Below are 72089 nucleotides of genomic sequence, written 5' to 3'. Positions count from 1 at the left end.
AAAAAGGTGCTAAAAACAGTACACCGAAAGACGTTTTTATTTGAAAAAAAAGTGTTTCTGACCCCAAAAATTCTTTGACATTTTTTTTTCATCTTCAGAATGGTATTTAACTTTAATATTAAATACGATCAGTAACCAATGCTACATGATTTATCAAAATATCATCCGTTGTAAATTCCGCACGCTCAGATTCTGCACAAAGTGAATACGTACGGCTTTCACAATTCAACATGCGTTCAATGTAAACAAGTATGCCGACGGAATTTAAAAACAGTGTAATTAATTGTTTGATACAAGTTTGTCTTATTCTGAATCTTCTTGGCTGTATTTGCACGGCTATTCATGTCCTAAATCATATTGTATCGGCTATACAAAAAAAAATCGCTTGGAGTGTTTCCGGTTATAAAACAGAAGGAGGCTGAATTTTAAATAGTCATCACGACTCTCGATTGTCAAGGTCAATAACGACTTTCCCCCTTAATTATAACCAATCTATTAAATCATACCGTATTCCATAAAGCGTTACCTGACCTGTTTGGATGCAAGGTGAAGATAACGAACAGTGATCAATCTCAAATCTCCTATACACAATTTAAAATAGATATTTGGGCAAACACGGACCCCTGGACAAACCAGAGGTGGGATCAGGTGCCGGGGGGGGGGGGGGGGTTAAGTACTCCCTGTTGACCGGTCACAACCGCCGTGAACACTATATCCTGTTCAGGTAAACGGAATTATCTGCAGTCAAAATCAGTGTGCCAACAACGGCTTAACACTCAGTATAAAACACGTCACACAGCATTAGACCCAGTGATCAGTTGTATTGGCGACCTAGATCGTTATAACGACCATATAATTTTCGAAATGCTGACTTCAATCGAGACTATTGAAACCCCTGTATCATCACCTTGTTTCTCAGTAGCTTATCTCGATTTAAAAACTAACTATATGCAGGAAAACTAACTCTTGTATATCGAATCAGTTGAGATATATTAACACCATATACAGATGATAATGGAATATTGCTAAATAAATATGGGAAGTTGACGATGGAGAAGCTGAAATCATCCCGTTTGTCATACAGTTGAGTTGTCATTTTGCCGTTAATGTCTACTTTCAATAAAATATCTAAGTATGAAGCTGAAGAGGACGACTCTGTGGTGTCCTTTATATTTAGCTCACAGGGATATAACAAATCGACATATGAATGAAAGTTATTATTGTTAATAGACAAAACATCATTGACATATTGATATATCGAATTTAAGAGCAAAGAGAGCTATTTTTTTCTTCTCACGTGATAGGAACTTTGGCAAAATACAAACACCAATATAAAGAATAGTAGAATATTTTAATTCGAACATGCACAAATCGTTCCTAGAGTGGTCAAAATATTTCTACTGCTTAGATGATTGAGCCGATATTGACTTTGACAATCAAGAGTCGTGAAAAAATATTCCAAATTCAACTTCTTCATCTCAGGAATATCAGTTTGTGTCGTCATGCCATTTCAAATGTAAAACGTATACGATTCCAATTTTGATGCCCCAGATGCCCATTTCGACAAGTAATGTCTCTTCAGTGATGCTCAAGCCAACATTTTGGAATTTCAAAATAACAATAAACTTGTGGTAGCTAAAAAGAAAACTAGAGTGCCAAAAAAAAAAACTGGAGCGAAATTCGTAAATATGAGTAATTGTGGCTATTCCGTGTACTTTAATCATTTCTACAGCTGACTACATAGGCAATTTTCGTCAACTGTGGTTACATTATTATAAACATGAAAACAGCAGATATACCTGCCTCTCGACGCGACGTGTTGTTCTCTTTTAACCCATAACCGGAAACACTACTAGCGGATGCTTTTGCATAACCGACACATTGTGATTTAGGACATGGATATCCGTGATTGGTAAATATTTTGGTTTTGGGGCATTTGGATTGCAAAAGGACTCATCTTACATTAGTGATACTGTTTGCATAGCAACCAGGATATGGGTCGCGTGGCATGCGCATTTCGTACAGTTCCGTGGACCGACAATGTAAATTTACCCATTCCTAGCCATATGTCACTGGGCAATATGGGATGCTTACTCTTCCAAACATGCAATCATGTCCTTATTGTTTTCGGAATCCGCGTTTACCCTATCTTATTCTTGAATTATTTATAGAAATAAATATATTGCTTACTGTTCATTTTCACTATTTATTTTCTTTGTGTGGACTGCAGAATAATATCCACCCGTATTTTGATGGCGTTTCAAAACTGCATGCAATAGTGACATCGATGTATGATCCATTACAAGAGTGTTACTCATTATCTATGCAGAATGAAGGTACTTACAGCGTTGTTGTATTCTTTGGGATGTCCGTCGGAATGTCTTTTAATCCCCTGTTGAAGCAGTATACCTGGGTACCTGTACAGCTACATACATCACATGCTCTGTCGGACGTCACAGAGATCATAGTGCCATAAAACACTAATACTTGTATCATTAACATCGTGTTGACTGTCAAAACGATGGTAAAGTAAAACCTTCGAAAAAATGTCACTTTGAATGGAAAATACAGCGGCTATAGGGAACAAAAACTAATGTGTCGTTATTCTCCTTCCGTCTTGTCTTCTTATCACATAAAATCCACAATGTCATTAAAGCATCGGAAAGCAAAATACTAATGTTTAATTCAGATGAGTTTTTAAATTGATTTTGAAATTGGATATCAATGATTAGTTCTAGTTCCTCCCATCACCGGGACAGGAAAAGGACAGATATGGTCCTTCGTAATTATAGAAATTTGGCAAAACTAAGAATATCATTACAAGAACACGTGAATGGGAAAGAAAAATTATGCGGATATATTAATTAGAAATAATTACGGTACAAAAGAGCTATCTGGTAATTCGTACCATTGTGGAATGGAAATGATGATCAATGTCGACAGCGACAATTAATAGTGATGTTACTGTAAAAGCAAGATTTAAATACAAGATTAATGCAACCAATTGACAAACAAATTAATATGTCACTAAAATCACCTACCAAAATATTAATATGTGAAAATAATAGAAAGTTGTACTAGTTTTCAAGGTGAATACATTTTTTTTTCTATTTTTGTCCATTTCGAAGAAAAGTAAATTAAAACCTAATCATAAGACCAAGCTATGAAAAAGGGAGGTACATAAATCCACACTTATAGCTATTTAAATCAAATTAGAAGTATAAAATAAATATGATACGCGAGTTTTCATGGTAAGTACATCATTTTCTTTATTTTCCTTTTCATGGTAAAACAAAATAAACTCGCAACATTGATATCAAAACATTAAAGAGCAAGATTTATGTTAACCGTACTTATAATTATTCTAGGAATGTTTGAACATTATTTAGAAGTTTGCAAAATTATGATTATTGTTTGACTTTCCAAACCTTTAAAGTATGCTAAATTTTGAAGTTTAGTTATTTTCTGGCATAATGGTATGTGTTATCAGTAAGTTACTTAATGTAGTTCTGCTTTAACGAGAAAGGAAATCTAAAGAGATATGTCTTTGTGTTGCTTTCATTAATGCTATTTCATTGACGAGTCACGCGTTTAGCTGAGGAACACACGTTCTGCAGTTCATTTTTAACAGTGTGCTGTAATTTATTTCAACTTCACTGCAATAATAAGCACCGCCGAACACAAAATTCGCTTCATTGTACTTCCACTTGATTTTCAAGTAGGTCAAGTGTGGTCTCGATGAATTTACAAACGTAATCCATATGGCAATCATGCTGAAATAATTCATCTATACGAACACCTAACAATTGTTTTTATTTTCAACTAAAACATATTGTATTTTTTTCGCCAAAGGAATGTGTGTTAAATATTGGTTTGTCTAACGTAGGCTTCTTTTACTATGTATCAATGGTTGTATAGTTTGATTTTTTGGTGCTCAGAATCGTTTTCTTCTGTAGATAATGTCGGAATTTAAAGTTATTTCGATGTTACGTACATTAATGTAAGATAAATGCAGAGTTTTCTTCGTTTGTAGACATATCGATATTAGAACAATTAACACATAACAAGGGTATATACAGGTTAAGAGCGATCCAAAAATAGGTCCTTGTGGTATCCCTGTTGTGATTGGTGTGATGTTAGAAGAACATGCGCAAGCTTTACACTTCGGGATCTGTCATTTAGATAAGACTGAAACAACTGTATTCTGTGTGAATCAAAACCCTAGTATTCTTAGTAGGATATTATGAGTAAATCAAGTGTAATACTGAAGTCAAAACGTTATGACAATGATACCCCATTGGTTATTTACATGTAACCTGCTGCCAGTAACTTTGGTTAATCATGTTTGACAAGAGTGGAATTATCTAAACCCAGATTCTGAGCTTATAATAAACCAAACGCACCAATTAATTCAATTACTTGATTACCTTAATAAAGTTGATACTAGTCGTAGTTACTTCGGTCATTTTATTTTTCTATCTGTGTATAGGGATGACTTCAGCTTGTATCAGATATGAAGGAAAATGCCATTAGTGATGTTTACATTACTAAGATAGGTTAAGGGTTTAGAAATTTATTTCGCACTATAATATAATAGTCATGATACAATATCATATACATTAGTTTATTTATTCATGTCAAGTGCGCACACTATTGTTGAGTTTTCGTTTTGGCAAATAGCACATATTCTAACACTTTTTTTCCTGACCTAAATTAGGCTTGCTTAATTGTTCTAACCAATGAGGATTAAAGCCAACGGAAGGTGAATATTATGAACTGTGATCAATCCGATAACTCTTATAAGCAATAGAAAATGGAGAATTAATCAAACACGGAACCCATGATATATAAGACACCAGGTTTGTAGGAGGAGTAAGTATCCCCTGTCAATCGGTAATTTGTGACATGAGACGGATTCATTGTTCTGCGTATGACCAGTTTTTAAAGATCCAGACAGACTACTGGAAAACAAATTAATGGCGCAGTGGTCTCAACAGTCTAATTTAAAATTAGTACTTCGCTAATTCTATGGTCGTCATAACGATCTAATTTGCCAGTACAACCCAGCAATGGGTCAAATGCTGCCTGGTGCGTTTCATACCATATCATTTTGGTGTTCTTTGAACACTGATTTTCACTACGTTTAACTATGCTTAGTTGACAAAAATATAGAGCTCATGACGGGTGTGAAGGGTGGACAGGGGATGCTTACTCCTAGGCATGTCATCCCATCTATGGTATATATCCAGGTTTTCTGTTTGCTCAACTTTCTCTTCTATTACTGTTAGGAGTTAGGAGACTAATCATTGTTCGTTATCTTTACCTTTCATGACTTAAATTAAAATGTTCGGTATACAAGGTCTTTTCACCTTTTCGCCTTTCGTACACAATGATCACATTAAATTATGTACACATCTCGTGGAGATAAATATTGTTTTGCATACTAAGGGGAATGCTTTTGGTATGTTTGGCATATCTTTCCTTCTCAACATTTTAATATGGATAAAACTTTTCCTTCTGATCAGGTACTGATAGCAGTAAGTACAAGAACCCCACATTATCAACATTCTACTTTGATAACATATCTACAATTCCGAGATAAATTACCTTGTTCTCCAGAATAGTAACGACATGTAGACATCTTGGACGCGGGGGAATCGTGAATATGGCGTTGTTGGAGAATGTAAAGCAATTGACTTGTTTACGTTCTTGTTTTGAACTATTTACCTTTGCCTTTTTTTTCTTTCGTCATTCTACAGTGACGTCACACAGTATACACGTCCTAAGAAATCACTATCCCACAATACCTAACTGGAATAATTTGGTTTGTGATCAAACGAATTGTGGTGGAAGTTTGTTGTAAGATAGGAAATGCTGCAGCTAAAGTGTCATTAATTTAAATCTATCATTGACGCTAATCACCATGCCATTGGGAACATTTCAACGTACAACACCTACATCCAGAGCGATACAGAAATTTCTTTTTAAGATATCAACTGCAAGACTCATGACTCTCAATTGTGAATGTCGAACGCGTGATGAAGGGTTAAAACTGTCTGTATACGTCTGAGGTTTGAAACAACGAGCTCCTTCTAGTCAAGAAGCCACCGGCCCGCGACCTGTGGAAATCATGAAGTGTAGTGTAGTGATGGACTTCTGCCTGAGAGAAATCAGCTACAGGCTGGGGAAGGATGTTTTATGTAAATGAGTTTGAAAATCAAGTATCATTCATATTTTCTTAATTCGAATTGGCAAGCAATGTTGACGCGACGACATAGGAGTAGTGAAGACTGAGGACATATTGGAAAATCAGCTATACCTTCACCATTTCATTTAAACGTTGAATTGTTCTTTACATAATGTAATGGAATATTGAGTACACAAGGTTGTTTCATTAAAGGATGTAAAACGTATACGATACCAATTTTGATGCACCAGATGCGCATTTCGACAATTAATGTATATTCAATGATGCTCAACCGAAATGTTTGAAATCCAAAATAACTGTGAGGTTTTGGAGCTAAATATAGCCAAAAACAGGGTGCCAAAAAAGTGGAGCCAAATTCGTCCAAGGATAAGAGCTATACATGAGGGAGATAATCCTTAATTTTGAAATGAAATTCTAAATTTTATAACAGCAATTAAATATACATCCGTATTTTCAAGCTAGTAACGAAGTACTTAGCTACTGGGCTGTAGAGACCCCCGAGGACTAACAGTCCACCAGCAGAGGCCTCAACCCAGGGGTCATAATGTTATATATTAGTCGCAAATAGAGTGAAAGATGGACAAAAACTCAAATGTGTATATCATTTGATTGTTGGCTGTGATGAACAGAATCTTTAATGTATATACCATTCCATTGTGATGTAACATATTTATCCATGTCATCCTATTATTTTCTGTATTTGATCAGACTTAACCTTATCCCCTTTATAGTACACCGGTTTTAGACTCTGACTTCTGAAGTAGTAATTCCACGTACACAAATGCTATATATTTTTTTTACTAACTACTGGCATTCGACAATCATGTGGAAGCGCAAACACGAGTGACGTTTTTCTTCTTCTTTTCTTGTTAAATATTCTGCTTACATGTTCCGAGTATTTTTACAAAGAAACTACTGTTTCGCCCAGATCCGTTCATCAGTCACCCCATGTTTGTTTACATTATAGGAAGTGTGTATGGCGCTGTGAAAAGAGATAGCAGAGACAGAATTGGTATACACAGAAGATATTGTTTTGATCGTCACGTCGGACTGTTTATAACAAAACAATTTTGTCAAGCTGTCAGAAAATCTAATTTCCAGATATTTTAATGATTGGTCGAATCATATAACATCAACCACAATTGATTGGCATTAACCCACACATCGATAAGCTTTTACTAAATGCATATGTATGTCTTCTTTCAACTGTATTATCTGAAGCCATTAAAGATTTGCATCTATAAATTGTAAATTCCGAGGTTCACATTTTAAATGCATAATTGTGTATGCTCAGAGTCAATGTTGTAATATAACAAAAGGCATGTTTGTAACCCGTGTATACACTTTCTTACCAGAAATCATGACAATGAATGATATATATTACCGTTACATTGCTTACAGTAACACAGTCATTTATTTCTTTAAATGTTTTAAGTTCCACGCGACTGTCAAGAATAACAGCTCATGTCCTCTATCATGAGAAATGATATATGAATAAATATAAATTCGATAGATTAAATGTCGATGCGGTGCAAAAGAAGTGTCGTTCGTTTAAGAATAAAAAAAAAACTTCAGTTGCATCAGTTTACATTGAAATTCCTCAGTGCACTGAGGGAAACAATAAAAATTGGTCTATATTACAATGTAAATATTGTAGGAATAGATTAACATAGCTCTTAATTAACTCTCTGTATATTAAATATCCTTAATCACCATTCTTATAGTTGTATAAGTATAACATTTAAGAAATATTCCCTGACTTATGATTACCAACTGATAATTGAAGAAAGTTTTGCAAATTAATAAATACACCCTGTCTTTTCTGTATGCATTCTGTGTGCATTTTCGTCACTTCATATATGTTTCAAATATCGCAGGGATGAGTGATTTTGATTTAGCAGAAGGAAACAGATAAAACTAACTCGGGCAGAAAAAAAATGCACGACATTATGAAATGGACAGTATTCTTTTAAACACCAATCAGCCTATCCAGCGACAAAGACTCACCATGCTATGAAGTTCACACAGCATGGAGTGGTCAGACAGAGGACACTGCTCGGTGGTACTTAATTGTACAGCATGAAGTGGTCAGACAGATCAAACTGATCAGTGGTGCACAATTCACGTAGACCACTAGGAACAAAATAACACATAACGCTTAAACTGGCTGTGTAAGCGCCGGCGTGCAGTCTGTTTTTATACCTTCACCCAAATAGCAAACCACAACCGGAGCCATATGTAGAATTCTGAAGCGTAAATTTTCACTCAATGGTAACGACACGGGTAGTGTGATGACTTCTGTATGAAGGATTTTAGTATCTACGTCAATGTGAATTATACGGTACTGTTTCTGAAGATATGAGTAAATGAACAGAAATAAAATCAATATATTCGATGCGTTAAATCCAATCACTATACGATGTCATTCATTAGTTATATAGATTATTTACATGCAGATTCACACTTTTATATAGTGTGTATGGTAAAGTTTAAGAACTGAATAGAAAATATATTACCTATTTGGATGTACACATGCGATTCATGCTTTTTATATGATAAAACTGCCTAACGAGAGAAGGGTTTAGATTTCCAAACACGTTATTGCAATTGATAAATGCTATTTGATTCTTAGAATTTTGTTATTACCATAATGAATGGGAAAGGGCGAGCGCCACAAACAAGATATAGTGTAAGGAAATGAGAGTACAGTCTCACTCTTACTACCCCCCCCCCAAAAAAAAACCCAATATACCCGGTACTGTATTTGGTATTGCACCCTTCATAAAAAATAGACATTCTACTCGGAACAAACCAATGCAAATATATATAATTTGTATGACTACACGAACCATCACTCTCCAAGTTTTGCTAAGACAGTAAACGCTTTGTAAAGCTACTGGTGTGTCCAGGGGTCCTTGTTTGCCCAACTATCTATTTTGTATTGCTTATAAGAGTTATGAGATTGATCACTGTTCGTTGTCTTCACCTTGCATGTTTCAATTTTTTTAAGGATCGGTGCATATTATTTAGTAGAAGGAAGCAGATAAAAGGAGTCAGGCGGAAAACTTTGCAGGATATCATGAACTGGACAGCATTCCTTTAAACACCTATCAAATGAGTCAAACACCTATCAAATATTGTCTGCACTCTGTAGTCCGCACAGCATGAAGTAGTCAGGCAGATGAAACTGATCAGTGCTACTTAATTAAAGTAGACACCTAGGAACGCTAAAATACAACATAAACCGCTTAAACTGGCTGTGTAAGCTCCAGAGTACAGTCTATTTATATCCCTTCACCGCAATAACAAAGAACAACAGACACCACATGTAGAACTCTGAACAGTAAATTATCACTCCGTGATAACGACAAGTGTAGTGTGACGACTTCTACATGAAGTTTTGAGCATCTACATCAATGTGAATTATACAGTACTGCTTCTGAAGAGATGAGAAATTGAACGGAAAGAAAACCAGTCTATTCGATTCGTTAAATTTAATCACTGTAAGATACCATGCATTAGGTATATAAATTATTTATGTTCCGATTCATATTCTTATATAATATGTATGGTAATATTTAAAAACTGAACAGAAAAAGATGATGTCTATCTGGATGTACACAGGCGATTGATGATTATTATACGATAAACAATAATACTATTTAACGAGCGAGGGGTTTATATTTTCAAACATGCTATTGCTATAGATAAATGCTGCTTGATTCTTTGTATTTTGTATTTTGTTATTACCTTATGATAGGAAGAGGACGAGCACAACAAACAAGATATAGTGTACGGAAATGGGAGTACAGTCTCGCGTTTCTGGGTTTACTACCCTAAAACAATATATCCAGTATTGTATCTGGTATCGTGCCCTTCAGAGAAACAAACATTTTACTCAGGACAAACCAATGCAAATATATATAATATGTATAACTACACGAACCATAACTCTCCAAGTTTTGCTGAGACAGTAAACGTTTTGTAAAGATATGTTACGTTCTCTGGTATAGCTACCATCTATATAGCATAGTTTCAAGTTACACATTTTCCAAAATATTTAATTTTTTTTCTATGCATTTCTTAGAGAGCGTATGTTATCTATATGAGATCAAACCAATGAACGGTGATCAATCCCATCAATTACATAAGGAATGCAAAATCGAGAGAAGGATAATCACGGGTTCTAGGAAAGATCAGGGTGGAGTCCGGGGGTATATGTTTCTCTGTGTAAACCTGTCATGCTTACCAATAGAGTGTCTTAATATCACCCAACAGGTGATAATATGCTGTACACCGGCATGCGTGTGGGGTTACCGAGGAACGTACAGGAAACGTTAAGACAATTTTACATTCATTTGATTGTATCGACGATTTCAATGAATGTTTATGTAACGTATGTAAAAGTCAGATGTGTGTTAGTTGATGATAAGTGTAGGTATGACGCATTTGGTTGATTATAGCATTTTCACTACTCACTGTGATGGACAGAGACTTGATTGTGTGTACTATTTTATCATCCTCTGTTTTAGACAGAGACTTCTTTTTCTATGTCATTTGATTATTCGCTGTGATTGACACAAACTTAATTATCTATATGATTTATTTTCATTCTCGTATGTGATGAATAATGACTTTATTTGTCATACTTTATTTATGTACACCGGACCGGGTGTAGGTTCTGAGGGATGAAGTAGTATTTCCACAAACAGAAGTTCTAAATAGTATCATCACACCTGACATCTGACAAATAAGTTGGAATACAAAAAAACATACTTGATGTGCTTTTTTTTTCTTAAAAATTGTGTCTTACTTGCCCAATATACCTTCACAAAGAAACACTTGTGTCGCCCATACTCACTGTTTACGTGATAGGAAGTGCGTGCAAAACTGCGAACAAAGAGATAACAGTTGGAATTTTTTTTTTTGTAACATTAAATTGGTTTAAAAGTTTTTCTCAGACTTTAGGAAAATAAAGTCCCATATTCAAAATAACTGACCAAATCACATAACTTCAACCGCAATAGCTTATCATTAACCCACATATTCATAACGTGTGATAGAATTGTAAATTATGTTAGTACACACACCCTGGATTATGTTTACAGTTACTGTTGTGATATAACAAATGATACGTATGTAATTATATCAGTCACTCCACCGTGAGCCCTACAGTTCAAATGTTGAGGCAAGTTACAACTAGGGGTAGCAATTATTTCCATTTGCACGCTTACACTAACACACGACGTTCAGGTTATTAAATTTTAAATTACACGCGGCAGTCACGGACATTATAACATGAAATATATTGGTTTATGTCTGCAATTGTGAGGGGGGGGGGTAAAGACATCAAAATATAAATTCCATCGTTTAGAAATAAATGATGTAGATCATGCACACAGTTGTCCTGAGTTTTCTTGGTACACTGAAAAAGACAATGAACAATTATTTACATGGTGCTGTAGTATTATATCACAAACAATTCCTGATACGCACAGAGTCCCTAATTTACTTCCTGTATATCAAGTGATACAAATATCACTTCTTAATTATTATTATTGCATAGTTACATAGGGGTGCACAATAAATCAAGAATTAAAATTAACACCTGGTGATTGAAAAAGAGGGTTTTGTAAATTAATCAAGGTATCAACCCATTTTATATGTGGTAGTCTGTGTACAGTTTCATCACTTCCTATGCGTTTAATATATTTTTGTGAATGAGTGAATATAAATTATCACAAGTATGCAGGAGAAGGAGACATATCAGAAGATTGTGTCAATATTCCTCTAAATACCAATAACTAGAGTATTTCATGTATATAGCATAGAAACGTTTAAGGAAAAAACGTCTTACAAATTCAACTTGTGTTTTTATTTTATGATAACATTAAACAATCTTATGAACATACTGGAATGAAAAAAACAAAAACAAAATAAAAATAACTGAAAATAAAATAAAAGTAAGTGAAAAAGGAATGCAAATCGTGACATATTTTATATGTTTTTAGCTTGTAAATCTATGCTATTATATAATATGATAGTGTATTTTGTTTTGAAACGGTGTGTTTAAAGACACCGACCCTTTGCGAGTATGGATCAAAATACAAAAACACACACAAATACGTAGACATAAGTAGCCATTCCCCACCGTTAAGTGCCCCAATGAAGCCACTGATATTTGCAATATGAAAACAATGAACAGTCATTTGTAAAACTCAGAATACTTTACACCTCTATATATGTCTTCAACTATAACTGCTGAAATGTCAATAGGAACGAAGGAGTCCCTAAAATGAAAAGAACGGATGCTATAGCATTTTCTATTAAGTATGACATCGTGAAACTTAAACTTTAGAATTCAATAAACAACTATGTCAGCTAACTACAATCATGTTTTTATGACAGATTTATAACATTCATTGAAGTGCAATGTTTCCTTTTACTAATCTGATTAAAATCCCAAGAAATGATTATCCAAATTATGAAGATTGTACAACATCAGGTGGTCAAGCAGCCAAAAACAGTATGGGTGTTGTTTTATTATAATGACCAGCGCAACAGAACTAGAAAACTAACATCCCTTAGTATACAACACTTACAGTGGCTGTGTAAGCATATTGCTCTAGAGTGCACCCTACTTATGCCCATTCATGAAAATAAGAAAGAACAACCGGAACTAGATGTAGTAATCTGAGGAGTATAGTATCACTCCATTGTAGCTGTACGTGTAGTGTGATCACTCCCGTGTAAAGTGTTTTGGAGTATCTAGGTCATTGTTAATTTTTCACCACTACTTCTGAAGAAATGAATTAATGGAGGGAGTCATCATTCGATGCCTGAAATTAAGTTCTGCATGATCCTAATGACAGATCATTAATGTGCAGATTCAATTTATTTTGAATTGATGTCTTTTTTTCTTTTTACATTTTTGCTAAAATTTAAAGAACACATTGCATTATTTCAAATATATTGATGTGCACATTTTCTTTTTATAAGTATATATGATAACCGAGAAGACTATCTAACGAGCTGACGGATTAAATTAGTAAACAATATATTGCTATTGAATAATGGTATATATATAAAGCATCGATATTTTACTTGAGTTAATCAATGTAAACATGTATAATCCCAATAGCTGAAAGAACAACAACTCTTAATTTTTTGCTGAAGGCAAGACCGTACTTTTTGTAAAGTTACCTTATCTTGTCCGGTATAGTGACGGTTTATACAAACTAGTTTCCTGGTAAAGATTGCTTTTACATATATAAATTTGAACTTTTTTCTGAATGTGTTTGATAGGGAGTGTATTAGATAATAGGTAAATAAAACGAAATAGGAAATATGTCGCATTCCATCAGGAAAATAAAAGTACGGATAGAGCAGTCGCTGGTTCCTGGAAACATCAGGGATGAAAATAGATACCTAAGAGGAGTAAGCATTCATGGCTAGCCGGTCACAACGTTGAAGTTCCAGGGTTAGAAATGTTTGTGTGGACCTGACATTTTTACCATTATCGTGTTTTAATGTCATATATCACATAAAATCCGCTATGCACAGTATGTTTTTATTGTGAGATCACAAAGGTACTTACAGGAAGCTTGATAGTTAAATGAAAAGATGAATACATGTTAAATGTATCAGATGAACTTTAGGGACATTGAGGTGTTCTTGTTTGTGATGTAATAGGTATGTGCACAATTGCATAGAACATTAATAAAAATAATAACAACATTCTGAAATTCAATCTACATTTAAGTCAGTCTTTAAAAAAAGCATATTAATTTACCTGATCACAACACATACAACTAAATGCGGATATGACCTGTCAACGCGGGATGCTTATTCCGACTAAGCACTTCATCCCACCTCTGGTGTATCCAGGTTTTGCCTATCTTTCTATTTTGAATTACTGCAGGAGGTATGAGATTGATCATTGTTCGCTATTTTCAACATTCTGATCAATGTGGTAATATAAGCAATTCTATGCGATATGGGCTTTCTAATCAATGGAATGTTAATCACAAGGAGGCAAATGAACATGGATGTTAAACACCAAACCATAAATAATGGCAGGTTCCAGTACAGAATACTGCAATAATTTATAATAAGTTAACACGGGTTTTAAGACGAGCTATTGAATGGTCTTGTGCATGGAATGAAGTCATTCAAATTGTTGAAAATTTATTGAAATAGTAGATGTAACACAATGATGATTAACATGTGACAGCATGGGTATAGAACAGAAACTGAATGGTCACTAAACGAAACTGGTTGATGCCTGAAAGGTAACTGGATATTCACTAAAATGCAACGAAATGGTTACTGAAAGGTGACTGAATGGTGTCCGAAATTCGACTGAATATTTATTTTAAGGTGATTGAAAGGTAGTTCAATGACAATTAAAATCTGACTGAATGGATATTTCAAATTAATAAAAGATTACTTTTTCTATTCATCTAAATACCTATCACTAAAGCCAGTTTATGTATATATCATATCAATGTTGAACACAAGCACTTCTTACCAATATACCGTGTGTTTTATGGGACACCAACAAAGCAATGTGATTTTTTCAATAATTCAGTGTATCAATAACAATAACAACGAAAATAGAAAATAAATACATGAAAGAAGAAAGCAAATTGTGTAACGCTTTACTGGTGTTTGACTTTTAAAAGATTTGTTTCTGCTTTTATATGATATTTTATTTTCCTAAAAAAGATTGTATGTATATTTTGCGATCATGAAGTAAAATTTAAAAAAAACACGTATTCATAGGTAGTCATTTTACCACGATATGATTCAGGTAAAGTTATTGTTATTTGCAATATGAAAACAAAGGGATATTAAACTCCCCAATTTGATAAGTAGATATATCAGCTAATTGAACTAAAACAAAATCAAGTTATTCGTTGTGTTAAAACTAATCCCTGGATATTACCATTCATTGTTTATATAAATGATTACTGTGCAGATTCACATTATATTGAATTGTATTTAACATTGATGCTAGTGTCTAAGGGATGCATTGCATTTTAGATACATCGATTGCTACATGTGTTTTTATACCTATATATATGATAACCAGGAATATTCACTAAGGGGAGAGGGTTTGAATTTGCAAACAGTGTATTGCTATTTGATGCTTAAAACAAATATGGGGATTAGACGAGGGATGAAGTGAGGAAATGGGAATACAGAATCCCGTGTCTTGGTTTCTTATTCTACAATAGTCTCTACAGTAATGTATTTGATGCTTACCCTTCACAAAAAACCTAAATAGTTTACTTGAGGTAAATCAATATAAACATGGGTAACATCAGTAGCTTAAATAAGAATAACCCTAGATTACCTTATACTCCCCTTATATCTGTTTTGTTTTATTTACATTGTCATATGTGACTTAGGATTTGTATCAATAACATTGTAAATTCTGTAAGTACACGCTTTATTCCACCCTAGAGTATACCAGCGGTTATTGTTGTACTGCGGTGCGTTTGTTTACCATATACCATTTCCATATGCGAGTTAGGGTTTATATCAATAACATTGTTAATTCTATAGGGACAGGTATAGCTTCTATTGTAACATGGCGTACATGTGTAGTTATATCGGTCACTCGTGAGCACTACATTTCACATATGAATACAAGTCATAGCTATGGGTGATACACAGTTCCATCCCAACACTTACAGTAAAACACGACTTGAAGGTAAAATCAACTGGGTTATGTCTACCATTGTTGGGGGTATAAATATATAAATATAGATTCCATCGCTTGGATATAAATGGTGTAAAAAAAAAACATTGTCGTCAATTTAAAAGCATAAATGTTAATTGCATAATGTGCACAGAGGTTATGAATTTTCTTGGCGCTCTGGAAACGACAATAAACAATTATTTTACACTTATTCTCAATTATTGTTCTTACATTGCTACAGAATGGTGCGAAATAAATCAGCAATTGAATTTACACCTGCTAATTGAAAAAAAAGTTTTGTAAATTAATCAAGGTACCCCCCCCCCCTTTATATGTGATTGTCTTTGTGCAGTTTCATCACTTCCTAGACGTGTCATATTCTATCGTGAATGAGTGAATGTGAATTATCACAAGTATGAACGAGAAGAAGAAATATCAGGATATTTACAATATTCCCATCAATACCTATCTCTACAGTGTTTATGTATATGTTGTCTGAATGTTCTAGGCAAAACACCTTACAAATTTAACTTGTGTTTATATGTAATAATAATGTGAAATATTCTCATCGACATACTACAATAATAACAACAAAATACAAATCGAAAATAAGTGAAAGATAAATGCAAACAGTGAAATGTTATATAGGTTTTTAGCTTTTAAATCAATTGTATAAGTTATTATATAATATAATATTGTATTTTGTTTTGAAACAGTGTGTTCGAAGACACCCACCCTTTTACGATTATGGATTAAAATGCGAAAACAGAACAAGAGAAAAACAACACACACGTATATATAGGTAACCATTCCCCCATCGTTAAGTACTCCAGTAAAGCCACTGATATTTGCAATATGAAAACAATGAACAGTCATTTGTAAAACGCAGAATGCTTTACACCGCTATATATGTCGTGAACTATAACTCCTGAAATATCAATAAGAATGAAACATTCCCTAAAATGAAACGAACATATGCGTTAGCATTTTCTATTAAATATGACATCGTGAAACTTAAACATTCGAATTCAATAAACATCTATGTCAGCTAACTACAATCATATTTTTATGACATACACGTGACCTTCATTGAAGTACAATGTTCATTTTTACTAATCTGATTTCAATCGAAAGAAATGATTATCCAAATTGTTAAGATTGTACAACATAAGGCGGTCAACAGCCAAAACACATAATGAGTGTTGTTTTATTATAATGACCAGCGTTACAGAACTAGAAAACTAACATCCCTTATTATACAACACGCAAAGTGACTGTATGAGCATATTACTCTAGAATACATCCTACTTATGCCCATTCATGAAAATAAGAAACAGCAACCGGAACTAGATGTAGTAATCTGACAAGTATAGTACCCCCATTGTAGCTGTGCGTGTAGTATGATCACTTCCGTGTAAAGTGATTTTGAGTATCTAGATCATTGTGAATTTCTCACAACTCCTTCTGAAGAAATGAATGAATGAAGGGAAACATTATGAAGTCAATCAATGCCTGAAATTAAGCTCTGCAGGATCCCAATAGCAGATTATTAATGTGCAAATTCAAATTATTTTGAATTGATGTTTTTTCTTTTTACATTTTTGCTAATATTTAAGGAACATATTGCATTATTTCAAATATATTGATGTGTACATTTTCTTTTTATAAGTACATATGATATCCAAGAAGACTATCTAACGAGGGAATGGATTAAATTAGTAAACGAAATTCTGCTATTGAATAAGGTATAAATATAAAATGATCGATATTTTACTTGTGTCAGTCAATGTAAACATGTACAATCTCAATAGCTGAAAGAACAACAACTCTTAAAGTTTTGCTGAAAGCAAGACCGTACTATTTGTAAAGTTACCTTATCTTGTTCGGTGTAGTGACGTTTTATACAAACTGGTTTCCTGGTAAAGACTGAATTTACAGGTATATATTTAAACTTTTCTGTGAATGTGTTTGATAGGGAGTGTATTCAATGATAGGTAAATATAACGAAATAGGAAATATCTCGCATTCCATTGGGAAAATAAAAGTGCAGCCGCTGGTTCCTGGAAACATCAGGGATGAAAATAGATACGTAAGAAGTTTAAGTATTCCCGGCTAGCCGGTCACAACGGTGGAGTTCCAGGGTTAGAAATGTTTGTGTGGACCTGACATTTTTAGCATTATATTATTTTAGTGGCATACACCATATCAAACCTTCTGTGCACAGTGTGCTTTTATAGTGGGATTATCAAGGTACTTACAGGAAGCTTGCTAATTAAATAAAAAGGTGAATACATGTTAAGTGTATCATATGGACTTTATGGATATTGAGGTGTTCTTGGTTGTGATGCAATAGATATGTGGACAATTACATAGGACATTAGTAAACATAATAACAAAATTCTGAAATACAATCTAACTGTCAGTCTTTGCAAAGGGCATATTAATTTACCTGATCACAACATATATAACTCACAGCGGGTATGACCTGTCAACATGGGATGCTTATTCCGGCTAAGCAATTCATCCCACCTCGGGTGTATCCAGGTTTGTCTATCATTCTATTTTGAATTCTGTATAGGATTTATGAGATTGATCATTGTTCGTTATTTTTACTATTCTTATCAAAATGGTAATATAAGCAATTCTATGCGGTATGGGCTTTCTTAATGATCGATGAAATGTTAATCACAAGGAGGCAAATGAACATGGATATTAAACACCAAACCATGAATAACAGCGAGGTGTAGTACAAATTAATGTAATAATTTATAAAATGTAAAAAGTGTCAAGATAAGCTACCGAATGATCTTGTACATGGAATGAAGTCATTCAAATTATTGAATATTTATTGAAATAGTAGAGATAACAAAATGATCATTAAGGCGTGACGGTATGAGTATAGAACAGAACCTGAATTTCCATTAAACGAAACTGGTGGAAGCCTAAACGGTAACTGAATATTCACTAAAATGCAGTGAAATTATTATTGAAAGGTGACTGAATGGTGTCTGAAATTAGACCGAATTGTTACTTTACAGTGATTGCAAGGCATTTCGATGGCAAATGAATCGGGGCTGAATGGATATTTAAAATTAATTAAAATATTACTCATTATTCATCTAAACACCTTTCACTAAAGCCTTTTTGTAGATATGTTATCTAAATGTTAAACATAAGAACTTTGAACAATTTACCGTGTGTTTTATTCCACATTAACACAGCAATATGGTTTTTTTTTCATAAACTCATTGTAACAACAACAATAGAAATAAATAAATGAAAGAAGAAAGCAAATTATGTAAAGCTTTATTGGTGTTTGACTTTTATATCATTTGTTTGTGCTTTTATATGATATTTCATTCTTTTATGAAATATTGTGTGCAGAGATACCCATATCTTGCGATTATTGAGTGAAATAAAAAAAAATGCGTAGAAATGGGTAGTCATTTTACCAATATATGACTCAAGTAAAGTCATTGTTATTTGCAATATGAAAATATGAAAACAAAGGGAAATCAAACTTCCCCCAATTTAATAAGTATATATATATCAACTATCTATAGTCATACTTTAATGAAAGTCACACGGTCTTTATTGGAATAGATTGTGTTTTTTATTGATCTGATTAAAAACCAAAGAATGTACTCTCCGCACTGTGAAAATTGCAGAACACGATGCGGTCAAGCAGTCAATAATGTGTTGAGTGTTGCTTTATTATGATGAGCTGGGCAAAACTTATATATTTGAATCTACGCCAATAGGATATCAATATCACTAAACATGCTATACTTAAACTGGCTGTAAACGTATAATGGTTTAGAATGCATTTTACGTATGTTCATTCGTCCAAATAGGAAAGAACAACCGGAACAAGGTGTAGTAGTCTGAAGAGATTGTTTAACTCAATTATAGTTACATACGCAGTGTGATGACTCCCGGATGAAGTGGTTTTAAGTATCTACATCATTGTGAATTCCCATTAATGCTTCAGAGTATATGGCTAATTGAACTAAAACAAAATCAAGTTACTCGATGTGTTAAAATTACTTACAATATAATCCCATTGATTGGTTATATAAATGATTAATGCGCATATTCACATATGTTTGAATTGATTTTATTTAACATGTATGCTAATATCTAGGATATTAATTGCTTCTTTTTTATTACATATACATCGATATACATATTTGTGTTTTATATACACGATAAACATGAATACTGTGAAGCAAGGAAAAGGTTTGAATTTACAAACACTCTAGTACTAAGGATAAATGGTATGTATTTTGGTATTACTTTAATAATTAAAACAAATGTAGATTAGATAAGGGGTGGAGTAAGGATATGATAATACAGTATCATTTGTTCTGGGTTTCTTATCCTACAATATATCCGGTAATGTATTCAATGCTTATCCTTCACAAAAAGCACAAATAGTTTACTCGAGATAAATCAATGTAAACATGGATGATCTCAGTAGCTCAAAGAACAACAACTCTTCACGTTTCGCTGAAAATAAGACCACCTTGATTATAAAGTTACGTTACCTTGTCTGGTATATCTATGATCTATATGAATTAGCTGTTTATATCTATTTCAACTTTTCTGTGTATGTGTTTAATGTAAAACTTATACGGTTTCAATTTTGATGCACCAGATGCGAACTTGGACAAATAATTTCTCTTCAGTGATGCATAAGCCGAAATGTTTGATATTCGAAATAACAATAAGCTTGTAAGAGCTAAAAAGAAAACGAGGCAAATTACTACAAAATTCAAAAACAAAACCATCAAAAATCCGTAGGTATATCTTACAAATATCTACAATATATATATTCTAAAATGCCAAACGTTTACGAAAAAGGAAATATTCATATCTAATGATCATTCCGCTCCACATGCGGACGGTCAGGGTTTAAATCCTGGTTACGACAAACCTAAGTCGTTAAAACAGGTAGTGACAGTTCCATCGTCAAACCGTCGGAATCAAGAGTGAATACCATGTCTCCTCGGAGATGACATTTAAAATGGATGTCCCTTGTTACGGTAGGTGTGGCATGCTAAAAACCGTCTCTGCTCAATGGTTGTAAGCACCGATCGTAGGCCTAAATTCGAAGTCCCTCGCCCGTGTTGGTGACGTCTCTGTATGGGTAAAAAAAAATCGAAATTGACGTCAAACAATATACAATCAATTAATCAATCCAATAATATTACTTTTTTATAAACACCACTCTGATTTCACGCACACGTACTATGCCGCTTTAATAAAAATATGCTGGAATAGTTCCTGAGTGACAATGTATTCGTAGTCTTTCGTGATCATATCTTCAAACAGCATGTTCGAATTACCGCAGGCACGAATTGTGTAGGAATTACCACAGGCACGAATTGTGTAGGAATTACCACAGGCACGAATTGTGATCCTTTGTTACATCTGGAGCTTATTCTTTTATATTCTTATCGTATACGGTATATTCAAATGTTTTTGCATTAGAAGAAAGCATTTTTCCTTGTATCGTTCAACTTGAATCAAAGAGTCACAAAATGGAGCTGACATTTTTATATTCTTATCATACAAACTGTATTCAAAAGTTTCTACATGAAAAGAAAGCACCTCCCACTGTATCGTTCAACTCGAATGAAAGACTCACAAGATGAAGTATATTATTGCAATATTATGGTATTGCTATCAAACATATCAAAGACAGAGATAATGTTGTAGCAGATGTTCTATCAAATGTGTTATGAGTATGTTTTGTTGCATATTTTTTGTTGTTGCTTTTATTGATGTACATTGCATATTTGAGTTTTCATTGTCTTTCAAACATTTTAAGGGGGAGGTGTTGTGTATAGTACTAATTGTACTGAGTTAACCTGGGGTGTTCTAGAGAAGTTATGTTTACATGTTGTTGACACCTGTGACTGATATTGTTAGACTCATGTTATTTTTAGTAGAAATAATACGTAATAATACGTAATGGTTGCATCGTCGTCTTTCAAGGTTGTACTAGAAAATTAATTCCCATTATGAAAGGTGAAGATAACGAAGAGTGATCAATCTGATAACTCTTATATGCAATACAAAATAGATAATTGGGCAAACACGGACTTATGTGCAAAGATGTGCTTAATGCTCATTGTGTGGTTACACAGGTAATCAATTTCTTGCTAGCTTATATACAAGTGATCCCGTTAGGATCTGGGTTAGAATAGGTCCTCAGTACATCTTTTTGTCGTAAAAGGCGACTAGATGGGGCGGTCATTCGGATGAGACCGCAAAAAAGCTGAGGCCCTGTGTCACAGCAGGTGTGACACGATAAAGAATCATCCCTGCTCAAAGGCCATATGCGCCGAACATAAGCTGGGATTTTGCAACCCTATACCGGCAGTGGTGACGTCTCCATATGAATTAAATATCCTCGAGAGAGACGTTAAACAATATCCAATCAATCAATATATACAAGCGTGTGGTCCTGTATCTGTTGACAATCTAGAGTACTATATTTGCATAGTTTGCATAGTTGGCCCTATTTGGGGTAAGTTTATATTATTTGCAATAATGTGACACACATGTGCTATGAATGTTACTTACATTGATACATAGAGTGGTGATACTCTTTAGTTTATAAGTACAGATTGATCAAGGTCAGTCAGTTGTATGTCTTGACTTTGTGTAATGATATGTGCAATTATTTCCATGAATAGCTATATGCTATTTGAATCTCATTTTTGTACATGTGACTTAAACGTATTTCTTTCCTCGAGGTTTAGTGTACAGCACACTGCTATTGTTGTCATAGTATAATCACATATTTGAAACTAGATTTTAAACTACATTTGAAATAAATAATAATAAAATATTTAAACTTGGTTATCACATATATATATATGTCATGTAGAAATGTCTTGTATATTTGTGGTGAACGGTGGGAGGGGGGTTATCAATCCGGCACTCACACATCAACAGGCTCTATACTACAATAGTAATGGCTCTCAATTGCAAAAAGCACGTGTTATATGTAGCTAAAGTTTGCGACATACATGTACTTATTGTGTTCAATCCCTCATCCACTTTGTTTTCATCATTATCCATTAATACCGTGCATATTTGAGATTACTAAACGTCATCCAATTCATTTTGACACTTTAAAGAGTCAACGTCGCCGATCTCCATGTCGAATCTTTTATCAACCCCAGATTTATGACGTCACATTACGTGCAATTTTTGTAATTATGTTATGAATATTCATCATGACAAAAGACATTTACAGTGGGTTTTTTTTTTTGATTTGTATGTAATTTACCTGATCAGGATATAGGGCTCACGGCGGGTGTGACCGGTCAACAGGGGATGCTTACTCCTCCTAGTCACATGATCCCACCTCTGGTGTGTCCAGGGGTCCGTGTTTGCCCAACTCTCTCTTTTGTATTGCTTATAGGAGTTATGAGATTGATCACTGTTCGTTATATTCACCTTGCACTGTACAGAGGGGGCATTTACTGTGGCGTTTTTTGGGGTCTGTATGAAATTTATTGTACAGAAGGACGGTACAGTCGTTGCACGATTCGATTGTCATGCCCCTCTGTATAATAAATTTCATACAAACGATAAAAAAGGTTCTGTAAATATGAAATACGTGTTAAGGTGTGACCGTGTTTGAAGACGAAGCAAAAGGTATTGCAATTTCATTATAAAATAAAAATATTCCAAACTTAGCGCCTAAAGTATGAGGACAGAGATCCACCAAAGCTTGTTACGCGACTTTAAATATTTGATCCGCCTATTCATTGAACGCGGGAAATATAACGCAATTGATCCAAACAGTGTATTGTGACGTCATATTCATCGTCAACGTTCAGCAAATTTACAATCATAGGATACATGGTACACTACTTCGTATTCATGCCGCGGCCATTTTGAAACGAATTCAAGGCTCTCAGTCGGTGTCTAGGGACGCAAAATTATCATAGAAACCAATCAGAAATTGGATATGAAAGCAGCTATAAATCAATGGAGTCAAAATCTTAGACGTTTGCCACTAATTTCACAAAACATGATCGATAGTTGAGCAAATAGCGTTGTTAGAATTCCTAGAGCAAAGCAAAGAAAGTGTTATGCAACTTTTGTTTAGGGATACATACTCGAGTAGAAGGTATGTAAAAACATAGCAGTTACAATATATTATCTGTATTACGCTAATTGAGAATAACGTTATCATCCATGTTAATAAAACTGTTTGTTAAAAATCATTTTGAATTATAAACAAAAGTATTTCAATGACAATATCGCGTCATATATACAGGTAAACATGATTCATGACAATTGTATGCTTTTGATATGAACATTTGGGTCAGATATATCGATAGTATTAATTCTCTAGCTGATTTTTTCACCGCTTTTATGTTATGATTATGGGAATCAGACCGCAAAAGAAAATATCGAATTTGAAATATAGTCCAGGATGTTGGAAAGTTGATGTTGATAAGATCCAAAGCATATCTCAAAAGGATAAAAATTGATCCATCCTATGTTGAAATGGTTTGATGATGTTAAAGTTGTGATTATGATTTTTATTTCATGGTTTGTTGAATTTTCTTATTGTTATAGTAAAGTTTATATACATACATGAAGTGTATAAATGGATACAGCAAACTGTAAAAAGAACTAATTAGTATTGAAACCTGATTAAATTCTAAACTAATTTAAGTTGAATTAAAGAGGTTCGCACCTGACATTTGGAGTTATGTCAATTTTTAGGGAAGTGTATTTTTGATTTTTACATTGAAGGAAAATTGGAAAATTAAAAAGAAAAACTGGGGTTGTAACGCTTGTTATTGAGCTATAATGTTCTAAATATAACCTTTCTGCACTTAAAATTTATTCAGTCAAAGTTGATTTTTCTGTTAGTGTCAACACCACATGTGCAACACAAATCAAGCATTACATAAAATAGATACATACCCATGTCCTCTAACACTACAGATGAAAAAAGAAATTAATACTAGAAAAGGAAATAAATAATGACCTGTTTGCACTTGATATATGAACAACTTCATGATATCAAAATTGAGAGTTTAAAAGGACATATTAGGAGTAATGTCAATTTCTAAAATTTACATAATTCCCAAGGTCTGGTCTTCCAATTAAAAATGCAACTAAAAGACGTGGGGGTTGGAGATCTTTTTTTTTTTTATTATTCGCGAAAATACTGAATTTTTATACAAAATTTTGAGTAAATTAATTAGAGCTTTTTTTAAGAATCGGTGTTCTGTTTGGATAACATATATCAACCAAGTTAATAAATTACAACATTTGAACTAGTTCTAAGTCTCAACTACCTGTATCATGAATTATAAAACTGAAATACACGTAAAGGGGTATACAAATTGACGATACATTGGATGAAATAGAAACTGTAATATCATGCAGAACTAGAACTTTTTGGTTAGTGAATCCTTCCGCCACAAAATATAGTTTTTGTTAAAGCCTTTCAAAATTTGAATTGACACAAACATTTTAACTGGATAGAGTTCAGCAATAGATGTGTAATTTATTTGCACCAATAGGATTGATATTGAACCAGTGAATACTTAGTTGTAGTATCCTGCGCAGTTGTACTCAGGAACTCAGGAGCTAACTTCCTTAAGTAGCATTTATTTGATCAAATCAGTGGTGTTAAATATCATTTTGTTATCAAAGATAAGCTTTGAAAGTTAAGTGCATGATGGTTATAAACATTGAAAAACATTTCAGCAGACAACATTATATTGCTGGAAATGTAACGCAATAATTTCAAAAATGTAATTCACAACTGATTTGTCGTTTTGAATGTCCCAGAGAGAATATTGAATCGAACTTATTTGAAATATTGCAAGGCACTATCCTTGTGGCATACATGTATGTACATATTTACAGTGAGTGTAGTACTAATCTGCATAAACTTCAATTAAATAATGTAATTTGTTAATCAAAGCCATTATTCAATAATTAGAATATTATATTCTGACATACAATTATATCAAGATGAAGATATCTCAAGATATTAAGTGGCTTGCAGTAGTGACCGTCCACACGTTTACAGATATTTCAGGTGAAGATATTATTAGACACTTCTACGTGTTCAATTGTTGGTTCAGAATTTGAATGCAAATCAGGGAGTAGTCATTGCAGTCACTCAATAGGTCTCCTTTACCAAATTTCTCACTACCAAAACTTGGTCTAACAGGCATGTATAACTCTTTAATGTCAATATTCAGCAGTTTTTAAGTAACTAAAATGTAAGTTATGCCAAGGCACTTGTGATTTGAGGAGATGCTTACTCCTCCTAGGCACCTGATCCCACCTCTTGGGTCCGTGTTTGTCCAACTATCTATTTTGTATTGCTTGCAGGAGTTATGAGATTAATCACTGTTCGTTATCTTGCCCTTTCATTTGAGTTATGAGATTGATCACTGTTCCTTATTTTCACCTTTCATCATACTATCCATGGGACTTTTATGTACCGGTGCAATGCTTTTACAACGGTTCCTCCTGTGCAGAGCAAAACACCACTGCCACAAAGTTCGTATATTCCAAGTAGGGTGGAGGGATTGAAACCTAAATGCGTAGACACTCTAAGAATCATCAAATTGAAGTCACAACAAGCCAAACCCAAAATAAAAAGCGCATCACAGAAGTAAAATTGCCTAATGTTCACTGCCCAGTTGAGGAGCCTATCCCGTTAGACTTTTCACAACAGTTAATACAGAGCTTAAATGTGATTAAAATCAATGCTCAAGTAATTTGTTTCAGAAATTAAATTGTGTTCTAATTACAAATTGCAGTGTTGAAGTACAATGTACACCTTCTCTATATCCATTCTAAAATAATCTTAATAATCATATCATAATTTTGGAATTTATAATTTCTATTAAATGTAAAATAATCATACCAAAATAAATGATAATCTTACCCTCCTTCTCAACATCATGTCTTCAACACCAAAGGTAAATATATCATTTGGCCCTGTTTCTTCTGGTTGTCCCTTGTCGTGGCAACAGAAGTTGAAAATCACGGACAGAGTAAATCATCCACACGTAGTGTTTCCCAAATTTACGTTACTAATATTGCAACCATCATATCAAACAGTTTTACCAAAAAAACATTTCAACAAAGTTACGGGTCTGCAAATTGATGAGTCCACCAGTTATGAAGTTGAGAAGTAAACACGACTTCAAAGCCACGATAAAGTATGGCATGATTTAAAAAAAAGACAGAGCAACATATTCTGTCTTCAAGAATGTATGTTCCCGTAAGTCAGCCTTTCATGCATTAGCCTTGAGACTTTTAAAGTCAAAAAACATAATGACTGTCCAGATGAAACTTGTGCTTGAGACTGAGTCGGCAGTAGCTGCAGAACTGTAGCTCTCTGGAAAAGCTCCGTTCCGTCACAATACATTTTTTTTCAGTGAGCCCCAGTTCCGCAGCTAAGTCAGCAGTAACAGGGGCATTAATCGAGGAGTGTTTGTATATATGTGAGCCGCCACGACAAAACCAGACTTTTTGAGTTTTACGTCATAATTGAGAAAACGGCGTTAAAAGAAATGTAAAACATCCCTTCCGTGGTGGGTGGCGTTACGTCGATTCTGTGTTATATCGAGCTGCCTTCTTTGTTTTGTTTGTTAATATAAAATGATTGTACATTGCCCTTTTAAAATTGTTAACGCAAATTTTAAAAATAGTAGAAAGTCATAAAACCTTCTTTTAAAAACTCTATGCAAATATTTAGCCATCGGTAGGGAATGGAGAGTAATACTCCTACAGTGTACTGCACAAAGTAGCGAGATAAAATGGCGGCTTACTTATGCACGCTAGCATCCATGTTCCTCCTAAACATAGTTATTCCACGTCTTAAATGCAAAATAAATATATCCAAAAAATAAATATAAAAAGTGTTTATATATTGTTTGGTCAGACTTGTCGAAAAGGAAAGTAGCCAGTTAGCGGGTGTTATTGAATCACGGTACGGAACATGGAACAACATGTTATGAGTTCATTTTTTTGTCTAGCCAGCATGCCATGATCTACAAATTTATGTGAATATTTTATCAGGAAGATCATTGTTTTTGTTGAATGTGGTTCTGTGTAAGTGGATAGGGCTGTGATAGTCTATTAATTAGTCATACAAGTATGTAGATAGAACTACATGCATTGTGATATGTTAAGTAAAAAATAAAATGAAATTATCCCTATATAGTTTAGCAATGGTAATTATTTCCATGCATGCTTTGGGCATTTACAGAAGCATTACAGCTCCACTTTAGAACCTGCGTTTTGATTTAAATCATACCTGATTAATAACTGAAATATAAAAACCAATTGACCATTTTGAGAAAATTTAAGTATAACCCCCACGACCTGCTGCGGACATCGATCGTCATTCTAATGGTGTCTTTTGCGACATGATATTTTAGGTTTATATGCTTTGAAACTGGCAAACTAGCTAAAGTGGCTTTTTATGGTCGTTTTTTTTTTTGGGGGGGGGGGGGATGGGGGTGGGGGTGGGGGTGCAGAGTATCAAAAATCAACTGAAAATTTAGAAATGTGCATTAAAATCGGTCATTGAAAAAAACAAACACTTGTACTGAGTAAAAAGCTTCAGAGTCAGGGGGAGCAATATTTAAAAAGTTTATTTTCAACCGTTTTTTTTTTAAAATAACTTTTATATTTTTGTCAGCTTTATAGATAGACAAATACCACCAGCATTAAGGAATGGCAGATGAAATACACCCTGTCACCTTCGTCAACGTCCGAAGAAAGAACATTGCACTCATCAAGGATTCCTGATTGTCCACACTAAATCTGATTTTCTAAGAAGAAGAAAAACAATGAAAATAATAAAATAACTAATAATCACCGCTCACTAAGGTGTATTTAGTCGGAGTGCGTGCCATGATCTAAATTACAATTTTGCTATCTTTTTAATTGCTAATTAATCAATGCTAGAATTTATGAAAACAAAATATGGGATAACAGGTACAAAGTCATTGAAATTAAAAACAAAAAAAGCATACTCATCTCTACCAAACTTCCACCAGAGTTCGTCTGCTTGCTTATTCGTAGGTGACGTAATGCAGCCTCGACGGAGAGTTTGTCATCACTACATATCCTTTTATTATTGGGCCTGATTATCAACCAAATCATGAGATGAAAACAAAACGGTTACGAGATGCTGGATCGTTTTCGCTGTAGTGAAGCATCGCTACATAAATCATGAAAGACAAAGTTGATATTAGAAAATGAATTATACATATGACAAACATATCAACTCTTTCAAAAACTTGACAATGAATCTGCTTTTCAAAATATGTATATGAAAGGTGAAAATTGCGATCAGTGATCAGTCTAATAACTCTTATAATCAATACAAAATAGATAGTTGGACAAAGACGGGCCCCTGTACACACCAGAGGTCGGATAGGTGCCTAGAGGGAGTAAGCATCCGCTATCGATCGATCACATCCGCCGTGAGCCCTGTATCAGGTAAACGACTGCGCGAGACACTCGATAAATTTCGATGGCTATTTTACTGCTACGGTGCTATTAGTCGGCTTCATTTAGAATTCATGTTACTTTAGAAACTACTTACTTATTTGAAATTAATAATTATTCTTATCAATAAACATCTGAAATTCTTCTAGAACAATAGGTCCCCAGTTACAGTGCTCCAGTGCTCAGTATATCGCCCCTTATAATGCCACATCGACCTATGAAAAGATGACCCTAAGGGACATATTTCTCAACTCTTTTAATACCCCCATTAAAATGCCTTATTCCAGTGATTTTCATTAAACATCATTCCATTTTAAAAATATAATTGATGTTTGGATTTTGTAAAGCACTATGTTGAAAAATCTACAAAAAGTGTATTATTGATAATTTGGACATTTTTATCTTCCCTGCATAAAACTATTCAATATTGTTTGTGAAAAGGGCGGTAGTACGAACAATGCAAGGATGCTATCTCAATATCTCATGTTATTTTTCAATGAACAGGAGTTGTGGAATGTCGCTGCACTACGAAAGTGAAAAAGGATTGTTAAGAATATATGAGTGTTCTAAAGAAACAGCAACTCATTTAAGACGTTTGATCAGGCCAATCTCTACCCAAGCCTCGGTCAACATCTTGAGGGTCTTGTAAAATGGCATGTATGCTTAAATAAAGTATTGCATCGACTTGAGTTAGAAAAAATATACGTACATATCTACATAATGAGCACATGTCAAGTCTTTTTGTGACACAAAAACATCAATTTGGGTTGAAACGGGCATATTGGATTGTTCTAGACTATACAAACATAACCGGTGTTTCTCAATTGGAGTTTGATCAATCAGAACAATAAGAATTAAGTTATTATGCAATAACATTGCCTATTTTGAGATGTTGACGGAGGTATATAGCAGTGTAAGGATTGCAAACAAGCATGGTTACTTCAGCGACACAGCATTTCTTGTTTTCAGTACCAAAGTGGATTATTTCCGATAGATAGTTAGACAATAGGTCGACTTCTTACTTTCTATGCTAGGTGACCAGGGGTAAAGAAGATTGTTGAAGAAATACATACATTTTAAAGTCTTGATCCCATAATTAACGTCCCTTAGCGTAGGGGTCTTGAAATTTACAATTCCAAGTCTCCTTCACTTAGAGATGTTACATACTAAATTTGGTCAAGATTGGCCCATTAGTTTTTGGAAAGAAATTCTTAACGGATGATACCTGAAGGATGCAAACCAATAGCAATATATCACCTGAGTGAGTTTAACAACACGTAATCTTTTTAGGAGAAATGTGTTGTCACTTTTCAAAATACACAGCATGCCTTCAATGTGTCCATAACAGATATCCAAAGTTTGCGGAATGTCAAGTTCAAATTAATCACACCTAGTAGGTACCGTGCACGACTTGCTTATTCAAGAGGACCGGTAACGGTGCAATGTACCCACGTCAGACAATGCAATTCAGTCTGGAAGCATAGTATACACTCTGAATTGATACAACACATATTCTGAATAAAAAAGCCTTAAAGTGGGTCACGGTACACAAATCCAGCTGACATGTGAAAGGATTATGTATTTCTCTTGATGGGGAGGGAACCATTTGATTTATCGTCAGCTATAAAGTAAGTCATGATGCATCACACGAGTTGAAATGTGAACTGATTATGCATTTTTCTGAGAGGGAGGTTGTGAAAATATTTCAGGGCTTATCTTTTATTAAAAGATTGAAAGTTATTTTTTCATACAATTGCTTGTACTAACTGGACCTAATATATTACTTATAAACATTTGTGATAGAAATTGATATCACTAAACAGTAAAATACACAAAATGTGTTTAAATCACCATTTCATATTTCAATAGATAATTAATATCAATGGAAAGAGACCCATGGATTGCCCTTGGATCACTAAGTCCATCTGAGTCATCTTGCCTTCTCAGATAGGTGTGCGTATTTCATAAAGCTAAGATTCCTATTTGTTGTTTCACAGTAAACCAAAAATTCACTATTGGTTAAACTGAGAATGCATGTATATTGTATTAACAAAGTGTAATGTCCCCCAGGTGAAGGTCTGTGTTCACTGTGTTTATAAGGGGGGGGGGGGGGTAGTTCCATTATGAAACTGTTTCTAAAATATGATGTGCATTCATGTATCATTTATGTATGTTTCAACTAAATTTTGAATTACAAGGAAAATTCAAACACATTGATTTATAATATTGGTATTATAACATGTGTACATTGTTTACTAATATATCTAAGAAAGAATAATCAACAGTGAAATTTCATTTACATCTGTGTAATATTATTGTATTTTAAAAGACATGTACATGTAATGCACGAGTACATGTACTTGTTTTCGCTTAAATTCACAATTCAATTTCAAGTATGTTGTACAACATCCACTGCTCTGAGCTCATAAGTGAATTAATGTTTTTCATCCAAGTCCCAAATTTTGCAGTAGTTCTTTAATCTTCGGAACTCGATGAACCAATTTTAAAGTTGTGGAGTTGTGGGGGTCCAGGGTATATGTCATCATCTCTGTAAATGGTGTACCTGTTCAAAATATAGATACATATATTTAAATATAGCAAAAAAATTGAATATCTGATATAATCAGAGTCGTCTTTACAAACGTTGTCTGATGATTATCTAAAGAAAATATAGCACGTCCTTTGCTGTTAAATTTGTTGACTCGAAACCCACTTCAACCTGCACTGGTCCTATCTAACCTCAATTGGTCCTCAGGCTGATGCCTAGAAAAAATATCATCATAATTGATATTTGCACAGTTAGGTATATATTATACCGTTGAGTAAGTAGACTTCGTCAGACAATGTGAATTTTAAAAATGTGTCTCACACATATTAAATGAAAATTTAAATACTGATGTTTCAAAATTATAAATTGCAATATATGAGATGACATATATATTTTGATAAACTGCCTTAGACTCAGCATATCTGTTTTATTTACAAATTGTGGGTCAAGAGAAGGACATACGTGTAGTATATATATCTTACTTATACATGCAATGCATACATTTGCTTATGAGAGGACATATACAGACTTGTAATTAATTTACATTATTTTTAAAAAGGTTTTGCCAACCTACATGCTTGTGTGAAACACGAAAACTCAGGTTTGATATATTTCTTAGGTGACTGAAATTTCAATGTAATAGTATACGTATACTACAGTCTAAGGAATTATAATTCAACAGATGCCTCGCCTTCCACTTTCTATCCGGTTCCTCCATACCCCTAGATAATCGTTATATACAGCTATTTGTTTTTCATCACTGTTATACATGTAGTTCAATGTATGTTATTTTCGTTACGGTTATTTCCATAACGATATTTTCTTAATAAAAGAGTTGTGAGAGCTCATGTTTACAAATGTGGTATACATACACATGACACCCGTTTACAATGACATGCACACGTGGGAGTTCTATTTTAAGCACACACCCTGATGTGTCCATATGTCCGTGTTTGCCCAAATATAAATTTTGTATTGGATATAGGAGTTATGATATTGATCACTCACCGTTATCTTCACCTTGCATGTAATAAATATATACATAAAAAACAATACATCTAGTTTGTGTCGTGTGTTTAAACTTACAGATGTTACTATAAATCATGTTGTGAAATAACAGAGGAACTGTGAGTTCAACTTTTGAATCCAAATTTATGACATTAATTTTTTTTCACTCACCAAACGAAACTGTGATTTTGATGTCCAAGTTGAATGTATCCACCAAATTCCTCTTCTTGTAAGAAACTTTGTTTAGCCTCTCAATGATTGTATAGACATAATTTAATCTCTTCCAATGCATCACTGTACATATATTACGATGCATCAATCAACAACTTTGTTTACGTAGTTCATCTATGTACATATATTGGTGGTTGGTTTAACATTTTGTTTGGCAAAAAGTTGCACACAGATGAAACATTTGACCTACCATTATTACAGACATTGACGTATACTTATGTGGCATATGCTGATTTTCTCTAGGCGAGTCAATTTCAGCAACAAAACACTATCGGAACCTCTTTTTTATTTTTCGACTAATCTATAATGGAGTAAGGAATTCCGGAAAATAAATTCACGTGAAAATACACAAGCTTTACTGATCACGCTATCCGTCGCTACCTTAAAAGAGTTATGAGAAACACCAACAGGACAGGTTGTCAATTCGACACAAAAGGCAAACAAGTTCCACTTGCAGATCAATGACAACTTTCCTTTAAATGGTGGTGAAGTAGTAGCTCAGATTGCATGGGGGATTGGGATTGACATCACCCAATTCAACAGAAACATACAGAATGGAACCATTCGTGTCAGACGAATGAGGAAAAAAAGGTCATTGGACACGTGTCTATGCCAACACCAAGATCCAGTCTAAAAATGAAGAAGGGGATCAAAATAAAACTAGGCACTAGAGAAATTTACATCGGAGAGAAGGTAACCCACAAAGAGACACAAACTAACATCATCAACAAAGCTGGACAGTTGGAGGAATCAAAGACGTTGGTGTATGATAGAAAAATCCGATTGAAGAAGGTATTTGAATTGGAGACAAAACGACAAGAGAAATTGGGAGTAATCAGAGTAACATCAGATGGAGAATATGAGAATGTCTTATGCAGAAATAAAATCCTGCCTTTAACGCCTGGGGGAATATAAAACCTCTGATATACACATACGCTACACCCTAATGAACATCCAACAAAAACGCCATTTCAAAGTCTGACATGATCATTCAGATATCTTAAACAGATCATACGTCAGTTTATTGGTGCCCTTCCTTTATGACCCAGCCAATTATCTAATTGATGACAAATATATCACATATCATCCAGGGAAAAGAGTCAATGTACAGAGTATTGTTGAAAAGACAAGATTGTGCACACTTGGTCAATCACCTAGCACAGATGTTGATCAGATGTCATACACAGACACTAGACTGGAAGATTTGTCTGTCAGCTCCACCACAGACACAAACAATGACATTCTGCTTCATAATGAAATGAGATTGTTCTCTGGGGATGATTCAGCTCGACAGTTTGAAGCAGGCTTGCAACGTGGTGGACATTTTAGCTGCACCTGTGTTGTACATGTCAAGGATCATCAGAATTATGAATGCTGTTTCTGTCAAAAAGCATTTACGCTTGCTGAAAGAAGACATACAGTAACATCTGGAATCCTGTGGAAAAGGTTTAAGACTGGGAAAATCAATCCATTAGAAATATGCCCAAAGAAGATCTGATAGACGAGTTAGAATCGAGGGTAATTGATACTTTCCGTCTGAATAAGAAACCTGAGCTACAAGATATCATGAATAGCCCACTACATGGAATACAAAAACCTCCAGCATTGATGACGAAATAACCAATGAAGAGTGCAGCAGAGCTAGGAATTCAGCACTATGAAGTGGTGGGATGTGAACCGTTACACGACATCACAAACGTAGTCCTGAGCATCATAACTGAACTTCCAAGCCACATACAGATTCAAGCTGTCGAAAAACAATTTGAAAATTTCTAACAACAATTGGAGACAAAAACCAAATCAAAGGCTCAGATGCCAGATTATATACAGTGAAGTTGGCAAAATTTTTGATTTAGTCTCCTCTTTAGTAGAGATTATTAAAAAAAATTGCTACAGATCGAAACAGAGCACTTTTCGCCTATACAATCAAACCTTTATTTTCGCCGTTCTTGGCAAATTAGTCACTGGCACACCTGTGAAGATGACAGCCAGAATATTATATGGTTCACATTTCCATAGTTTGATTGTACATGTACCAGATGTTTATCGCATTATATCCTTAAGGTCAATCATTCCTGAGGAAAAAAGAGAGGGTCTTTTAAGATTGTAGGCGAGTATTTGAAAATACAAGTAACAGGAATCTGTCGTATGTCATAGATAATGCTGTGATGCGATTTGAACCTCAACAAAATGACGAAGGAAAGATCAATTATGTTGCCATCCAAGAATCTGTAATTAGCCTACAAGCCAAACTCCTCTCATTACCACACATCGCAAGTATACCAAAGGACTGGTTGCATTCAAGGCCATGATTAGTACAAAGTCACCTTGAGAGAATTTCAGATTACCTGCTAAACCAAGATTTGTGGAGGTCAATTGCTGAAGGTCTGGAATTTCTGGATAGTTCAACAGATATATCCCCAACTGTAGCTCCACCAAGACATCTCCGCTCCTCCTCAGTAAAAGCTGAGCAGTTATTTGTGAAAGATACTTGGAATATAGTGGTTCAACAGTATAGGAATGGAGAACTTTTTTTACAATTGCAAAGTCAAAATTTACAACCAGGATGGAAAATTGTAAATATGTTTCCCTAATCCAGGTAATAGTTTATTTGGTACCTTACAAATGTAGCATTCTTGTTTTTTGTGACAACTCAATGATCTGAAATTTCAAAGGATATGCACATATATCGTTGCTACACTGTTCCTATGTGGTTTCCAGCTTCAAGATCCGCCACCTTGTTGGTAGATGAATTACCTCCTCCATGCAACAATGCTGCACCAGACATTGAACCTACAAATGGTAAAATAGATAGAAATATATATATATATATAGTTATTTTATAAGTTTTAAGTAATATTTATAATATCATTTTAACAATTTATAGGTTTCCGGTCGCTAACCTTTCTCGTCTACTTCCAATGTCCACCACCATTACTTCAGCAGGTGTTGAAGGGATACCTCCTCCTAACACCACGGTTGATCGCCTCCACAGCAGCATTCCTCTCCCTTGTGCCACAGGCAATGTTGCACCCAGCAGCATTCCTCTCACTTGCGCCACAGTAACTGTTGCACCCAACAATACATCATTGTTCTACTCCATTAGGGGACCTACAAATGGTAAGCAAATATTTCACTAGGTCTATATCATCCTGACGATTATATATTTGGTAGAGGGGGGGGGGGGCTGGATTCGGTGTTAAACACTGATGAGTCTATCTTAGACACAATATAAGTAGATCAGAAATACTTTGCACACTGCACTTTATTCACCATGTGCCCACTCAACTTTCTTACACACTAAGTACATCCTTTTAATGAAGAGTCATTGGCTAAGATTTAGAGTTAGGGAGTCAAGTTAGATGTGTCCAGTCACTAGCCTTTGCCGTCTACTTTCAGTGTCCACCATCATTACTTCAGCAGAAGTTGATGGAAAACTTCCTCGTTGCACTACTGTTGATCCCTTCCACATCAGCTTTCCTCTTCTTAGCCAGAGTCTGGCATACAACACTGCATATACAAATGGTAAACAACTATATGGTATATACTTGTCTCTTAATATGATAAATCGGGGTTTAATGTTAGGCATGTTGAAATCCGTACCGTAAATCACATACCTCACAACTTCTAGTGTCCAACAAAGTCAACACCAAAACTTCAGTAGGAGTTGATGGATAATTCCCCACTACATGGTTTTCTACTATTCCACAAACATCTCACAGCCTTGAATTTAGAAGAATTTCTAAGAATAGTAAGTAATCCATTGTCAAAAGTTATGAAAAGATGCAACAAACATATATAACAAGTTCTAATTAATACTTAAGGTAACTCCATATTTGCAGTTTTATCTGATACAAGTTTAAAATGTATATTTATTTCCATTCGTTAGAGTTAAAACTAACAAATTATCAAATAAAATACATATGTAATCACACTTTTTAAAATGCGAGACGTACTTAAACAGAATCATATATCACCGTCAGAAAATTGTAATTTTCCTTAAACAGCATTATCAAAATTCCATACAAACTGGTTGTGACGATATAGTAGCATTCATAACAGTCTCATGAAACTCTTATCTTCACAAAAATATACAAAATATAGAAAATAAATGACATCTATCGATTAATGGACTTGATAAAAAAATCAATAGAAACAGAGTAATTACCCTTGGATTCAATATTTTAATACGCATAATCGATTATTCATCTGTACCTGAGACTTTTGAAATATTTTATTTTTAATAAGATTTTTTACAATAACTAAAGGAAAAGACTCCAACAAAATATTGAAATCCTATCATGCATAAATCTAAATAAATCATTGATTTTGCAAAATCTGATGACATCACAGGAGGGTGGAATTGCTTTAAACATAAAAGGAAAAAAAAACTATTTAAAAAAATCACTGTTTATTGAATAGCTAATACATAGTCTATAATAAAATCTGCGTAAAATCTAGAGAATGTTAACGTTCAATATCCTGATAATTTATTGAACGCTAACTTTGCATTGCGTAAATTGTGTGAGCCCGAAACATTCCGAGTATGTGCGTTCAATATTGACTTTACCATAACGACATAAACAACCCAAAATGGGAGACAACGGTCCTCCGAATCTGACACAGCCGGTATTTGATATTTACTTAAACATGATGTTTTATTGTACATAAATTATGATCTCCCCATTCACAAAATCAGTTTGTTTCATGCATCAATAACGGCTTTAATATTGAATAGTTATGAAATGCATGCTGATACTGTACACTGCCAATATTAATGAAATATCGTTTATTTTGGAGTATTTTGAATGAAAAGGGACATACTTTAAGAACTAGATACTTTAGCTATATACTAAAAGGGTTATTGAACTTATATTGGTGAATATTAGCACGAATTGGCTGTGAAAGTGCACGAGCCTGCTTTAACATCATACTCATTTAATATAAGAAACATCCAATCACACCTAGCAGGGCCCTAATCTATCAGAAAATTAATGATATATCTCTATCATATGGGTCTTATCAAAATAAAGCACACTCTCATGCCACAGGATACACCCGTCATAAGGTAATTTATACATATGTAAAACTTATATATATCTATGCAGGTTTATGGTTACCAGCTACACAAAGTTAAGGTTGGTAGGTCAGACTTTTTTTGGTGTTATATCCGTGTACTTGTGATGTATCTTGACAGTTTTAAACAACCTAAGGTCAATTCAACTTAATTGATATATCATGATTGTTTATCAAATCAATAATGCATACTTTCTCCACATGTTTTGACCTATGTTTTGTGCTCAGTCGTAACAGTGAGGGTACTTTAAAATGCCAATAGCCTTCACGGGAAGGAACTTCCACTTTCAAAGGTAATATCCAAGAGACCCGATATTCTAAAATTTCCATAACATACAATGCCAATGAGCTAATACCACTATTATTTTCTATAAATACGGAGTGAAAACTTAGATATTACTTTTGTTATAGCTGTAACAGTTTCTTCCAAAAAGAGTTGCAAAAGAAAATTGTTTGACTCATCTGAATAAGACGTTGCCAAATATTCGAAAGGTATAGTATCATTGAAAAAGTGATTTTTCTACATTTTTACGAAGGTCCTGTGGCATTGGGAACATTTTTCGACATTTCAGCCAAATTCGGAAAAAAATCAATAACATTGTACATAAGTTCAACATTTATATCAAACATTATGTCATCCTTATTTTACACATCTCATTTTCTTCAACCTTCTAAAATTATCAGCTATTCCATCCAAGTCAGTTCCATAACTCTTTGCTAAGTCTCATATATATAACTCACATGCCATGTTTATTTTTTTCAAAAACGATTTCCTTTCATCATTTTAGTATTGGGAAAAATGCAAGCTAAACTGGGAAACAAATGGGAATTTTTAGGAGTGGAAAGGGCCGAAATTCGGACCAAAAATGTGCCTTAAAAATCATTGTCGAATTAATTTACACTATGCAAGATTAATTGCAATTCACGGCGAATAGTATGTCAAATGATATAGATGATTATATATAAGCATCTCTACCAACATTCACTAAAACAGATTGACTTGATTTTTTTCCACAGCAAAAAAAAAAAAAAAAAAAAAAAAAATGGTACCGAGGACCTCATTGTTCGTCTGTTTGGGCACACAGGAAATACATCAAAAATATCAACTACAGGCGTTTCACTCACCAGGATCCATCTTTCGAGAAATACTATGATGCTGCTCTGGCAAAAATACAAACTCTTATAAGTAGGAAACACGGCGAACTAATGGAGAGAAATCGAAATTTCCAGGATTTATTGTTTTCAGACAAACTTTTACAGCACTGGGGGGGGGGGGGGGGGGGGTATTATGGATAGTCAATGTTTTTGTACATAAAGACACTTAATTTGCATCATTTACCTTATTCAAATATACCATGTTTCATATGTATTACATGTTGTAATATATCAACTCTGTATTGGTAAACGATCTTTTATACTACATTTTAGCTTTTGTATATCTTTTGAACTTGACATACATTGTACAACTGATTCTGTCAAAGGATAACGTCATAATTGTATATATGGCTTCTTTTCATAAATCATTTTAAAGCCATAGTTGAGAAGTCATTGGACCTGTAGATGGTTGCATTGCTCATTCTGTTCTTTCTTTACAACTTTCAATGTATTGAAATGATTAAAAAAAATAATGATGTACTACTTGAAAAACAATCTGACTAAAGTACAGACTTGTATCATTATATAGAGGATCTGATAACTCCGCATAAGAGCTCATGTTCTGGTGAACATTACATTGGGCAATGCAATCATAGCTTCATATTGCTTGTCTAGTATTTCGGAAGTCATTCCATTTTCATACATATGAGATGGTATCCGATGAGTTCCGATTAGCAAGTAAACACAATTGAAAATTTCGTCGATAAGTGCCACACCGAGGAAACATGTATTTTGTCGGATGCGTATATCTTCTGTGGGGTTTGTTTTCAACAAATTGAGAAAGCAAGTGACTGTAGTGAAAAAATCCAAAAGTTTCGCGAAAGTCAACTGTGTTTAAATGAAGAAAAGTGAGGGGTATCAGGAAACTGGGGTGGGGGGGTGGGGGTGGTGGTGACAAATTTGGATGAAAAAGGCCTTGGAGGGGTTTGCAAAAAATGTTATCGACAGGTTGAATCTGTTATAAAAATTGAAGCCAAAAATGCAATCGTTAAAGAACGTTTTCGTGAAATGTTACAACTGCCGTCTCCCCGAAGAAGATCAATACCGAAAAGAATGCTCAGGGGCCCGGGTACACATGTGCCCTCTACGAAGACGAAATATTTCGATGTATCTGTTGTGAAGCTAGTACACCTGACGCCCTTTAAAGATCTGGTGAATACAAGAACGGATTCAACGAAAGCAGGGGTAAGTTATCTAATCATATTGCTGTAATATCAATATGTATATGTAAATGTGATAAACATTTACAAATTGAAAATAAAAATCGCTAGGCCTTGAAAGAAGTGTTACTGTCATCACACTCTCGGGTACAATCCAAGACTATTTACAATTAAAATTAAATCCTTAGATATGGTAATTAATATCACATGTAGTGATTAGCAGATCAAAGGAAAATTTAGGAATCCAATACAACCCAGTCTTAGGGTGACTGTCAAGTGTCTGTATGTCAGCATACCATTAAATATATAATCAAATATTTAAAAAATATCTTAAATCATTTTTATTTGACAGCTGTCTATGCCTGGATATACTGCATGTATTCCTATTGCACCACAGGAAAAGCAAGATGGTATGTATAAAAATATGTGAATAATATTTGATAGAATTAAGGATTTAAACAGAACTTTCAATAATAAAGGTTTGTCATGAAAAGTAAAGAAAACATCTTACAGTCTGTCCACCTGGCAGTCGTTGTTTGAAAACAATTAACTTCTGTGACATGAAAAGTGTCAAGACTGAAAGTGCATGCTTTCATTATATATACCAGCTGTTGTACTTGACTTGTTTAGGAATATACTTTGTTTCGCATTGTGTATCAATGCTTATTTATCAACATTAACTATATAAGAAGCATTTTATAGGTACTATATCAGGCCAGTCAGAAATTTAAGTAATTACAGGATATTATGAAATATGTGACAACATGGCAGTGTGTTACATGTGTCTTTGAAAGTTATCTGAATCTCAATGTACTTCAACAATTCGCACATTTTTATACACAGCACCTGCGTTATCATACAAAGCATCTTGAGAACCCCAATCAGGATGTGACCAGAGAAGGAGTTACAGGGTCATATTTTGAAATGTTGTCCTACTAAACATAGCATTGTAATTTATTTTAAACACAGTTTTGGAAACAAAAGGTTATGTCACAATACAGCATAATGCCACACAATGATTATTTCATTTGAAAACTATTTCTGAATCCATTCTTGGTCCAATTATTATGCAATCTAAAGCATATGATAAATAACATGTAGACATAAATTATGTTCTTTTTTTTTTAAGTTTTACCAACAATTCCGGAAATATGACAACTGAAACTTTAATATCAGCTTAGAGCACTTCATTTCCTTATATTAGCCTTTGTCAGAATGGAGTTAAATCAATGAATGCGGTGTTCCTACAGTCATATAATGTGTATGGCTGTTCAGGAAAACAAAATCAAGTCATTGAAAGCAGAAACTGCAGATAATTGTATTTTAATGGTGTAACAATTGACTTAAGATGATTTTATGAGAAATATGTAGAAAAGTGATTGTTTTCAATGAAATATAGAACTTGACTTATTCTTAGCACTACACTGTAGATGTACAATGTCAACAGTTGTATAATGAATGGACAAGAGATGATTGATTTCATGACAGTGGAATGTAAGTAGTTTATAACATTACCTGTAATAACACATCATTTTCGTTGGATCTAACATATACAAATTTCGGAATGAAATGAAAGTGCAAAAATTCATATATACAACTACTGGATAAGGTGCATCAACAAATAAAAAAGGATCGAAGCGATATTTAGATTTTGAGACAAATAGAGACCAAAGCGACATTCAACCCACACCTTTACATGGGTCGATTGAGGTTAACTTGTAAATTGAAAGTGTAGCGAACGTTTTTACTGATCAGTTCATTACTAGATGCTAATGTTATACTTATTCACTAACATAGTATTTTATTGACCATGGTTCATTTTAGCTCACCTTAGCTGAAAGCTTAAGTGGGCTATTCTGATCACTCTTGTCCGGTGTCCATCTGTCTGTCCAAAAACCTTTAACATGTTTAACATGTTTGACTTCTTCTCCAGACCCATGAAGCCAATTTCATTCAAAATTGGCAAAAAAAATTGGCACAACTCACTCTTGGGTAAAGGGAATTAAACCTTGTTCACGGGAATGTTCTCTTCAAAGGGAAGATAATCGATGGCTTTTACTAACATAAACGACGCAAGTTCAAGTGCAGAGAACTAGTCCACAAAAGGAATCCATTTGCAGACAATTATTTGGTGAACATGACATACAGACATAAACATTTACTTCCATTCCGTCGGGTAAGGAATAAACAACTACAATCATGCGATTGTTTATCTACATGGTACACGAGACATAAAAATCTAATTCAATATTATGGAGGATTATTGCCAAGACTTGTCCAGTTTACATGCAAACATATACTATGTACAGTAATTAAATTTTCAAATGGAATAAACCTGGATTTATTCAATAACATCGTTGATAACTTACAATATTTGAAGATCCAACTTGATGTTGGCCATTTTTTTTTTATTTATCAACTTTTGATTATTCAATGGTGTTGGTCTTCGTCTGTCGTCGTGCGTCATTCATTAACAATTTTACATTTTAACTACTTCCTGAAAACTACAATGCCAAATTGTTATCATTTTTGCCTCAAACTGGACCAACCCGAAGAAAACAAGTCACAGAAAAAAATATGTTGTTTACTGTTTGTTCACAAATCCCAACATTTTTCTGTAATTTATATATGCTTCTATTTATTCTGGTACACATAATTATAATTAGTATCATTAAGAAGAAAACAGAACACTGTGTTTTAAACTGATAAAACAGTTTTGTATCAGATTATTTGTAGATGAAATGTTGCATTGCTATGAAACTGTAAACAATATATCCTTTACCTAAAAACAAACACTAACAAGTTTTGTGTCAATTTGAACCTTAAGTTGATTTAATCTCATCAAGATCCTCATCAGATTCAGACTCATATGATACAGTATCACTGTCACTGCTTGAGGTTTCCATTACATGTACATCATCTAAAGACAGATTTGTCATATACTTTTTCTAAAATTGTCGAAGAATATGAATTACAGGAACACCCTGTATCACAACTGCCACAACAAGTATGTATTCTGGTACTTTGTACCAGCTTTAACTCGCTCTCCGAAAGAAATGGCTTAAGCAGTTGCAATATTCGGCAATCAGTTGAAGTGAGGAAGTCTTTTACGTCCTGGTCAACATTCCGTAGCTGTTGATCATAATACATCAAAATGGCAAATTATTGTTCTACATCGCTTCCCACTGGACAAAGTATATCAAACACCTAGGAGGTCCATATATTATAACATTGTGACATGCATAGACATTTACACCCATTCCCAGTGCACTGATAGCAACAGTAATGCGCAAAACACTGCCCTTAGTCAATGTTTCAAGGGTTTTCTTTTTTTTAATTTACTGTTGTTTCAGAATGAAACATCTCTACCATGTTTTCAATGTTAGTAACATCTGATAGTTCAGACACTATGAAGTTGTACACACACCCAACATCTCTTATTGAGATGCAATAAAATAATGTCCGCGGGAACTCCTTTTTTAAATCACGAATTGAGTCCAAAATCCACAACAAAGATCTTTCAATGTTCGGGTCCACTTTCTTCACAATGTACTTGATGTTTTCTTTATTTCGGGAAACTGTAATGTTCGTGTAGTCCTTCAGTCCCAAAACTTCTATCACTCTCTTTTTAATTGTCTTTGTGCAAGTCATGTTTAGTCCAAATAATGATGCCTCGGGAAAGTACGATCGGATCTCTCCAACAAGCCGGAACCACTTTCGGAACACTTTATCCTCCTTATCTGCTTCTAAACCACCCATAAATTTGATAATAAAGGTTATGAATAAAAACTTAAATTAAAACCATTTAAACGAGTTTTAAAAAATGTAACTACCAATATTCCTTCCACTTCTTTGAGAAAATGGGTTAAAGTACACCAAGTAACAGTTCTTAATGCTGTTCGATTTTTTTTTACATGTTCTAGATTCAAGACATCCGAGTATGTCTATAAAAATCAAACAAAATGTGAGAGTTTAGATATTTATAATTTAGGGGATTTACAATGCTGATTGTTGGTTGGGTAATATGATTACATATTTTGCATAAAGACCTAAAACACCTATGGAGCAAAATATTGTGTCAATGATGTGCTAACAACTTGTTTGTCAATAGATGTGAAAACAAAAAAGATAAATAATACCAATATATTGATGGAAAAAATAGGACTGACAGTATACAATATCTCATTTGAGTTATTAACTCATAGGTTGTTTAAAAAAGCTGTCATAAATGTAAAATACATGAATAGGAAGACATTATCATCTTAGAACTGTGTGGAATTAATCTACTACGATGTCGGTTACATTAAGTCTTTGTATTGTTGATATCCATTGGCCGTCTCCAACTAATGACTCGGGAGATGCATGGATGATGACTACTTTTCCTGCCTCTATCAATTCATCGGTCTCCTTGCCTGTGCCTGGAGCATTCAAGAGTGAATGTGCTTATAAATTCTTACATTTCCAACACAATATTTAAAGAATAAAATGATAACTATAAATGAACCAGTTCAACAGTGAACTTGGAATCAAATTTTGGCGGCGCAGTACAACATATAGCGTATAACACATTTCAAGCAATAATTTCTTATCTGTTGTTAACGGTCTACTGCTTGTCAGAAGAATATATATGTATGATGCCTATCCATCATTATTTAGATGATCCTCAGTGAACTTCGATTTAAGACCGACCATGCGATCCAATTTCAGTTAAATTATATAAGTAAAAACGAATAAATATATGCATGCCTTTAAAAAGCAGCAGTTACTAATCCTATGGAAGTTAATTTTCTGACTTGGTCTTACATAAGAGACACCAAAGGACAGCAGACAATTACTTTCCCGAAGCTATCATCACGGAGTAAAGCTCTCTTCACTGGTAAATACGCTTGAAATGGGAGCGATTTCCCAAAATCTGTTGGTAACACGGCGACACAGTCCTTTTTCTCAAACATGCAGTCCAAAATCATCCGCTGTTCATCCTTGAAACACTTAACACCAACTTGTTTCAAAACTTCTTCCACTACTTGTTCAATATCTGCCATTTTTGTATATACGCCACGCTTCATTTGAAACGCGTTATCTGATTGGATCAAATTATGATGCAATATGCAAATACAAAGTTCACCAGAACATGACCTCTTAAGGGGAGTTATCAGATCCTATATATATATATATATATATATATATATATAATAATATAGGTCTGTACTTGAGTCAAATTGCTTGACAAATGTATTGAACACCTTTGTTGCACACATCTGAATGTGCAATTAATTAGATCAACGTTTTTATTTGCATTGCTTAATAAAATCCATTTAACACTTTTAATACTTAGTTACATCACTTTAATTAAGAATTGAAGAGCACTTAAGAGTTGTCCGTGATCAATATCAATGGATTTGGATTTGAGGCAAAATTACATTCATTCACCGAATCACCATTTAATTACATTGCTTGTATAAGTCATTAAATATTCCTCAGTGGGCTTACTTATTGCAACAGTGTTTTGGAATGTAAACTTACACATAAAAAGATTGTGCAAAAAAATGAACAAAATACATTATTAATTAAACAATAGCGTAACTGGTAAATATATCTGTGTAGTTCTTATCATTTGACGCGAAAACAAAATTTTAAAAAATGTTGCATAGCATGAACTCCTAAGATTAGCACATTTGTATTATGAGGTACGACGAAACTGTAATGGTGCACTGTGTTTTGGAGCATACTGTTGTCTCGAGAAATTTTACAAGATTCCATTCACTGGGGGCAGGACTACACGCCCCAGACTTAAATCACACCTATATTCATTTCTCTTTGGGACCTTTTACTTTAATACCAAATATTTATCTAGTGATACGACGTATTACCATTGAGTTCACTGTACATAGTTGTTTTTTAACGTCACCATCATCACAATAATTTTTAACATTCAGTGATTTTTCTACATTTTTACATGGGCCCTATGGCTTCCGAAATTGGGAAAAATTGTCGAAATTTATATATAAAAAAAATTGTATAGTCCAAACATCAACAATTGTGTCCACCTTGTAAAACACAGTTAATTAAATCATCGCACGTACTTATTTATGAAGCTGTACGACATGTCGGGCATTATTTAATCTATTTTAGCAAAAAATATTTGAATTTAAATTAGTGTTTACAAACCAATGTCATTCGACCATTTCAAATAACAGTCACTTGTTCAGTTCAGACGTTCAGATCATCAGTTGACTTATTTCTAGAATACGTGTGTACCTACTATATCTATCATTCAAATAATCTCCTTTCTCTTTTACTTGCACATGCTTTCAGGCATGTGATTATAAGGGACAGCTAATAACTTGGAACATTAATTAATATGCTTTAAAGTCATTCTGCACAAAGATAGTACACGAACATCAGATCATACAGCTTTAATATGGCGAAAAGGGTAAAGCCCATCACATCCCTTCCCCTTATAGTGCTAGTAACACACATGATATGTATTTATACATGTACAAAAAAACCTTCATTTGGGGTTATTCAAAATATTTGGAAAGATTAGGATAAGCAAATAATAAAAATACGAGTAAAATGTAATTACTAAAACAGTAAACCGACATAACATGCTTTATAGTTTAAATTTCTTCCTAATGCGGCGAAACTTGAACAAGTATCCTTTTTTGTCTGAATCACTGGTATGGTACAGACCTTTTTATTTGATTGTCTCATCGAACATCCTACAATCAGTGTTGTGTGGACAAAGAAAATAAAAGTAAAACCGACAATGTAACCTAATCAGGATTAAGAACCTTTATTTCAAATTCATTGGAGGTTTAAAAAAATAAACTGCTTCGTTTGCAACTTCGGATACTTCCAAAACACACGTGTTCTCACACATTATTGTGTTAAATCGTGATTCAACGAAATTAAATATTTCTAAAACAACAATAATGAATGCTGTTGTCATTTCATAATGTACATACCTATATCGTATCAAATAATTCCATTGATGGCACAGAACTTGCATGTTTCCAGACAAACACCTGTTCTTCCTCCAACTTGCCTTTCCATGATCAAGCTTTCGCACGACGCCGATCGCTTACAGCGCATGTGCGGATTTTTGTGATTTGTTTTGATTTTACTGAGAAAACGAGACGTGTGGTAACTAAATATCCGAACATTACTTTTAATACAACTAATTGAATACTTTGGTATTATAATATTCTTGCATAAAGATGCACACTGCAATATTTAAAAAGAATATAAACGAAAACATATGTATCAACATGCAGGCAGACTTCAGCTGACTTCCCATTGTGACGTCACTGTACCATCTTTTCGCAGAATTTTCACCAAAGCAAATTCCATGTATCGCCTTAGCATACCCGCGTGGCGAGTAAGACCGCACTTATTGTAAAATTGTATTAAGCTGTACGTATTACAAAGTTAGGTTACCTCTTTCTGGTTGAAAGTTGGTGTTCATTCCACTAAGGTACTTAATCTTACCACTTGTATATCCAGGGATACATGTTTGCACAACCTTCAATTTTGTATTCCTAAAGGGATCTATGAAATTCATCATTGCTTGTAACCTTCATCATATCAAACTGGTAATATAAGCACATATATATGGTATGAAGCATTGCTAATAATCGATGATATGTTGATTACAACGAGAAAAAAATACTACCAACATTAAAGATAACACCATAAAACATACGCAGGTACATCCTATCAACATCTAGAATTGATTCTAAAATGTCAAACGGTTACGAAAAAGTAAATATTCGTATTTAATGATCTTTCAGCTCCACATGCAGACGGCCGGGATTCAAATCCTGGTCGCGATAGACCTAAGTCTAGAAAACATGTAGTACTAGTTCCTTCGGAATCAGGAGTGAATATCATGCCTCCTCGGAGATGACCCCCAAAACGGATGTCCCGTGACACAGTAGGGGTTGTATGCTAAACAAATCTCCACTGCTCTTTGGCCGTAAGCGCCAAGCGTAGGTCTAAATTCAAAGCCCTTAATCGGTATCGGTGACGTCTCCATAAGGGTTAGAATAATCGAGAGGGACATTAAACAACATACAGGGGATGCTTACTCCTCCTAGGCACCTGACCCCACCTCTGGTGTGTCCAGGGGTCCGTGATTGCCCAACTATGTATTTTGTATTGCTTATAGGAGTTATGAGATTGATCACTGATCGTTATCTTCATCTTGCATACAATCAATCAATCAATCCAAAAGTATTACTTTTTTAAACACCACTCTGATTCCACGACATTAAAACAAAACATGCTGGAATAGTTCCTGAGCGACAATATATTCGTAGTCTTCATTCATCATGTATTTCAACAACATGTAGGAATTTCCACACGTACGAATTATGCTGCTTTGTTACATATCCAGCTTACATTTTTATATTCTTATTGTACAGAGTTTAACACCTTCCTTGCATCGTTTAACTCTAATTAAAGACTCACAATATGGAGTATATTATTGCTAAAGTATGATATTAATATCAAACATATCACAGACAGAGATAATGTTGTAGCAGATATTCTATTAAGTTTGTCATGGGTATGTTTTGTTGTGGTTGTTTGTTTTGTTTTGTTGTTGTTGCTTTGATTGATGTATATTGCATATATGAGTTTTCATTGTCTTTCAAACTTTTTAAGGGGGAGGTGTTGCGTATAATACTATTTGCACTGAGTTACCCTGGAGTGATTTAGAGAAGTGATGTTTATTTGTCGTTGACACCTGTGACTGATATTGTTTTGGCTCATGTTATATTTAGAGAAGTGATGTTTATTTGTCGTTGACACCTGTGACTGATATTGTTCTAGCTCATGTTATATTTGGTAGAAAGATTCCGTTATGGCTGTATCACTGTCTTTTAAGATTGTTCTAGAAAAGTCATTCCTAGTACATAAACACTTAAATTTTCCTGATTGAAATGCTTTCTATACATTTTTGAATTATACTGGGATTTCCGGATTTGGAGTTATTATTTTCTGTTTGGATTTATTGTTCACCTACCGTAACAAACTCCGTACATCGTCAAATTCTCCGGGACTACTTTCCCCTACGAATAATGACACTGCCACAGGCTTTCCAAACTTCTGCAGAAAAACGTAAGTTACTATACGCGTGTGATTCGGTTTTCTAAAATACCAGATAGGGTGGTCACGTAGGGTTTATTTATTCCAGAATTAGTATAAATAAATTCTTCTACACTCTGTGTAACGTTTAGATTGATTAAAAATTGACACTACTGACCTTGACATTGGACTATAATTTTGAGCGGAGCGTCATCGACATAGTGACGATGATGCCGAGGCGTCTGTGGAAACAGTAGGAAGATTTTATCGTATCAAGGCCACACTTCTGCGTATTGTTGTCATATTTGAAAGGGAATCCAGCCAGGAAAGACAGATACACCAGAGACTTCTTTACATATCGATAAGGTGTCCAGAAAAAGCGAGAACATTCAAACAACCAGGTTAGTGACTCGAATTTTCTCAAATATCTCGTATCTTTGAAAAGTATGTCAGCTGTCCGTAGTGACATAGAGAATGATACATGTTGATGAAGTTTAAATGTACGTACATCTTCAGTAAAATACTACAGGTACAAATTAAAGATTGACTATCGAATATATTTTTAAAAGCCTAATTTCGTTTTTAAAACAATCTTGAAATTGTTTCTAAAATCAAAGTTCTTGAATAATCGCTAATATCAATCACTAGATCTATATCGCATTACTTTGGTTATAGGCAATTCAAATGTATATCAATAAATCTGTTGATCTATGCAAACAAAGTTTTTATGAGAAGTGCCTCCTCTCACACCCCCTCCTCCAAATTAACATTGTGGAGATGCACTTTCAAAAATTATTTTTCAAACAAATATTAATTGTGTCATGCTTATTCCCAGTGTCATGCTGTTGAACATGGTGAACATATAGATCTGATATGAGTGTATCAATGACCATGCTATGGTCTAGATTAAATCATACATACATAACTTTGTACACCTTACTAGATTCACACCTTGTGTTTACACACCAATACAGATAATTAGTGGCTCAAGAAAGAAAATCCAAAGAAATCAAATTCATATGCAGTGTAACTTAATTAAAACACCTGTCTGATATAGATATCAGTTTAATACCTGACATTTTTAAAATGAAATTAACAATCCAGCATTAATTAAGATAAATTGTAAGTGAGATATAAGGTCTATGACTAATGTAGTAATGAAATAAATTCAATGATAAATAAATGTGGGGATTTATATTATAAGTCTATGACAGGACCCAAAGTTAACATACAGAGAAATTGAAAAATATACTCTCACCACAGAAATTTCATCACTAAACATGTGAAATTTATATGATGAGACTGTTGGACAGGATGTACATATATATGTACAAACTATTCACTAATTGTTCATACACTATGCTAAACGTTTGTCACTGAAAATGCACGATGTAATAAATATGAATCATTACATATTTATGCAGTTAAAGTCAACCAATGGAAATTCAGCTAAAACCAGTGTAAAAAAATGTTCCTCTTTCAGATGTAAACATCATATTTGACGTATACATCATCATTAAATGTAATGTGTTGCAGATTGTGTTCAGATTAAATTTGTATTAATGCAGTTTTGCAACATTGAACCACACAGTTTTATTTAAATTCGATCAGAAATGTCTAAACTATGAGCATATAAATAAGACATGGTTTTTATTTTTTTAGAAATTACATCATCGCAATTGCAAACCATGATTTTGAGTCCACACCAGCTTCCACAATATGACAAAGGAGATAATTTATGGGAAGCATCCATGGGTAACCGACGACGAGGAATTACAAGATGTGAAGGATTTCCACCAGTTTGAATTAAACGAATTGGAATGAGGTACTAATACATAGATATATTTAATTTAAATTGAGAACAGTAACAAATCATGATTGTTGATTTTTGAAGGTAAATCTTTAATTCTGAGGAATGTCTATGCATGCCAACATCGCAACATTAATAGTGAGAGTAGCAATATATACTTAAGCTTTTAGAATTTTTTATTGCAACAAGGTAATTTAATTTTTTTTTATCACAAGCCATTGCTTTGCACTGTGATACATTATTGATATATACATGTTTATTGAATTTTGAGTTGTCTGAAGTTCTGAAACAACATTTGAATATAACAAATAATTTTCTTCATTTCAATTCCTGACATATGAAAAAATTACCATTTTTTTGCCTGTTTCCAAATATGTACAAGAAGTATACAGGGATTGAAAGCTGAGAAAGAGACAAAAATTCCTTTCTAATGTTACATATTATATGACAGTGAGGCTATCAATAGTGTAATAATGGTAAACATGTGAAGTGTTTGCTAATAAAATATGATAAATTTTCTGAAAGTGTCATTTAGATGTGTTTGATAGATACCTGTAGTTCTCATACAGTATATATTGAAAAAAAGCCCCATGGGAGGCAAATTTAATGAAGAGGATATGCATAGATACAGTGTATATGTATGACATACCATACATATAGAATATTTATTGACTTTCTTGGTATATCTGTAGTAGGGGCACATGGTCAAAGTAAGCTTTTCACATAAATTTTTATTTATAAAGGGGGATCTCTGACCCCTTCCAAGGAGAAATAAATGCAAAATAGAATGGATCATTCTGAATTTCAAATCTGCTATAGATCAACAGGAACAGAAATGACAAAACTGTTTGAATATTGTTGTATAGGGTTTTAAAACATGGTTGTTGAGGACATGATGGGGCCATATAAGGGTTCATTTTATTAAATTTTATGAATTTTACTGAAGGACACAAAATACATATGTAATATAAACAAACAAATTGATTACAATATAACAAATTATGCATGCACTGTAAGGGAGTGAATTTTGATTCGTTCAAACAGTGGGGTATTTTGGTGTTGGGTGATAGTTTACAGGGGACTTAAAAATAATTCCATATCAAATTCATATGATTCATGAGATACTTTTTTTTTCTTATATAAGCATTGAAGTGAAATTGTCACATATACAAAAGTAATGAAGTCATTGAAGTACAAGTAGACTGAAAAAGTGTGGTGATGAAGGATTCAATGTATTTCTGCAAGAATTTTTACTGTCTAATTAGAAACGGTCTTTGTGAAATAAGAAATAAAATGCTGCTTGAAGTTAACTCGCTTTCCTAAGTGGTCTTAATTTCGAAAAGATCTTGTATGTGAAAGAAAATGTTTTCTGGAAAGCTATAAATCATTAAATTTTTGTTCAATTCTGTAAGAAAATAAATAATTATATGGGGACCAGAGTCATATAATTACGAACATCAGAGCATGGCGTATACTACAAAGAATTATACTTCCGGCAAATAGAGGGAGTATCCATTTTCACTTTTTATGACAAATATGCCTTCCATGTAAAATAATACAATGGACAATACAATTTAAAAATATCATAAAATCAATAAACTAAGTTGCTTCATGCCAACAAGAGTAACAGTGTGTGTGTGTGTGTTTTCTCTCTCTCTCTTCTTCATTTTTGCTGCCCCCCCTTTTTTTAGAAGCAAATATACATGCATGAACCTGTACTTATATCATATGTCTCAAATGCAACCTGCGAAGAAACGCTGATTTGTTTTAGAATATAGATAATGGTGACTGCAATTTTTGTTCTATTTAGCCTATTTCGTTTAATGATGTTGAGTAAATTTACCCCCCCCCCCCTCCTCCTATATGCCCATTTTCATAAATGTGCACCGGATAACGTAAATTTCTTTATATTGCTGTGCATACATTTCTAAATGTAAGTTTATCAACGGCGCCTTACATATACTACGTCGATGACGCTCCGCTCACATATATATATATGGATCCCTGACGTCAACAGATGAAAACGTAAACTATGATTTTAAAATTCACCGGGCATCGTGTACAACGACAAGGACTAGGCCTGCATCAAATTCTTTTAAAATGAATACGAATGGACGTTTTCGTATCTGATTCTAGCGAAATTGCATTTATCTGAATCAAATAATTTGACTCTACAATTTTACTTACTTTACTTACCTTCTCTTTCATTGATTTATATAGTACGTTATTAATAACGGTCTATGAATATTTATTTGAAGAAATTTGAAAGAAAATTATAATCTAAGACTTGATAATCTATTAGGTGCAAGGAAACTGATATCGATATTAGGGAACCATTACGTGCAGAATAATCGCGTAACACCCATTCTCAATATAAGAGCTCAAAATGATTTGTTAAAAATAAAGTTACAGATAGAATATTACTATTATGCATAATGAAAACAAAATGTTTATAGACTTTGTCTCAAATTTTGTTTTTATCAAATCTAAATACATGAAATAATGACAAAGTGTTAAAAAAGAGGATAATTTCTATTCAAATATACACGAAAAATGTACGTTACAGTCGCTGTATCATCAACATAGTTCTATAATTAAGAGTGTTATTGAAGAAAATTATATTTTTTGGGTTGTGTTTTAACACCAATGAATACACCAATGTATATTAACAAAATGATCTTTCAAGTATCCCCCTCCTCTTCAAATAATGGTGAATTATCGTTCAGGTAAAAAGAAATATTTTTTTTCGATATAATACTTTTCTCAGTTCTTCTCATTGTGTTTGTACCGATCAGTTTGGAATACACTTTTTTTAAATGGTTAGTGTTTAACGTCTACACAATTAGCTTTTCATTAAAAAAAAACATATAGTTTGGCAATTTAAATACCTGATATAAATGTAACGTACATTTCATGATTATTGTCAATAAGAAAAACTCAAAGCATCATTAATTTTTGTTTCAATATATTTGTAAACACTATTTTAATGAAAGGAAACGTGTTCAAAATTACCGCAAACCCAAAAGAATATACTTAAAATGTGAAATGTGATTTGGTAACGTACATTTCCAACTTTCAATAACACACAAATAAACGTCACGAAATCAACTGTAAAGAAATAAAAATCATTTTGACGAAGTGTTTCCAGACCGCATTAAGAAATTATAATGTTGATAGAAATAATTTGGTGGTTTTTCTTTTTCAAAATTTAATGTTTGGTAACGTACATTTCGAAGATTTTAACGATGAAAGTTAAAGCACAACGTGTGGACATTGTATATGGAAACACAATTTTCGCTATCAGTAGAAGAAGAAGACGACAATATTCTTTTTTTAAAATATAGATTTAAAAGTTGCAGAGAATTTCTAAACATCAGCTTTACAATTTACCGCGTTTTTGCAACTGTGACGTCATGTCGTCAACGCTTCATATCTGAAAGCCTGTGGCAGTGATGATATTGGAGTTGTAACGTAACGGAATATACTGAGATGACCGGAGCTTGCTACCGTAAGCTAGTATTTTGTTATTGCTACAATTATCTTTCAATTATTAACTGTAAATACATATTTTTAATTTTTCATTTGCTTTTTGTTAGCAAGTTTTACTGAGCTATTAAGGGTATATTCTGACTCATAACTAAAGTAAACACGTCATATAGCATTTGAAGCGATGATAGGTTGTATTGGCAAACTAGGTCGTTATAACGACCATATGATTTGCATAATGCTGATTTTAAACGAGACTGTAGGAACTCTTGCGCCATCATCTTGTTTGTTAGTAGCCGCTTCGATTTAAAAACTGAACATACGCAGAACAAGCTTTTGTGTATCGAATTAGTTGAGAGATGTAAACACCATGTACAAGTGGTAATGGAACATTGCTACGAAATATGGAAAGTTGACGATGGATAAGTTGAAACCGTCCTTTTTGTCATAAAGTTAAGTTGTTAGTTTGCCGTTAATATATATTTTCAAAAAAGTATTTAAATATGAAGCAGAAGTGGACGACTGTGTGGTGTCTTTTTTTTCGAGTTCACTCGGATATATGGAATTGGCATATTATTTGGACTACGGATAACACCACTTACCTGATCGGGATATAGGTCTCACGGCGGGTATGACCGGTCAACAGGAGATGTTTATTCCTCCTAGGCACCTGATCCCACCTTTGGTGTGTCCAGGGGTCCGTGTTTGCCCAACTATCTATTTTGTATTGCTTGTAGGAGTTATGAGATTGATCAATGTTCGTTATCTTCACCTTGCATATGAAAGCTGAAGATAACGAACAGTGACATGAAAGTTATAAACGTGCAATACTTAAACAGGCTGTAAATACGTATTGTTCCAGAATACATCTTCCTTATGCATATTTGTCCAAATAAGAAAGTACAACGAGAACTAGACGTATTAATCCGAAAACAGATTCCTTAACCGAACTATAGTTACACACGCAGTGTGATGACTTCCGCGTAAGGTATGGTCAATTGAACTGAAACTAAATCAAGTTACTCGTTGTTTTAAAACTAACCACTGTATAATCCAATAGATTTGTCATATAAATGTTTAATGTGCAGTTCTACATTACATTAACCCCTTCTTTACGGTACCGGTCAATTTGACCGGTGGTGCGTAAAAACGGGACAGCGCAGAAGGAGTGCCTCTAAATCTTTCAAACTACGGTCATAAGATATATGATCTATATATCATATTCTTGGAAATTTTCTCTATTTTTGAACTATGTAAAAATCAGTGAAGTAAATAAAGCTATTAAATTAATAAAAGCATTTAAAGCGAAATATGGCTTCGTCTAAATATGACGCAACGCTTTGTCGCAAGGTCATTTCCCCCCTCGATACGATTTTTTTAATCTCCCGTATGAATGCACTATTTTTTATATTTTTGAAAAGCATATATTCCCTGCTTTCAGAACATATAAAATTATTTCTAATGCCTGGCAAAGTTATAAGAAAATAGCTATATTTTGCACATGTACGCTTTCTTACAATTTTATTTCTCAATGTTTAAACAGATCGGCGTTTTACCAATATTCATATATGGAAATAGGGAAAAGTAAATACAGCCTGTAAAAGTACAGGAAATGTTCTTTTTGATGGACCCTTATTCGTGTTGTAATTCTTGTTAGTTTTTATATTACGATAACATGAAATTGGGACATGCTGCGCGGTTTTCTTTAAAATTAGCGATAAAACGTCGGTGCTGAAAGCGATCGACGCGCATCGCACAATAAAGTAGTGAAAACTATTTGTATTGTCCTCTGTTGGTAATATGAATACTTTTTGATACACTAAAACAATATCCATATATGTATGAAATAATCAGCCAGGTATTCTCTGCTTTAAAAAAAAAGAAGTATAAAACCCATTATTGGTAAATAACAGTTACACCACCTACTTGTATTGTAACTTCATAAAACACCTAACGAGAATGTTACATCGGTACAGTGAATAAAAAAAAAATACTTCAAATTCAGATATAAACGTTATGTAATATTTATTCGGTATAGAAATATTTTTTTCTGCCAAACAAAGAAAACAAAAAGACCAGTCTGCATATTGTATTATATAATACTTGTTCCCCCGTGATCCGGATCGCGACCGCGGGGTTTTCTGAAAGTGTCCACGGGCAACACACGTGTTTCCGTTTCAACGAAAACAACAACACAACAAACGCTTGTATTGTATTTTACATCTTGAAAAGGACCTGATGTCAGATGAAGAAGTCTGAAAATACCTTGGATATCCTGTTGCAGAATGACTCAAACGATCATGCATTCAGTATAAACATGTAAGTTTATGTAGCCACATAGGCCGACTAGAAAAAAAAACGTTCGCGGTTATGCCATGTTATGAAAAATGCACGATTAGTATATTAACCGCAATTTGATGCCATAATTTGTCGTTTCATGAAAGGAAATATGTATATTTTATGATATCTAAACCAAGTGTATAACACCCAATTGTTTATTAAGAGCTGAGCATATCTGACATCAATTAATCTGTCCTGGTCCGGCATTAATCAGTCTGACCCCCCTCCCCCTTTTTGGTATCTCCTCACCTGACGCGCGAGTGTAAGAAGAGGGTGGATTTAGTGTACGATGAGAAAAGGGTGGGATGGTTTTAATCAGACTGGGCATTGCTGACCATTGGTGCGGAGGCTATTTTCCAAGATTGTTTATGTTTATAAAAAAAATCTTTCTTTAATAATAGTATGTTTACCGTAATTTGAGGTTTTTCTTCATATTGCAACAGAAATAAAAACAAAATGTTTGTTTGGGACAAAAGGTGTGTGCATGGGGGGGGGGGGTTAACATCAATCAAAATCTGGTTATGACAGGCTATTGAAAAAAGCATTTAATTATATGATCCATACATGCTGGTGTGCTTTGAGCTGATGGGCATCTGCCCACTTCTTGCTTAGATTTTCTCTAATATCGACTAAATCCACACCCCATCAGAGTACCATGTAAGGGAATTTAGACACTGTGTACAATGAAGAACCAATTCAATTCTACTTTAAATCTGGGGTCATTCAATTTCCATCAGAGGCACAATATTTTCGCTGGACACTGTATATTTTAACCTGAATTTCTTCAGTATTTGCTCCCATGTATATGTTGGGCATAATGCTAACACCTCCATGGTGTATAGTGGTTTTTTTTTCAATACGCACTCTGCTACACTCGCAAAGTATAATGAAATATTCCATTGATTTGATTTCTAACATATGTATGTAAAACTTATACGGTACCAATTTTGATGCACCAGATGCGCATTTCGACAAATAATGTCTCTTCAGTGATGCTCAACCGAAATCTTTGAAATCCGAAATAACTATCTATGTAATCCCTTACCAAATAGCACTTCAAATATAGGACATCTCTATCTTTAAATAAATATGATCAGTACTTTCGTGCGAAACTGTCCCTTACTATCATGAAGCTTATATTCTGCTTTAAAACACAAACCAATAATTCTTAATTGTATTTTTTCATCTTTAAAAAGGTTATTGACATCCCAATATTTAGTGGGAAGCTTCCAGGTATCTTGCACTAGTGACAGTCTACTGGCAAATCCAGACATGCATTGGAAGTATGTTGGTGTGGAGGACACAGGGACACCTGATCCAAGAACTGTGGCATTTCATTCGGAGTGACAACCTGGCATGCAGTTGGTATGACTCTTTGAGGTTGAATATAGGGTTAAATCCATATACATTTAGTTAACATTCAAATGAATCCAGATAATACATTCACAAATGGAATCATGGCATTATGGTACACTGATATGTGTGTACCAGTTTACTGTTTATCGTTGCATTACTAGATATAACATGCATACAAAAAGAGACAAAACACTGAAAATCATTATTCTGTTTCTAATTATAAGGTATGCTAAGTGTTTTAAATGCTGACAAATAAGGTATGATTTGCATTTTTATTTTCAGATATGGGAACTGATTATTCAGAGAATTGCAGCTTTTATGAAGCTGTTTTTGACAGAAGATTTGGTTTTCTCCATCTGTGTTGCCACCAACCATTATGCTGTGATGGTCATATCTAGGGGGAAGGGTTGTCATATGCTTCCCAAGGAAGTTCGAAGCCTCTCACTGAAGAGGAACTGTACAGGTATTACTAGTTTTAACGTACCGATATTGTGACAGTGATTTCTAGTTTAAAACGAATAATAAAATGCATTTTATAAGATTACCTTTACCAAAATTGATCTGGCTAAGTAATTAAACGCATAATTTTCAGAGGGCCTTGATTATAGAAAACATTTACAGAGCCAATTGAGTATTCAAAAGCTCTGATAATACATCAGTATATTGGGGCTAAGTATAAACAATCTTTCTTTTTTTCTTCTTCAGATTTTTGGGCATTATCTTATGTACATGTCTGCTGAGAAGTTCCAGTCGATAGACAGATATTGGTCAACGCATGTCCCTATCGGAACAACCTAGTATCAAGAATTATGTCTAGAAATATGTTTTAAGAGGTTGAATATAAGAAGAACAATTTTTATTAAATATAATGCAAGTGCATTTAAATTTAGTGATTGAAAGTAAGTACTTGAACATTCGTATACATGTACAATGAACTTGGGAAGGAAAAACGGGCATTGTTTTTGCATACATGTAGCATTTGATATCATAATGGTGTTGTTGCTTAGCAACCAAATATATTTGAATATAAAAAATTGATTTTTTTTAGATTTTAACAGGAAAGATCTTTGTTTTAATGTTGCAATATTAATACTATTTAGTGGGATACAATGGCAAAACGTCATATTATTAGAAAATGATGAATATGTATATGAAGTACGAAATTTTCATTTTATGACCTTTGACCTTAATTCTCTTCATTATATTTTTTGTTAAAAACCTTTTAAAATGATTGAAATCTAGTCAAAGATTATATTTTTAAAATAATGTGACATTTACTAATCATCATGCAATGTAACTATGTTTAAATTGTGTCGAATGGATGTAGAAAGGCAAATTATGGTCAAAATTACACCATAAGTGTTACTTAGCAACCAAAAATATTTGTTTGTCAATAAAATTGATTAATTCGATTGTGATGTTTTTGTAGTATTTTAAAAGACATATCAGCTCATACATTTAGAATTTCCTATTTTTGACTCGAATACAGTGAGAGGGGTCGTAATATATATATTCCAAAGAAAAAAGATTGCAAAAATGTGCACTTAAATGACCTTTGACCCTATAGAACTCTTTGGGGTCATGGGATAACATGACAAAGTTTATAAAAAAAAATGCTCCCTGTCCAATTCGTAACAAAATTATATATCACATGCCTACCTAAAATCGTGATACATGCAGATGTAACTCCATTTGAAAATATTGTCATTTAGTCTTTAAAAACCTCTAAAATGTACCGGTAGAGAAAATGTTAAATTGATCTTATTTAACATATATGCTAAAATCTATGGAATTAATATCATTTTAGATATATCACTATACACATGTGCTTTTTGTACCTATATATAAATGATTAGCAGGGATATTATCTAAGAAGGGGAGGGTTAAATTTGTTAACACTCAATTGCTATTGGTATATGCTACGTATCTTTGTTAGTTTGATATTACTTTAATGCTTAAAACAAATGATATGGGCATGATAAAAGATGGAGTAAAAACAAAATGGGAATAAAGCATTCCTGTTCTGGGTTTCTTATTCTACAACAATATATCCATTAATGTATTTGATGCTTACCCTTCACAGAAAGTATAAAAAGTTTACTCGAGGCAAATCAATATAAACATGGATAACCTCAGTAGCTCAAAGAACAATAACTCTTGATGTTTTGCAGAAGATAAGACTGCACTTATAGTAAAGTTACGTTGCCTTGTCTGGTAGAGCTCTGGTTTACTGAAACTAGTTTCCATGCATACGCTGTTCATAAATGTTTAAAGTTTTCTGTGTATGTGATTGATAGAGATGTAATGGCTATAAGGCTACCACAACGAAAGGTGATTAGTTTCATGTATTAGAAATATAATGCTAATGATAGAGGAATCACATATCCCCAGACACATCAGGGGGGGAACAGTTATTGATAGAGTACTTTAATGACATACATCTGGTGATGATCTGTTATAGAGCACCTTATTGTCATACATCTGCTGGTGATCTGCTCTATACACCTGCGTTTTTGTTTCTCTAACCCTAACTCAGGGTATGTGCAGGAAATGCGCATCATTTTTTTAACAAAAAACATGAACACATGTGAAATTTATCGGGTGAGATTAACGATCATTGCGTTTTTCTCCATAGTAGTAAAATTGGAATGTTGAAAATAATGTAAACAGTAATATGAATAATATGAAATGTAATCTAGATTGAAGTAATTCTTTAAAAATGATATATCCGTTTACTCATTCATGCATATAAGACTCATGACAGGTGCAAACTATCAAAATGGGGGGCGTGTCCGTCTTAAACACTTGATCCCACCTCTGGTATATCCGGTATTGGCTTACTATATATCTTATATTCCTTATAGGAGGTACGATGTTGATAACAGTTCGTTATATCCACCTTTCATATCAAAATGAAAGTATAAGCGATTCCATACGGTATGGATTGCTGCTAATATTCGACGAATTGTTAATCACATGGAGACAAATGCTTACATAAACTTAAACACGAAACCATAAAAGTTTATTTGGTGTCGCACAAACCTCTAAAAGTATTTCTAAAATGTAAAACGTTTAAAAGACAGGCTACTGAATGGTCCTGTGCACGAAATGAAGTCATTCAAATTGTTGAATAATTATTCAAAAAGGAGATATGATGAACTGATCATTAGAATATGACAACATGCATATAGAACAGAGACTGAACGGTCAATAAATTTAACTCATTGATGCATGAAACTTATCTAGATATTCACTGGAATGTAACGAAATTGTTACTGAAAGGCGACTGAATGGTATCAGAAATGAGAGTGCTTTAATGGTAATTAAATCGTGACTGAATGACTACTGAGAGATGTTTGAAAGGTAGTTCAATAGTAATTAACATCTGGCTGAATGGACATTTCAAAGTACATGTAATGGAAATATAACTTGCTTTATTCATCTAAATACCTATCACGAGAACGTGCTATGCCTATTTTATCTTAATGTTTAACTTATGAACTTCTTACTTGTTGTGTTTTATGAGGCAGTAGCAAAAAATGTTTTTATAAACCCACAGCAACAATAAGAACAAAAAATAGGAAAAGGAATGAATGAAGGAAATGAAAATAGCGAAACGCTTTATTGGTGTTTGAGTATTAAGTCAAATGTTGACACGTGATCAGAGCCAGGTAGTCATGTTTTTCTGAGCTCCAACATTTTGACCAAATAATGTGAGTTTTCTGTGTGTGGGATTACATATATTTGAACCAGACCGTTCAGAAGTTAATTTGGATACCTGGAAAGTGATTTTACTTGTGAAATTGAAAATATAGTGATTTTGTTCGAAATTTCTTAAAATGAGCCTGAGTAGAAGTCGTGAGAAGTCGTCAGTCACAAACAGTGCTAGCAGTCACGGCCCAGTGAATGTCACAGACCCGGGTATATCCACCGCACCTACGCTAACGCAGGAGATAATAAGCACGATACAAGCAATACCTAATATACAAACAACATTGGGGGAATTATCGGAATCTCTCAGAGTGATCAAAGAACTAACTCAAGGTATAAAGAACATTAAGAATGACCTGTGGGAGGAAGATGGTTTCGACTTCCGTATCTCTCATATTGCTGAACAACAAGAAGTGGACTCAGGAAACATTCAGGTGCTGAAGCAAGAGAACAAAATGTTGAAAGAAGATATAGATATGTTAAAATCTGTAGTTATTAACTTAGACAGAACCGTCAGAAAACAGCAAAGCGAGATCACAGATTTAAAGTCAAGATCAATGAAGCAGAACTTACTCATTCACAATTTACCCGAAGAAGAGAATGAAAATCTTTTCAAGAAAATCCCACAATTGATTAAAGAATACCTGGGAGTCGAAACAACTTTTGCAAACATACATCGAAACGGGCCTAAAAATCCGGGTAGACCAAGAACTATTACGGGTCGACTAGAGAAATTTACTGATAAGGAGAAAGTCCTCAAGCACAAAAAGACAAAAGAAATAGCAAAGGGTCTGGCTCTACAGAACAATCAAATACACCTTTCTACATTACCCCACACAGACCAGTAGAGGTAGCTGAAAATCGGAAAAAACTCCAAGAAATAAGTAACCGGTATTGGAAAGAGAATGTGAAAACACGTTTCGTAGGAGACAAGTTAGTTTTTCCTAACGGAAACACATACAAAGAAAAAGTGTTAAAACCAAAGCCTGAAAACATTTTGCTAGTGTATCAAGCAGAAAAAGAGGCACTTCAACAGATCCAGATGTCGACACTAGAAACCTTCACAGAAGGGAACGATTTTAAAATCGCGGCATCTACCACAGCGACCTTTAACCAGGTCAGAAACTTCTATAAAAAAGTTGTTATGGACTCAAATTACTCAAACGCGGATCACAATATATTGGTATATCGATTCACAGACAAAAACGGTTTGATCCACGAGGGGTATAACGACGATGGTGAGCACGGGGCTGGGAGAAGACTTCTTAAAGATCTCCAATTTCTCCATGTTACAGACATGACATGTATCATCTCTAGATTCTTCGGAAAATATCTTGGCTATCGTAGATTCCAAATTATGGAAAACCTCGCGGCAGACATTGTTCTCGCGCACCGAGGTGAAACGTTGGGGTAAACATCGACAGTGTATTGATAAAATTCGCATAGACATTGTTTAGATATATGGGACAAATATATTGAAAACTTAGAAATACTCACTTATCGACTCCATACACCTCCCAGCGGTGAAAGAAATTACATTGTTTATTTATATTGTTTATTTTTGCACATATACCAGCTTTAATTATTTTGATTAATGCCAACTGATATTACCCCCCCCCCTTCAGCTTTTTGTTACCATCCCTGGCCTTTAGATTAGTTGATGAAATATTGATGAAATGTCAAATTTATGTTTATACATGTGTAACTTTATTTAGTAGTTCCACGCAAATACGTCATGCATAGAATGTACATAACATGTAATATTTTGTATTAATCGGGATATTTATTTTCCACGAAGTGTATTATTCCGGATATTTAATTTCCATGAATTATAACATACTGGTTCTTATATTTAGCTTTCATTTAAAGCTTCCAGTATATAAACATGCAGATGTGAAAACTTCATAAGGTTGGTCAAGTATGTTCTGTTTAGTCAGTTATACATTTGATTACGTACAGTATATTCATCTGTACATATGTGTTTTTTCTTTTTGATTTCTTTTGTTCGGGGTCCCCCCACTGTTATATACTTGGCTCCAAGCAAGTTCAATCTATTGAATACATGTGCATGCAACCCATTTTATCACGAATTTACTCTGAATTACTGTGTGTGCTTTAAACATTTCAACGCAAATCGTAATGTCTTTTAACTTATCCTGCATATCGTTAAATGTAAGAGGCCTAAACTCACCAAGTAAAAGAAAAACATTGTTTACATTTTTTAAAGAGAATTTTCAAGGCCACTTTGTTTATTTACAAGAAACACACTCAACTGCACAAGATGAATCAAAATGGATAAACGAATGGAACTCGGATATCATATTTAATCATGGAGAATCAAATAGGAAAGGTGTAGCAATTTTATTTCCACATAATGTTGAGTATAAGATATTAAAACATACATGTGTCAATGCTGGTAGATTTCTACAAGTTTTTGTACAATTAGATAAAACATAATTTATTTTATCAAATGTGTATGCACCAACTAAGGATAACCCATCAGAACAGAATTAATTTTTAAACAACATCTTAAATCACTTAGAAGAAGAGAGTTCTCAGAATCTGATTCTAGGTGGCGACTTCAATATTACATTGAACCCAAATTTGGATAAGAAAGGGGGGTGTATTGAAGGAAAATCTAAATATAGAGACAATCTTATATCTTCAATAAAATATTTAAACCTTGTAGATATATGGCGAGAACAAAATCCAAATGGTATGCTATTTACGTTTAGTCGGAAAAATCCTATAATATTATCAAGATTAAATTTTTTCTTAATTCCTGCTTTTCTTGCACCACTTTGCAAAACAAGTATTAAACCATCCATAAAAAATGATCATAGTGTAATTACTTTGAATATAAAGGGTAAAGGTTTCGAAGATAGAGGCCCCGGTTTTTGGAAATTTAATTCATCCCTATTAGAAGATGAAGAGTTTGTGTTGAAAACAAAACAAAACATTTTACAGCTAAAAGAGAAATATTTTTTTATGAATGATAAACAACTAAAATGGGACACCATAAAATGTGAACTCAGAGGGTTTATAGTAAAATTTTCAAAACTTAAAGCTCGCAAACTAAGAAAAGATGAAGAAAACATAGCTAAGGAACTTGATGATCAAAAACGAAAAATGTCGGAAGATCCTACGGAAGAAAATGTAAATAAATATAATGAAATTAAAGAAAAGTTAGAATTGATAAATGAAAATAAAACAAGAGGTATTATTCTTCGATCAAAAGCAAAGTGGTGTGAAGAAGGAGAAAAGTGTACTAAATATTTTCTCTCCTTAGAAAAAAGAAACTATAAAAATAAATACATATCTACAATAACGTCAAATAAAGGGGTTTTGGAAGGAAGAGAGAAAATATTAAAAGAAGAACAATCATTTTTTGAAAAGTTATACACATCAGATTTAGATTATTGTGACTATAAGAATTATATTGATCAATTTACTTACAATATGAATATTCAAAAACTTGAAAAAGAGGATTCCTTGTCTTGTGAAGGACCTATTACAGTTCATGAATGTGAAGCTATACTAAACACTTTTAAATGCAATCAATCGCCTGGCAATGATGGTTTCCAAATGGAATTTTATAAGTATTTTTGGAAAGAAATTTCAGAATTAATAATTGACAGCCTGAATGAAAGTATCCAAAAACACAAACTTTCCATAGATCAAAGAAAAAGCATCATAACTCTTGTACCTAAAAAAGATAAAGATAGGACTGTACTTAAAAACTGGAGACCAATATCACTTCTTAACTTTGACTACAAAATTTTATCAAAAGTAATTGCTAGAAGAATTAAAAAGTTTTTACCTCAAATTGTAGACACTGATCAAACTGGATATATAGAGAACAGATTTATTGGAGAAAACATTAGAACTATTTCTGATCTTATACACTATACAAGTCTAAAAAACATTCCTGGTTTAATTCTTTTAGTTGATTTTGAGAAGGCATTCGACACTGTAGAATGGAATTTCTTGGATAAAGTATTAGATACATTTGGGTTTGGAGAAAGTTTTAGACTCTGGGTTAAGATACTATACACAGATATCTCAAGCTGTGTTATAAACAACGGATTCTCAACTCCTTTTTTCAAAATAAGTAGAGGAGTCAGGCAAGGTTGTCCCCTTTCTCCATATCTTTTCATTCTTTGTGTTGAGTTGCTTGCAATAAGAATAAGAGAAAACAAAAATGTTCATGGAATCAGAATTGGTGAAACAGAATTTAAGATAAGTCAACTAGCAGATGACACTACCTGCTTTTTAAATGATGAGAAATCTGGAATTGAATTACTAAACATCATTCAAAATTTTAAACATTGTTCTGGACTCAAAATTAATTTAGATAAAACAGAAGCAGTTTGGATTGGAAGTTGTAAAAATTTCAGACCAGGAATCTTACCTGTTAAGTGGTCAAAAGGTCAATTTTTTACATTAGGAATATGGTTTAGTTCAAAAGGTGAAGAAGAAATGTTAAGAAAGAATTTTAATACAAAACTAGAAGAATTGAAATTAACATTAAATTTATGGAAAATGAGGAATCTAACTCTTATTGGTAAAATCCTAATAACAAAAACACTGGCAATCCCTAAACTCATTTATCAAGCGCAAGTTCTCCCTTTCTCGTCAGCATTAATTAAAGAAGTAGAAAAAGAAATAAATGCCTTTATTTGGAATAATGAAAAGCCAAAAGTAAAAAGTACAGTAAGCAGTCAAAAAATTAGTAAAGGGGGTTTGAAAGTACCTAAATTTGATATTCAGGTCAAATCATTAAGATTAGGCTGGGTAAAAAGAATTTTCACTAATATAAAATCAAAATTAAGAAGCATAATTCAATTTTACTTGCAAGATATTGAATTAAATGACTTTATTATCTCTAGAGGATGCATGAATCATTTAGACATTGATACTTTTTTGCCAAAGTTTTACAGTGATATTGTTAGTACATGGAGAGAATTCAGACATATTGTAAATGTTGAACCAGTCGTTTTTAAAGAAAGTTTATGGTTTAATGACAATATTAAAATTGACAATAAAGAGGTTTTTTGGAAGAAGTGGTATGAAAGGGGTATTTTATATATTGGAGATATTGTAGATAGAGATAAAGACTTCCTTAGCCATGAAAAATTAAATGAAACACACAATTTAAACATATCTTTTTTTGAATACTATTGTTTAAGAAATGCAATACCCTACAGTTGGAGAAAGCATATTCGACAAAATGATAATTCTTTTATAAATAGAAATACGCTTATACTGAGTTTCAATGGTAATAGGAGTCCCATATCAAACATGACTTGTAAAGATTTTTACTGGATTTTGATGGAAAGTATAGCAGAATTACCAACATGTATACCAAAATGGGAAAATATTTTTGATTCAAAATTAACACAGCAAGAGTTAGAGAGTATTTACAAGTTACCTTTCACAATATCAATGGAAACATCATTACAATCTTTTCAATATAAATTAATTCACAGATTTTTAGCACACAACAAATTGCTGTATGCAATAAAAATTAAAACATCACCTTCTTGTATATTATGTGGAAATTTAGATACAATAGAGCACAGGTTTTACTTTTGTGAATATGTTGGTACTTATTGGAAGCATTTCCAAACTTGGTGGAATAGATTAAACATTACTTATATAAATTATATCTCTTATCAAGACATAATATTTGGATTTTATGAAGAAAAGTGTGAAAGTCTGAATTATTGTATACTGCTTTCTAAATATTATATACAGTTTGTGTTTAATTCAGATACAGGGCACAGTGGTCCTTCTTTATATATTTTTGTTGCAATTTTTGAGAAGAAAACTGTTTGTTAAAAAATCAATTTATTGTGGCAGAAGAAATCTTGATTATTATAACCAAGTATGGAAAAAGATAGAAGACAAAATAATTTCAATGTAAGATGTATCTTCCTTAAATGAATTAGTTATGCATATTTCATATACTAGTCTCTCTTTATCTTCAAAGTAATTGTACAATATTGCTATTAATTTTCACACAGTGTTTAACATGTTTGTTGAAATATGAAGTTGCATGTAACATCCTGTTTATATGATAATATATGTCCAAAAAGAGCCAATAAAAAAAAAATTAAGTCAAATGTTTGCTCTGTTTGGGATATTGTATTACATTCTTTCTTTTAAAATGCGTGTGCAAATATACCCATTCTTCGCAATTAGGGAGTAGGATAAAACACGTGTAGAAATAGGTATTCACTCTACCATCGCTACGTATTCCGGTAAAGTCATTGATATTTGGAATATTATCAAAAGGAATATAAATTCCCTATACCAATAAACAGATATTTAAGTTAACTGCAATGGCATTTCTCTGACAACCATACGATCTTCATTTGAGAATGTTTGTTTTATCAATCAGATTAAAAACACAACAAAGCACCAATGTCCACATTGTGAAGATAATAGAACATCGGGTGGCCAACCAGCCACATTGCGTGTCAGTGTTAGATTAGTATGATGAACATCGCAACATCCTAATATAACACAGTATCCCTAACCATTCAACAACTAAAGTGTCTGTATAAGGGTCTTCCTCTAAAATACACCCTACTTATGCCCATTCATCCAAATAAGAACTAGCAGCCGGAACTACGTGTAGTAATCTGAATGGATTATTTAAACACTTATAAACAAGCGTGCAGTGTGATGACCTCCGAAAAAAAGTGCTTTTGAGTATGTACGCCATTTTGAATTCCCTGTAGTGCTATTGGAGGCGTGGTTAATTGAAGAGAAGCACGATGTAGTTACTCGATGTGTTAGAATTAATCCCTGCATGATAATACTTATTGTTTATATACACGTATATTTACATTTTATCTAATTGATGCTATTAAATATTTATGTTAACGTCAAAGGGATTGATTGGATATTTTTTTTAGATATATTTTTAGATATATCGATATACACGTGTGCTTTTTATAACTACATATGATGGGCTGGACAATTTTCTAACACGGGGCCTGTTTAAATTTGTAAAGACTGTATTGCTCTTGAAACATGCTATGAATTGTGGAGATTGATCTTACTTTATTAGTTGATACATGGTTAATTGAAGAGAAATAATATATATTGCTCTTGAAACATGCTATGAATTGTGGAGATTGGTTTTACTTTGAAACAAATGACAGGAAACGTAGATAACGGAAATGATAGTACAGCACCGTCTCTCTGGATTTGTTGTCCTGAACAAATGTCGCAGGTAATGTATTTGATTCTGTACCTTCATAAAAAAAAACATGCCATGCTTATTCGAGGGAAATCGATGTAAGCATGAACAATCGCTATAGCTCAAAGAACAACAACTCTTCAAGTTTTGCTGAAGATAAGACCGTATTAATTGTAAAGTTGTGTTACCTTGTCTGGTTTCTAGAGACTATATCAGCTGCTTTTAAACATCTTAACTTTGATATGCATGTTTTTGATAGGGGTGTTATGAATAAAAGGTAAACACGTCTGAAGATGATGTCTCAAAATTCAAATAGATAGAGGATTCACTTGCAATATCCCTTTAAATAACTATCACCAATGTGTGTATGTAAGGTGAAGATAACGAACAGTGATCAATCTCATAACTCCTACAAGCAATACAAAATAGAATAGTTGGGCAAACACGGACCCCTGGACACACCAGAGGTGGGATCAGGTGCCTAGGAGGAGTAAGCATCCCCTGTTGACCGGTCACACCCGCCGTGAGCCCCATATCCTGATCAGGTAAACGAAGTTATCCGCAGTCAAAATCAGTGTGCCAAGAACGGCTTAACAATCGGTATGAAACACGTCAGACAGCATTTGACCCAATGCGATGTTGTATTGACGAACTAGATCGTTATAACGACCATAGAATTTGCGAAATGCTGACTTCAATCGAGACTGTTGAAATCCCTGTACCATTAACTTGTTTGTCAGTAGCTTACCTCGATTTAAAAACTGACTATACCCAGAACAAGCTCTTGTATATATCCATGTTCTCTGTTTGCTCAACTTTCTCTTTTATTACTTTTAGGAGTTATGAGACTGGTTACTGTTCGTTATCTTCACCTCTCATGACTTAAATTAAAATGTTCGGTATACAAGCTCTTTTGATACCCCAAATCCAAAGCAAACTGGTAAGCATCTAACTGTTGTGTCAGTGTTTTTGATTGTTTTTCATATCCTAAGTTGAACACTTCGCAAGTGGAACGTTTGTGGATCTGAATTTATAGAACTAAATATTTGTGTAGCTTTTTAGAACATGCACAATGTTGGTTACTGTTTCATTTGACATTTTTGCGATCTGGTGTGTCCAGTGGTCCGCATTTGCCAAACTATCTATTTTGTATTGCTTGTAGAAGTTATGAGATTGATCACTGTTCGTTATCTTCACCTTTCGTACACAATTATCACATTGAAGTATGTACATATCTCTTGGAAACAAATGTTGTTTTGAATACTAACAGATATGCCTTTGGTGTGTTCGGCATATCTTTCCTTGTCAATATTTTAATATAGATAAAACTTTTCCTTGTGACCAGGTACCCCATGTTACCAACAGTCTACTTTGATAACAAATCTACACTCCCGAGATAAATCACCTAGTTCTCCACAATAGTAACGACATGCAGACATCATGGACGCGGAGAATCGTGCGTATGGCGTTGTTGGATAATTTGATTTCTATAGTAACATTTCAGAAGGAAGGCTGTTCCTTGGTCAGATTCTTTCAATATAGAGGATACAAGGAAATTAAATCGTACTGCTGTTTTTAAAAGGTTTTTTTTTTATAATGGGCGTAAGAAATACATCCAATGAGGGATCATTTTTAAAACCTGTGTACTCATATTTTCTGCACAGTATTTCTAATGTTAACGTATTGTGAATTATAATTAATGTTATGTTACTCTGTTATAAGTCAGAAGCAACATCAATCAATTACAAAGTAAATTAAAATAGTTTAATCAATTTATTCACAATTATTGAAAGAAAATATATCAATATGCTAATTACTTATATGAAAACTGTGCTTGATGTTGGTTTTACGCTGAATTGGTATCCCACCCGAGATTTCTAAACTGTCAGAAATCAGCTGTTCGTTCCAAATTCAGTTCAACATCCCTAAATATTATGATACGGATCCAAATAACTACTTAGTCGGGTAGTTTTTTACTACATAAATACAGTGTATTTATACATGAATTGAGATTACACACCCTTCTATTCTAAGACTTAAATAAATAAGGCTACGGGGAGTCAAATGGATAGTAAGGTTCATATTGAATTGACAAAATCGCTCAGGGTATATCACATCTTAGTCACATTATTTTATAAATGTATTACATCCTAATTATAAGATCGTTCTTTTCAGGGAACACAGTTAAGAAAACCATGAACGTAGACAATCAAAAGAAAGGTGAATATAACGAACAATGATCAATCTCATAACTCCTTTAAAGTGAAGATAACGAACATTGACAAATCTCATAACTCCTATAAAGGTGAAGACATCGAACAGTGATTAATCGCATAACTCCTATAAAGGTGAATATAACGAACATTGATCAATGTAATAACTCCTATAGGCAATATAAAATAGATAGTTGGGCAAAATATTTAAGAAATTACCCTCTACTAGTGTTTCATAGGGATATATAAAC

General features: G+C 33.6%; 3 protein-coding genes across 3 annotated transcripts; 1 reads left to right on the top strand and 2 right to left on the bottom strand.

Moving 5' to 3' along the window:
- Positions 1–43444: 43444 nt before the first annotated feature.
- On the bottom strand, positions 43445–44381 carry LOC130049787 (uncharacterized). Its single transcript, XM_056147797.1, has 3 exons — positions 43965–44381; positions 43653–43754; positions 43445–43570 (listed from the first exon to the last, which is right to left on the bottom strand). Exons 1-3 carry the CDS (start codon positions 44379–44381, stop codon positions 43445–43447), a joined length of 645 nt encoding a protein of 214 aa, XP_056003772.1.
- A 519-nt stretch (positions 44382–44900) lies between these two features.
- On the bottom strand, positions 44901–45664 carry LOC130049786 (uncharacterized). The gene is made up of 2 exons (XM_056147796.1): positions 45478–45664; positions 44901–45040 (listed from the first exon to the last, which is right to left on the bottom strand). The coding sequence occupies exons 1-2, from the start codon at positions 45662–45664 to the stop codon at positions 44901–44903; spliced, it is 327 nt and encodes a 108-aa protein (XP_056003771.1).
- A 16879-nt stretch (positions 45665–62543) lies between these two features.
- On the top strand, positions 62544–63263 carry LOC130049785 (uncharacterized). Its single transcript, XM_056147795.1, has one exon. The coding sequence runs from the start codon at positions 62544–62546 to the stop codon at positions 63261–63263; it is 720 nt and encodes a 239-aa protein (XP_056003770.1).
- Positions 63264–72089: the final 8826 nt, after the last annotated feature.

Source organism: Ostrea edulis, chromosome 8 (assembly GCF_947568905.1).
Source record: "Ostrea edulis chromosome 8, xbOstEdul1.1, whole genome shotgun sequence".
Classification (NCBI taxonomy): Eukaryota; Metazoa; Mollusca; class Bivalvia; order Ostreida; family Ostreidae; genus Ostrea; species Ostrea edulis.
This window is presented reverse-complemented; position numbering and strand designations above follow the sequence as displayed.

Excerpts from the sequence above, each read along its gene's own strand:
- LOC130049787 (XM_056147797.1), bottom strand. The coding sequence starts at position 44,381 with ATGGGTGGTTTAGAAGCAGATAAGGAGGATAAAGTGTTCCGAAAGTGG. Across the intron at positions 43,755-43,964 it reads TGTTTCATTCTGAAACAACA|CTACGGAATGTTGACCAGGA; the intron begins GTAAATTAAAAA and ends TATGATCAACAG. Across the intron at positions 43,571-43,652 it reads CGGAGAGCGAGTTAAAGCTG|AAAAAGTATATGACAAATCT; the intron begins GTACAAAGTACC and ends CGACAATTTTAG.
- LOC130049786 (XM_056147796.1), bottom strand. The coding sequence starts at position 45,664 with ATGGCAGATATTGAACAAGTAGTGGAAGAAGTTTTGAAACAAGTTGGT. Across the intron at positions 45,041-45,477 it reads AGTGAAGAGAGCTTTACTCC|GCACAGGCAAGGAGACCGAT; the intron begins GTGATGATAGCT and ends TGAATGCTCCAG.
- LOC130049785 (XM_056147795.1), top strand. The coding sequence starts at position 62,544 with ATGAGCCTGAGTAGAAGTCGTGAGAAGTCGTCAGTCACAAACAGTGCT.